This window comes from Chionomys nivalis, chromosome 8 (assembly GCF_950005125.1).
Source record: "Chionomys nivalis chromosome 8, mChiNiv1.1, whole genome shotgun sequence".
Lineage (NCBI taxonomy): Eukaryota > Metazoa > Chordata > Mammalia > Rodentia > Cricetidae > Chionomys > Chionomys nivalis.
The window spans coordinates 43648712-43720800 of record NC_080093.1 but is presented as its reverse complement, the minus strand read 5'-3'; the positions used below and the strand labels follow the sequence as shown (position 1 = coordinate 43720800).

The 72089-nt window shown below is 36.6% G+C and overlaps 5 protein-coding genes across 5 annotated transcripts; 3 read left to right on the top strand and 2 right to left on the bottom strand.

Annotated features, from left to right (window-relative positions):
- The first annotated feature begins 23531 nt into the window (after positions 1-23531).
- Positions 23532-24482, top strand: LOC130880738 (olfactory receptor 10W1-like). The gene has a single exon (XM_057779926.1). The coding sequence runs from the start codon at positions 23532-23534 to the stop codon at positions 24480-24482; it is 951 nt and encodes a 316-aa protein (XP_057635909.1).
- Positions 24483-35819: 11337 nt separating this feature from the next.
- LOC130879317 (olfactory receptor 10Q1) lies at positions 35820-36809 on the top strand. The gene has a single exon (XM_057777643.1). It carries the CDS (start codon positions 35820-35822, stop codon positions 36807-36809), a length of 990 nt encoding a protein of 329 aa, XP_057633626.1.
- An 11117-nt stretch (positions 36810-47926) lies between these two features.
- Positions 47927-48847, top strand: LOC130880179 (olfactory receptor 1S1-like). Its single transcript, XM_057779112.1, has one exon. The coding sequence runs from the start codon at positions 47927-47929 to the stop codon at positions 48845-48847; it is 921 nt and encodes a 306-aa protein (XP_057635095.1).
- Positions 48848-53873: 5026 nt separating this feature from the next.
- On the bottom strand, positions 53874-54818 carry LOC130880178 (olfactory receptor 9Q2). Its single transcript, XM_057779111.1, has one exon. The coding sequence runs from the start codon at positions 54816-54818 to the stop codon at positions 53874-53876; it is 945 nt and encodes a 314-aa protein (XP_057635094.1).
- A 10090-nt stretch (positions 54819-64908) lies between these two features.
- Positions 64909-65859, bottom strand: LOC130880572 (olfactory receptor 9I1-like). Its single transcript, XM_057779678.1, has one exon. The coding sequence runs from the start codon at positions 65857-65859 to the stop codon at positions 64909-64911; it is 951 nt and encodes a 316-aa protein (XP_057635661.1).
- Positions 65860-72089: the final 6230 nt, after the last annotated feature.

Sequence of the window (72089 nt, the reverse complement as noted above, 5' to 3'; positions counted from 1 at the left end):
TAGGTGAATTGAGTCCATTGATATTAAGTGATATTAATGACCAATGGTTGTTAACTCTGGTTATTTTTCAGTAGTAATGTTTGTGTGCTTCCCTTCTTTGAGTTATGCTGGTGGGGGGTTAACAGAAGTCTGTGTTTTGTGGGTGTAGTTAGCTTCCTTGGGTTGGGGATTTCCTTCTAGTATTTTCTGTAAGGCTAGGTTTGTGGATACGTATTGTTTAAATCATTTTTGTCCTGGAATATCTTGTTTTCTCCATCAATGGTGAATGAAAGCTTTGCTGGGTATAGTTGTCTGGGCTTGCATCCGTGTTCTCTTAGTGTCTGTAGCACATCTATCCAGGACCTTGTGGTTTTCATGGTTTAAATCGAGAAGTCAGGTGTAATTCTGATAGGTTTCTCTTTATATGTTACTTGACCTTTTTTTCTTTGCAGCTCTTAATATTCTTTCTTTATTCTGTATGTTTTTTGTTTTGATTATTATATAGTGAGGGGATGTTTCTTTTTGATCCTGTCTACTTGGTGTTTTGTACACTTCTTGTACCTTTATATGGATATCCTTCTTTAGGTTGGGAAAGTTTTCTTCTATAATTTTGTTGAATATGATTTTTGTGCCTTTGTGCTGGAATTTTCTCCTTCTTCTATCTCTATTATTCTTAGGTTTGGTCTTTTCATGGTGTCCCAGATTTCCTGAATGTTTTGTATTAAGAATTTGTTGGAGTTAATGTTTTCTTTGACCAATGAGTCTATTTCTTCTATAGTATCTTCAACACCTGAGATTCTTCCTTCTATCTTGTGTATTCTGTTGGTTATACTTGTCTCTATAGATCCTGTTCATTTACCCAGATTTTCCATATCCAGCCTTCCCTCGGTTTGTGTTTTCTTTATTACCTCTATTTCAGTCTTCAAGTCTTGAACTGTTTTCTTCACCTGTTTGATTGTTTTCCTTGGTTTTCTTTGAGAGATTTATTAATTTCTTCTAATGTTTTGTTTTTCTTCTCTTCCATTTCTTTAAGAAAGTTTTTCACTTTTTGTTTAACGGTCTCTATTATTTTCATAAAATTATGTTTAAAGTCATTTTCTTCTATTTCTTCTGGTTTAGGATGATCAGGTCTTCCTGATGTGTGACTGCTGGGTCTCTTCCTTCAAATGAGTCCGGCAATGTCTTTGAATCTTGGTCCAATCCTTGCTGTTGCTGTCTGAGTATTTGGGAGTTTTTCTTGGTCGTTTCTGCAATATAATGTCTGTCTTAGAAAGCTTCTGAGATCTCTATACACCTACTCTCCTTGTCTTCTCTCCTGGTTTGCTCCCTTGGTGCTCTCTCTTAATTCCCTCAGTGTTGATGCATGTTCTTGGTCCCCTCAGTATTATAGCAAGCTCTCAGCTCTTAGGGTGTGGTTAGTAGCTTGGGGGTCCAGTGGATGGGTTTGGGTTTTAGGGGAGCCCTGTCAGAGGAAACTCACTGCTGGGTAGCTAGAAAAGCCAAGGGGGAAAGGGCCCCTGGGTCTTGTTCCACTAGGGGGTCCTAGAGAATGGGGCATCTGGCTGTGTGGCTGTTCACTTACTTCTTAGGTCCCATCAGTATTGGAGCAAGCTGTGTTTCAGAGTTCCACTGAGATTGCAGGAGAGTAGGTGGGTTTGAAGGGCGGGGTCTAGCTAGTAGTAGTTTGAATAGCAACTGGATGGGTTTAGGGGAAGCCTAGCTTCAAGAAACTCCCTTCTGGCTGGCTAGAAAACTCAAGAGAGTTGGCGAAGGGGGCCACAGTTTTGTCCTGCTGGGGAGGTCCTAGATAGTGGGGTATCCTGCCATGTGGCTGTTCACTCACCTCTTAGGTCCCCTCAGCATTGGAGCAAGCTGTGTTTCAGAGTTCCAAAAAGATTGAAGGAGAGTAGGCTGGTTTGGGTATGGGGTATATCTAGTAGTTTGAATGGCAGCTGGATGGGTTGTGGGAGAGTCTGGCTGCAGGAAATTCCCTGCTGAGTGGGTAGAAATTCCAATGAAGTTGGGGAAGGGCCCCTAGGTTTTGTTCCATCAGGGAGATTTTAGACAGTAGGGCATCCAGCCATGTGGCTGTTCACTCACCTCTTAGGTCCCCTCAGCATTACCAATTAAGGTATTCAAACCTTATTTTGAAACAGTAGCTTCTTTCACACAGAAAAGCAGAATGGAATCAAGGAGATATTTTGATCAAGAACTGGCTTTGATCAATATTCCTTGTACTAAGCAACAGATTGATTTGTTATTTCAAAATAGTGATTCTTGGGCAATTGTGTTTGCTCAATTTAAAGCCCAGATTAATAACATTTTCCCAGGTGATTGTTGCTGCAATTTGCATAACTACATTTCTTTATTTTACCTAAAGTTGTAGCATCCTTTAAATTATGCTATGCTGAATTTTACAGGTGTTCTTCTAATAGAAGAGCTGCATATGGTGAAAAGTAATTGGACCATTCCCAAGACTCCTTGAAAACAACTTAAAAAGATAAAACTTGGAGAATTATACTTCGCTGCTCCCGTATCCACCCTTCCTATATCCCAACCATCCCAATCCCCCAAGCTCCTCCCATCCTCCCCTTCTCACTTTTCTCATCCCATTTCCCCTTTGCCCCATGCCACCTCACCCGCAAGTTTCCAGTTTTTGCCCTGCAATCTTGTCTACTTCCCCTATCCAGGCGGATGACTATACGATTTTCTTTGGGTTCACTTTCTTATTTAACTTCCTAGGATCACAAATTATATGCTCAATGTCCTTTATTTATGGCTAGAAACCAAATATGAGTCAGTACATCCCATGTTCCTCTTTTTGGGTCTGGGATACCTCACCCAGGATAGTGTTTTCTATTTCCATCCATTTGCACGCAAAATTCGAGAAGTCATTGTTTTTTACCGCTGAGTAGTACTCTAATATGTATATATTCCACACTTTCTTCATCCATTCCTTCATTGAAGCGCATCTAGGTTGTTTCCAGGTTCTGGCTATTACAAACAATGCTGCTATGAACATAGTTGAACAGATACTTTTGTCATATGATAGGGCATCTCTTGGGTATATTCCCAAGAGTGGTATTACTGGATCTTGGGGTAGGTTGATCCCAAATTTCCTGAGAAATCGCCACACTGATTTCCAAAGTGGTTGCACAAGTTTGCATTCCCACCAGCAATGGATGAGTGTGCCCCTTTCTCCACAACCTCTCCAGCAAAGGCTATCATTGGTGTTTTTGATTTTAGCCATTCTGACAGGTGTAAGATGGTATCTCAAAGTTGTTTTAATTTGCATTTCCCTTATCGCTAAGGAGGTTGAGCATGATCTTAAGTGTCTTTTGGCCATTTTAATTTCTTCTGTTGAGAATTCTCTGTTCAGTTCAGTGCCCCATTTTTTTATTGGGTTAATTAGCATTTTAAAGTCTAGTTTCTTGAGTTCTTTATATATTTTGGAGATCAGACCTTTGTCTGTTGCAGGGTTGGTGAAGATTTTCTCCCAGTCAGTGGGTTGCCTTTTTGTCTTAGTGACAGTGGATACGGGAGCAGCGAAGTATATATCCTAACTAAGGGAGCCATCTTAGGGTTGGCAAGAGACTTGACTCTAGAGGGGTTCGCAGGTGTCCAGGCACATGTCCCCAGCTGGTACCTTGGGCAACTAAGGAGAGGGAACCTGAAATGACCCTATCCTATACTGATGAATATCTTATACATCACCTTAGAACCTTCATCTAGCGATGGATCGAGGTAGAGACAGAGACTCAATTTGGAGCAACGGTCTGAGCTCTTAAGGTCCAAATGAGGAGCAGAAGGAGGGAGAACATGAGCAAGGAAATCAGGACCAAGAGGGGTACACCCACCCACTGTGACAGTGGAACTGATTTATTGGGAGCCCACCAAGGCCAGCTGGTCTGGGACTGAATAAGCATGGGTTGAAACTGGACTCTCTGAGCATGGCGGACAATAAAGGCTGAAGAGAAGCCAAGGACAATGGCACTAGGTTTTGATCCTAATACATGAACTGGCTTGGTGGGAGCTTAGCCTGTTTAGTCGCTCACCTTCCTGGACGTAGATAGAAGACCTTCGTCTTCCCGCAGGGCAGGGAATTTGGACTGCTCTTCAGTATCGAGAGGGAGGGGGAATGGTGTGGGGGGTGGAGAAGAGGAGTGGGGATAGGGGGAGGGGAGTGTGGGGAGGGGGCAATATTTGGGAGGAGGGGAGGGAAATTGGAAACGGGGAGCAGGTGGAAATTTTAATTAAAAAAGAATAAAAAATAAAAATTAAAAAAAAAAAACTTGGAGAATTATATCCTCAAACATCACATAATGCCTTGAGCCAAGCACACTTTGTGCTAAATGTTTTGAATATGGATGTCCATGAGCAATTTGCTACAGGCTTGTTTTGACATGATGGAACCAAGGCGACCTTTGCTAAAGCAAAGTGAAAAGACCCTTGTACTGGATTATGGAAATGACCTGACGTTGTGTTAATATGCAGTCAACAGCTTGTCTGTGTCTTTTCACACAATGAGGATAAAGCGAGATGGCTTAAGGAATGTCTGTTTTGAGGTGTACAGCAGAGGAATGCCAGCCCTGATGCCATAAAAGAAGGAGAAAAAGGTTCCTGGACCTGTGATCTTGACCCCCTCGTACCATCATGCCGCATGCCAAGGAGATAGGTGTCTGAACTAGTGTTCCTGACTCACAGCATCATGCTGCAGTCTGACAAGGGAAAGAAGATCATGGTGACAGATGGTCATTCCTAGTTTGTTTTTTATTTTTTTGATAGACTTGCTGTGCAAAAATCCAGACCTAGTCAGTCCTGTTTACTTTGGAGCCAGACCAGAAATGCAGACTGAACATTTGACTCTTCTATACTTTTGGACACAGAACTCAGATTGCCAATGAGGTATTCAGTCTGTTGTAGAAATGTTGAAAGAACCTGAGAACCGAGACTTCAATTCTCCCCTCAGGAAGAAAAGGGGACTTGTTACAAGGGGTGACCAAAGCCTCTCTTCAGAGATGAGGAGCATTGCCTCTTTGCTGCTGCTCAGAGACAGGGATACTTGCTTAAAAGCAGCATTGCATTTGGACTCTCACCCATTACAGAAACCTTTTTTGTTGGTGTTGATTTTTGCTTAGAGTGCATTTAAGAGAATAATGATTTGGTAAATTATGTTATGGTATTAACCTGTTAAATCATGTTATGGTATGGTAATATGGTATTAATGCTTTAGTTCACTAAGATGTTAATGATTAGAAAAAGATTAGAATTTGTTTAAGAAAAGCTTGACATTCAAGAAATTCTTGAATTTGACATGTTTGATAAGCAAATTTAGATTTTGATACAGCTATGTACTGTTAAGAAATACTCTAGACCAATTCAAAGTGGGTGTGCCCTACCCTGGTGATCCTACACACCTTTAACTAGAAGATATTATAGCCATAGAAGTATGCATAGCACAAAGTATTATCTGTTTGCTTACCATTAACTAATCGCTGATTAACTCTCTTGACAGAACCTTGGCTTAGAGATATAGAGACTAAAGGTAATTTCTCCCTTAACCCTTTGATTACTGAGGTCAGCAGTCAGTGACAGATTTGATCCTTCCCCCCACCTGGCAACTAAGACATGGACTTGCACAATTGGAATGCATGTTCCAAAGACTGGTAGGTCAGGAAAATGAAAAAAAAAAGTGTTCACCTAAGGCAGATGTGATTGTCTGTCTTGTTGCAAAAGCACAGACTTTATTAACATTAATAAAAGGGAAGAATTGTGGAGACCCAAAAATATGACACTATTTCCACATTGACCAAAGGTCAAAAATTGGAACTTACCTCTACTCCTTCAAGGTTATTGTGTGTCTACCTCAAATAAAGGTAGATTTCATTCAGAGAGTTCTACTCTCTCAAAGTTATTGTTGACAGGTGTGCCCAATAATATCCAGACCTTATAACAGGAATAGAGAAGTAGATATGTTTCTCACTCAATCAAAAGTCTAAGGATCCATAAGGGTCCAGTTCCTTTATGGAGATAACATTAGATTCTACCCAGAGAATGGTTTACCTACAGAATGATTTTGGTCTATGGTTTGAGTGTGACTTGTTCTGTTCTAGCAAAAGAATGTTTAACTGTGGATGTAGCCTGTGACCTTCAATTGTTATGTTCATTTCTTTGTAACATACTGTTTGGCCAATATTTCAGGTGTTTTTCCTAACTAGCTGTTTTCATCTCATCTGCTTACATAGTGCTAATTGTGGTTTCCTCTCTGTTCATCATCATGGCCACTTTATGATTCCCTTCATCAGGAGGCAGGGTCAAGAAAGACCTTCACCTGCACCACCCAACTCACTACCCACAGTTTCTCTCTTCTTTGTCACCCTCATCTTCATGTACTTGAGAAATAACTGTGGCCAGATCTCATAAAATAATTGGTTGGTGTCTGTGTTCTACACAACAGTATTTCTGTGTTTATTCCCCTCATCTATAGAAAAATAAAGTTCTCAAGATAGTCAAGCTTTCCTAATCTTTTCCAGCTTTGTCAAGTTCCATGAATCCTCTCTAATGCCAGTATTTTATGGCTTTGTTATTTGCACTATGACTAATATTTCTTTAGATATCATGATACAATGTTTGGAAAAGATTGAGACTATTTAATTACAGGTAGTGGCAAGAAGAAATATGAAAGTCAGCTAGGAAAGATATTTGAGTGTATGTAGTGATATCTAATTTGTATTTTAATAAATAAAGGCTGCCTGCAGATCAGAGAGTTAAAACATCCCCACTGGTCAGTCTTACAGACCAGAAAGTGGTGACACAAACCTTTAATCCAAGTAGTCAGACTTATCTGCCATATAAACAGGGTGGTGGATGCTTTAATCACAGAGGTACATGCCTTCAATTCCATTCCTAGAAAGGAATATAAAATGGGATGAGACAGCTCACAGACACATTCTTATTCTGAGATTCCTGAGGCAGGACTACCATTCCACACTGAGGGAGAGGTAAGATCCAGTGGCTGGCTGTTTTGTTTTTCTGACCTTCAGGCTGAACCCCAATTTCTGTCTCTGGGTTTTTATTACTCATGCTACATTTGACATCCAACATTTGGTGTACAAATTCACAAAAAAAGGTCATTTACCTGAGACCTTTATCCCTGGCACAGTCTAGAGTGAGACACAAAGCTAGCCACCTGGGTTTGGGAGAAAAACTAGCACCCCCAACTCCCATCTGCCCAGCTTAGCTTCCTCTACTACCCCACTTGTCAAACTGTGGCATCCGTGCTTGGTGCCACCCCACACAGCAGTAAGACAGCTTTCCCATGCCACACTCTACAGCTTCCTGAGGCTCCTGCAATCACCATTACTTGCTAACCAATCTCCGTGCAGCACCCAGGCAACTACTGCGGATTCATTTGGTTCCTGCAGTCCACACATCCACTGCATTCCTTCCCTGGCCAGTGACTCTTTAACAAGAATCCTTTCAGTTTGGTTTTGACTTCTGCTTAGAAAATACACAGGTAAGTGAAATCGGAAAAAGGAAAACCAGAGCGCCAGCATCTCTGGAATGATTTAGCGGTACAACTTCGACATCTGCTGGCCAACATCATTATTACACCTTACAATTATCTGAACAATAATTATCTGTAATGAACAATAATTCTTATCTGAACAATTCTTATCTGATAATGACAAATATCATCACCATCAAAAAATTTATAACCCTTTTATTTCTACTATGGAAGAAATTCTAAGCCATGCATATGACCTACCTGGGTCAGATACATTCTTGCCATAGCTGTTATTAGTTTGATAATTCGTATTATGTTCTTAAAGAAATGATTTGCTAACAAAGTCAAGAATGAGAAACTTTTAGAAATACAGACTTTACAGATTAGTAATGAGAAGCTGACTGAAAGGATTTGTACCATTGAAAATGATAAAAATAAGTTGACAGGCAAAATTCACTCCATGACAATTGGTTATGAAACCTTACAGAATAGTACTGAGAAATTAACTGAAAGGATTAATACAGTTAAAAAATGACAATCAAAATCTGTTTTAAAGATAGTTATGACAAGTTATCAGATAGAACGTCCCTCCTGGAAGGCAGTCTACATGCCATCCAAATAATCTCTAAGGATGAGAAGATATCATTAATGGAAAAACATAAGACTTAGAATCATATGTGCATGATGAGAATCATAATTTAATGGATTTGATGAAATCATTAGAAATATTCAGAGGTCAACAAATTCATACTCCACAAAAGACAGCAATATGTAGATTTGTAACAATTGAAGAACTTTTCAGAACTGATAAGTGGAGAGATGAGGTACAGACAGAAAGCAATAATAAAGACTTAACATCACCAGTACCTCTTAGAGACAGAGATGATTTACCAAGTGTTTTAGCTACTTATCCTGTGACTATTTCTGAAAGACAGAAAATAGGAAATACCCCAAAGGATGCACAGAGTGCAATGGGAACATATATGCATGAAACTATATGTATGAAATCTCTCTCTATATGAAAACTATATGTATAAAACTATAAGTATGAACTCTCAGAGGTACTCATGGCCATAAATTTAAAATGGTTAACAGATAAACCTGTATAGGTTAAACAAGGGCCTTAACAATAGAGGAACTGCAGGCTTTAGAACAGTTGGTACAGGAGCTGTTGTGGGAGCAGCGGGCTGTGTTCCTGCCGCCCCAGCTCCTGGTCGCCTGGCTAGGTATGCCCCAAAATAACAACACACAAACTGTATTCTTTTAAACACTGCTTGGCCCATTATCTAGCCTCTTCTCAGCTAACTCTCGCACCTGAACTAGCCCATTTCTAATAATGTGTGTAGCACCCCTAGGTGCACTTACTGGGAAGATTCTAGCCTACGTCCATCCTGGGTCGGAGCTTCATCGCATCTGCTCTCGAGAGCAGAGGCATGGCATCTAAGCTCACTTCCTCTTCCTCCCAGCATTCTGTTCTGTTTACTCCACCCACCTATGTTCTCACCTATGAGGGCCAAGCAGTTTCTTTATTATTTAACCAATGACCTTCCTCCATCACAGGAGCAACTAGATGCTCAGTATATTGAAGATTCAAACAGCACATGGATTCTCGTGTATTTGTTGTTAAAAAGGATTCTGGAAAGCTGATAATTGTAACAGATCCAAGAGCTGTTAATAAGATGATTCATCCAATGGACTCTCTACAGACTAGAGTTCCTTTTCCTTCCCTATCACATGGCAACAAGCCAAGGAAATTTTATGGAAATGTCTTATTTGTTCTTTATACAACAAAATACCACTACCTGCAGGAAGTAACCCAAAGGGTACTCAATGGAATGAAATCTGGCAGATGGATGTGTTCCATTTTGTAGAATTTGGAAAACTAAAGTATGTATAAAACACTCTTGTTACTTATTTGTCATGGACCAGCCTTGACAAAAATGCCTCTTGCCGGAGTAAGGTCATGGGATTCAGAAAAATAAGTAGAGAATATGAAGACCTAAATAAAAATAATAAAATAGAAAGCATAGGATAGTATCAGGAAGGAGTTCCATTGAATACTAAAATCACCTGTGTTTCATATACTTTTGTTTCATATACTTTGGTATCCCAATACAAAAGGGGGAAGAAGGCAGCAAAAGACTTCTTAAACATGATACAAAGGACAACATGAACAGTTAATTGCTTCAACACTTTGGGACATGAACTGATTAGCATTCTGTTGTTTAGGCAGTGAACACACACTATATCAAGTATCCTTAAAGCAGCCACTTTCTAGGCAGCCTCCTATTACAAAAGAAGGAGCAGAAATGCACTTGCATATCCTGACCATCTGTTAGGGTGGAGTGAATCTACCAGTGTGAACCATCTTAATATCAAAAGAACCAAGTAACCACATTCTGAGTCATGATGTATAATGCTGGTTATTGTCATCAATTCTGAGCAACATCCAAACACTCTGACCATCAGACAAGGTGGAATAGGCTCACAGTTTTGGGCCTCTACACCTATTCAGGTTTTCAATGGGCAACTGTTTTGAGTTCAAAAAAGGCTGACTTAGTAATCACATATTTATTAGAATTTATGACCACCTTGAATATACATGCACAAATACAATGTTCCCGCACATGTCTCCTTTCAAGACAACAAAACAGGGTTTTTTGCTTATTATATTATAAAACATATTAAGGTATAGCAAACATTCCTACCAGTCAGGCAGATATGGAAACATTAAATCATACAATTAAGAATATATTAAATGAACAAATATGGATGACAAATACTCCCAGAAATAGATTGCATAATGCTTTATCAGTTTTGAATTTTCTCAATGCAAATGAGAAATGAACAACAGTTGCAGAGAAGCATTAGAAAATAGAAAAAAAGTTTGAATTAAATCAACTAGTGTATTTATGGACCTGAGAATGAGAACATGTAATGTGCTATTTGGAGGAAGGGGTTTCACTCTTTCTTCCATAGAAGAAAAGCTATGGATTTCATCAAAATTAAACAAGATTTAGTTTGAAAAGAATACTCTTGATAAAGAGAAATGACAGCTCATTCACAAAGGTGACAATCCTATAATTTGTAAGGAAACCTCCCAAAGTTTGGGGCAGCGTTCTGTTCTTAACTTTGCAGGAAAATAGAAAATATCTCTCTTTGAAAAATCAAGAGACCTTGGACATCTTGATGCCTAAAGAAGAAAAGATAGCTATCCAGAATGAATCAGCAAGCAAAGAAAAGTCTGACTTATGATACCAATTTTCTCTGTTTGGTAAAATCTCACTACCTAAACATACATTATCTCCTTGCTTCTCAATATAATGGTAGTTCTGGGTTACTTAAAAATCAAATCTGGCTTTGGAATTGGACTGTGGCTCTCTTTTTCTAAAGCCAAACATGTTGTTAAAAGAAAAATTCAGAGTCTCTGTCTCCTATAAGGAGAGCTACCTGGTATGGGACAGAAAATAGATAAAAATCTAGAAACTAAGGTCATCACAACTCTTCTTTCAAAAATTCTGCTTCTCCCCATATGTATTTTTGTCTCTGTGGTACCTTTCTTTGAATACATGCCTATTGAAATTCAAACTTTCTGCTTTGACAAGAATAATGTTTAAGTTCTTCATAGTGAACAATAAATTTTCCTACAGCAATCTCTAAAGTCTCCAGGAAAAAGATGGAACCCTACAACAATGATTCCATCTCATTCATATGATGCCATTGAATTTATAGCACCACTTAAAAATCAGCTCTTGACTACAAACTTCTCAGAATAATTTTGATGTGGCTATCTGAGATGATTCATGCTACTCTAGCCAGGACTTGAGACAAGCCCGGTACTTTCCCATTAAGCATAGATGGGACAAAAAGATGATTCAGTTACACGTCTCACGGCCTTCCAATTAATCCAAATTTTTCTTTTAAGGATTCCCTAATGATAGCATCACCCCCAAAGAGCAGTAAGTAAATTTAAGAATATAACACTCATATTCTCAAGAGGTAGGGTGGGAGGATATTGGTCATTCAATGAATTATGGATATTTGCTATTATTTAGGAGGGCTACATACAAGTTATTATTGGTAGTGGTCAGTAAAAAATAAACAAAGGAAATTAGATTCTAGGTTCTTGTTTTGAAAGGGGAAAGGTGGTATATTGATATGATAGTATAAAAGGGTAGATTATTGAATCTACTATGAAAAGTAAAAAGGGTGATATAGATATGATAAGATAAAAAGGCAGATTATTGAATCTACTTTTCAAAATCAACTACTAGGTTTTAACTGTTTTTAGAGTTAATTCCTTTGGATTTTTCTATTGTATACAATTTTGTATATAGATACAAATTTGGTCCCAGCACTCGAGAGGCAGAGGCAGGCAGATCTCTGTGAGTTTGAGACCAGCCTGGTCTACAAGAGCTAGTTCCAGGACAGGCTCCAAAACCACAGAGAAACCCTGTCTTGAAAAAGCAAAAAAAAAAAAAAAAAAAAAAAAAAAAAAAAAAAAAAAAGATACAAATTTGAGATTAATTTTGTTAAAACATACTATATATATTTTTTACTCTTGTTCATAGTATTCTACCTATATAAACCATTTAACAAGGCAGTGTAAATTTATAGCCTTAGAAATTTATTATTACCAAGTGTTTAGGATAATAAAGAAATGCAGATTAATAATTAATTATCCATTATAATTGAACTTGTAGTCACATTAGATATGCTTTCAAGATCATATATATATATATATTTTAAATAGACAATCTTCACACACTTCAGATATATGCAGAATATGGCTTTAAAGATGTTTTAACAACATAGTCTCATTTTTTTGACAATGAGACATGTCTGCTCCTGGCAGCAAAAATCTGCTTCACAGAAAATAATGGGTATTGAAGAAACTCCACTTGAACTTTAAATTCTTTGTGGCAAAAGTAAACTGCCTTGACTACTAAGAGATTTTTGTCCTAATTGGATAAGCAGGACACAAAAGAAGGTGACTGCCAAGCATTGTCAAGACAAGGATGGAAAATCCTTCAAAATATCCTTTTGTTCAGAAATGTCTATCAGATATGCTAAGCCTGTAGGCTGAAGATAGATCCTGTATGCTTAAAAGGAATTTTGGGTGATTGTCCATGCTGCCAGCTGTTTCTGTCATTTCTCACATATTTTGGAAGTCACTTGCTTACACTTCTTCCTTACTCAGTTAATATTATTTCCATTTTGCGTCTGTGAGAAAGTTGAAGATTAGATAGTTATAGTTATAGCTTACCAGATGCAGAAAACAAATTATAATAGAAAGAAATTGGGCACAAGATTTGGAACTCACCAAGATAGGATAGATATTGAGTATTTTCTCTGAATTTGTAAAATGCAACTGAACTAGACACTGATGATGTATTTATTATCTGTATATATTATATATAGTCATTGTATGGTGCGGGACAATTCTGTATTCTGTCATTTAAGTTTTAAATAAATGCTGATTGGCCAGTAGCTAGGCAGGAAGTATAGGCAGGAGCTGGGGCAAGGAGAACAGGAGTATTCTGGGAAGAAGGAAGTCCTTTCCCACAGTCCTGTCCAGATACCGAAGAAGCAGGATGTGACCTGCCCGAATAAAAAAAAAAAAGGTACTGAGCTATGCGACTGACATAGATGGGAATAATGGGCTAATATAAGTTATAAGAGCTGATACAAAGCCTGAGCTAATGGGCCAATCAGTTTATAACTTATGGAGACCTCTGTGTGATTTTCTTTGGGACTTGCCGGCTGTGAGTACTGAACAGGACAGAGACACCAACAAGCAGGCCAACATTTTACAATTGAACTTATTGTATGTAGTTTTCTTATATTATTTATAGCCTTCTTCTTATATTTTAGAAAAAAAGGAATGTAGTGGTATTTCATTTGTATTATGATAAATAAAGCTTGCCTAAGATCAAAGAGTAAAATAGTCACATTGGTCAGTCTTACAGAACAGACAGTGGTGACACACACCTTTAAGTCCAGTAGCCACACTAGTTTGCCATAGAAACTGGATAGTTCATGTCTTTCATTCCAGTGTTGTATGCCTTTAGTCTCAGCCCTAGAGAGGAATATAATACTGAAGGAAACAACTCACAGACACAGTCTCATTCTGAGATTTCTGGTGGCAGGATTGCTATTTTGGACTGAGGTAAGAGTAGTTGGCTGTTTTGCTTTTCTGACCTACAAGTTGAACCACAATTTCTGTTTCTGGGTTTTTACTAATCATGTTACAAGTATGGATTGTAGTTCCAAGGACACAGTAATTCTGAATGTGACTGATCTAAATGGTCTGTAATTAAAAAGCAACATAGTATTTATAAAATATTGTAAGAAATTTCTATTGTATAGGAATGCAGAAATAATTACTAGTATGCTTTATAATTCATAAATTCTATAATTATCATATTTTAATTTATTACATAAAGATCATTTATTCATGCCCCATCTATCAATATACATCTCAATAAGCATTATTTTTTATTAGTTAAGAGTGATTTGTAGATATTAGCATTAGTTGCAGGCATCACCATTCCCATGTGTATGCTGCTAGCACTAATTGGAGTCTGGAATTATTCATAATAATGATTATTAAAATGAGGGACAAAGTCATGAGGGAGAGAGATTTATTGTAGTTCTTAGGGGCAGAAGAATCAGTTAGTGAGGCATAAATAAGATCAGAATATGTAGTGAGCCTCCACAAAATTATCAAAAATTAAATAGAGAGTAATTGGAAAATATTACTTTTACAAAGCAAGTTGCATACCCCTATCACCCTGTTCCTCAAAATCATGTCATAAATTGAAATTCAAAATTTGGATTGTATTGTTTTATTTATTTGTTTGTTTGTTTATTTGTTTATTTTTTGTTTGAACCAGAGTCTTGTGTAGCCTGCCTGGACTAGAGTTTTCTATAAAATTACAACTTGAGCCACCATACTGGCTTTAGTTTTGTGGTACTAGGGACTAAGCACAGTCCTATATAGATTCTAGGTAGTTACTCTCCTACTGAATTTAACTGTAGCTTGAAACCTAGGTGGTATTTTCTAAAGACATTTATTTATTAACTTATTATTCATGCTTCTGTGTAAATGTGCACTTGTGTGTAGCTGCATTCATCTGTTCTTGGGTAGAAGTTAGAATAGAACAGAACATCAGTCACTCCTACCATGCTTTGCTTATTCCTTTGAGTAAAGATCTGGCACTCGACCTGGTACTTGGGCTTTCTGGGCAGGGTTTGGGTGTCAATAAATGCCAGGGAGTTTCTTGTTGCACTGACCTCAAAGCTGGAGTTACAAGTGTTTGTGAGATATTTAGGATATTGTGTGAGTGTTGTGATAGTAACTCTCATTGATATGATTACATAGCAAGAGATCTTAACCAACAAGCCATCTTTTTCAGCCCTGACATTTATATCTAGTAATGACATTATGGTAGTTTAATGGTCTGACTAATGAAGCTGACTCTTCATAATGTAGTTTTTCCAGGTTTCCTTCTATAATTATATAAATAAGACCCAAAGTATCCCAGTGCTTGGAAGAAATATGCCCTGTTACTTCTCTTTATATATTCCTAATCAATTCTCTTCTATTGCATGTTTTGGAATCAACTTGGTGAAGGTACAACTCTCACCTCTTTATAATGGAATCTCCAGTATCTATACTGCAGACATTTACCTTATTTTTAGTGTTTCTTTCTGTGAATAGGCAGATATTGACTGAATTCAATTATGGATGACAGGATGAGATTCTAGTCTGGCATTAAGCCTACATCATACCCTGCAAAATTGCCAGCCTGTAATCAACACTGCCCAAAAGGATATTATTGTTAACTACAGACAACTTGCCTTAAATAATCACAAGGCATTAGAAACAAACCTATCCCACTTACTCACCCCTATGGAGTGATAATCTTTTTGTACAAAGTGTGAACATGTTTCTGTTTTATTTCACCTGCCTAACGGACCTTCTAATTGGGTTTAGAGCTGAATGGCCAATCACAGGCAGGAAAGGATAGGCAGAACTTCCATATAGAGATAGAAACATTAAAAAAATAATCTGAGGCAGGAGATTTGTCAGTCAAACAAAGAAAAATTCAGATGTATGATATTGAAGAAGGGCAAAAATCTATGTGACAGATGTATATTAATATAACCAGGTTGATTTAAGTTTTAAGAGCTAATTGGGAACAAGCCTGAGCAATTGTAAAAAAAATCTCCATGTCCTTATTTCTGAGATGGGGGTCCAAAGAAAACCCATAACACTTGGTGCCCAACATGCAGCACATATATCCAAACATAGTCTGAGAAATCTGAAGAGTTTCAGACACAGAGGCATGCACAACTCCTTAACCACTGGAGTCTTTCACCTCCCATCTAGTACCACTGGACATGAAGATGGGCTCTTCCCAAAAGGCAAACTATGGCTGCAGCCCAGAACTGGTGGGCAAGCCTGCTGGACTAGCATGAGGGCAACAGAGCTATACATAAGCACCATGTGTTGACAGGAGCCCCAGAAAGAGCCTACAGAGGTGACCTGTCCCTTTAAGGCTTGGCTCATTTAGACAGTGAGTGGCTACAAACCCACAAAAAGACATATCCAGACTAATAAAACTTCTGAACAGATATGGAATTGTTGTGCAAGGCCACTTGTTTGTTCCTGGCTGCTCTGCCCTGAAATAGTCACACAGAAACCATATTATTTGCAATACTGTTTGACCAATAGCTTAAGCATATTCCTGGCTAACTCGTATCTTAAATTAACCCATCTCAACTCATCTGTGTATCACCACAAGGCTGTGGCTTACCAGGTAAAGTTCCAGCATCTGTCTCCAGCGGGGCTACATTGCTTCTCCTAATTTGGCCCTCTTTCTCCCAGCATTCAGTTTAATTTTTCCCACCTAACTCTATTCTTCCCTATCAGGCCAAGCCAATTTTTTTTTATTAACCAATGGTATTCACAGCATAGAGAGGGGAATCCCACATCACAGAATGCTTGAAAATGTGCTTATGTTCTGAAGAAAAAAAATAAAATGGCTATAGACAGTGCTAGAAAAAAATATAAATCATTTGAAAATAACAAAGTGAAGTCTTTAAAGAGATAGTAAAGTAATTTGATGTGGAATGCCCTTCTATATGCTGAGAATATGTGTTTCTTTTATTGGTTGATAAGAAAAGCTGCTTTGGTTGATGGCAGGGAAGAATGTAGCTAGGCAGAATGTCTTAACTACTGAATGGAAGTCAGAATATTTATTGTCTTGGTGGAGAGGTTATGACATTGCTTCCACAGAAACAAAAGGGTATAGTTTCCTTCAAAATTAATGAAGATCAGATTTGACCAGGGAGATCTCCTGAAATCTTGGTTGTGGATAGAAGAAAGAAACCAAGAAAAACTATAAGACGGGACACAAATATGCTGATTCTTTCACATGGGAAGAACTCTGAAACTAGATAACATGTAGTAAATCTTGTTTGCTGCAGACGCCTCATGATACTTTGGTTTTGCAGTCCAAATGAACTTATAAAGGTGATAGATGCCTTGTATCTACTCAAATAGAAGAGATCATGTTTAACTGACTTTTTCCACTGTACATTCCATATTTAGTTAATACAGATAAATAGATTATCTTTTGTCTGTGTTTCAGAAGAAAAGTACCAGACACTAATGAAGACAGACAAGTGACAGGTGATTCTGCCTCTCAAAATGCCTCTGCTGCTATTTCCTCAAAATTCTACATTCAACACAACTTCAAAGCAGCTAGTAAAGATGGACAAGTCTCACAGACCACTCCAGCCAAGAATTCAGTTAAGCCCTGAGTTTTCCCATTATACAGAGATTAGACAATAAATTATACATCTAGCTATCTCGGAACTTGGCCATTATCCCAATTTTCTAAGGATCCCCTAAGGATGGTGTCACCCTCAGACAACAAGAAGTAATTATTGTGGGTACTCAATTGGTTTAGTCAATAACTTTTGGGGTGACTTTCATGGGCACATTTTTCTCTGGAAACATGACTGGATGAAATGAAGAAGGGTTGCACACTCTCTCTTGGGTGGTAAGAGTTGAAGTAAGCCTTGCAGTTGGTACTCATAGCCCTTTGGAGGATAAGGGGACAACAGCAACTGGATCAGTAGCATCTACCTTGTTCTGTATTTGTCAGCTTGTTTTTCCATTGCACCCCTTAAAAATTTGCTAAATAGAGCTTTGTGTGTTTTCACTTCATCTGGCTACTTATGGCCTAACACCAAATGGTCCCTTGAAACTAGTCTATGTAGCCTGTGGGAGTCATTTGCCTCACACCACTGCCAGCATTTTGGCCCCTTTTCCCTCACCAACTGCTGTTATGATTGTACTAAACTACCTAACTGATGTTTGGCTCATGGCAGCCTACCCTGGGACGCTTCCAACATTTCAAAACTTGTTAAGCGAGTCCTTCCCAGCACTCATGCTGCCTAACCTTGTTTTTTTTTTTTTTTTTTTTTTTTTTTTTTTTTTTTAAATTCTGACTCTGAATGGTAAATGCCTTTAGCCCCAGCACTCAGGAGGCAGAGGCAGGCAGATCTCTATGAGTTTGAGACCATCCTGATCTACAGAGTGAGGTCTAGGAGAACCAAATCTATACAGAGAAACCCTATCTTGAAAATAAAAAAAAAAAAAAGATATAAACAACAACAACAACAACAAATTTCCCCTCTGGAACTGCAAGAGACATGCAATACCTTTGGGCATTTTTTGTCAAAATGTGCAAGAATGCATCATGGCATAATTACCCACCTTGCATTTCTGCCTCCCACGTCTAGTTCAGTCTGTTGTGTACCCTTCTCATCCAGTGCCTGTGTTCTGCAGCTCTTGTGTCAGAAACCTACCAGCATTCAGGCCTCAGTTCAGTGGGCAGTTTCTTCAGGCTCTAGGAACACCCTACAGGTATGCTGCTTAGGCCCAAACTTACCCTGCTCCCAACTGCCTGCAGGCATCCTGTCTCCAGGGTCATCCTAGCACCACTAGTTCTGGCCAAGGAGAAATTGTGACCTATTTAAACCATATTTTAAACAGTCCACCAGTCACTGGGCCTGCATGCCAGATTTTTCCACCTGTATGCATCACACTTGGCTTTAAATTACCCAGTCCAGGTTGCCAGTGTGTACCATTTGCTGCTGGAAGATAAATTATGGTGGGAGACTGCTTATTTGTTTCCTGGCCACCCAGACTCCAAAATAATCACACATGAATTTTTACCAATTGCAATACTATTTGGCCAATAGCTTAAGCATCTTTCTAGCTTGCTCTTTTATCTTAAATCAACCCATTTCTATTGATCTATATATCAGCACATGACTATGGCTTACCAGCAAGTTTCTGGAGCATCTGTCTCCTGAGGGAGACTACATGACTTCTCTCTGACTCCCCATACACTCTCTATCTTCTATCTGCTTGGAATTTCTACCTAGCCCTATTCTGCTAAGCCACTGGCCAAAACAGCTTTATTCATTAACCAATAAGAGCAACACATAGACAGACAAATTTCCCACACCAAACTTTGAGCTGGTTCCCAGTGCTAGACTGAGTTACCTGGCCTCACTCCTTCTCAAATCACAGGTTCTGGTCCCACTGCTCTGCATACAGATGCTCATTCTAAACAAATTTGTTTTTTTATAAACATTTCCCAAAGGAGAAGTCTGCTGTGGCCTGGGGCTGTAGTTCACTTCTCCATCACCCTTCTAGCTCTGCCTAGTACTCACGAGTACCAGGCTAGGGGTTTGCCTGGGAGAGTCTTTAATTCACAGGATGCTCAACTCTGGGAGCCTGAATCAAATCTGAGTCAGCTTGAGCTGACCTGCCTTAACACCACATCTATGCCATCTTCTGGCCAAATATCACTATTAAATTATAAAATCTTCACATGAACCAGCCATCTGAACATTGGTTCCACCTGCTAGTCAACCAAAGCTATCATATCTATGACAATCTTCTGAGGATTTTAACTGAGGTAAATTAAATATTTAAAAGTTTACAGATATAAGCCATTTCCATGCAAAGGACAGGAAATATTATTATGCAGTAAATTAAAATGCTTCTCACTTCTGATTTCTGATATTGACAGAGTGCTAGGAGAGATAGAAGGAGCCTAGCAGGAATATATATATATAACTATATAACTATATATATATATATATAATTGTTATTAGTCTGGCAATTTATATCCTTGAAAAACTGGTTTGAAAACAATGCTAAAAATGAGAAACTGACTAAAATAATAATACAGACCTTTCAATAAGTTAATGATAAATTAACTAACAAAACACAGACCGTAGACATGGTAATGAGAAATTGGCAGAAAGAACAATAACTTTAGAAAGTAATATTCAAGACATATAGATAAGCTACAGGCCATATTATAAAGTAATTATACATATTATACAGCCATATTTTTACCAATAATTTATCAAATCCAATGACTTTTTAAAGTAGAGGTTTTTAAACCAAAATCCAAGATTTTTTTTAATGTTATTGCTTTGTGAATGAGTGACTGTCCATTGCTGTAGATTTTTAACTGTAGCTGATTCCCCTTCTGTTACATATTTGGGAATTAAGTCCCATAGTTCAGTGTTGGGCCAATATTATCTTAGGGTCTGTACCGTGAGGCCTATAAGGCAGAAAAATGCCTGGTTCGAGTTCATGACCTATACTTTCGAGGCCTGTAGAACAGAGAAAAGCCGGGCTGGAGTTTGAGTAAGGATGAGACAGCAAAAACTAGGTAGATGCCCCTCCAGCCAGATGGAGAGCTTGGCTGTCTCTCACTGATTGGAGGTACGCCCACATCACACCATGTCACTTACATCTTTACATTATTTAGTGATATTCATTTTAACAGTTCACCGAAAATCTCATACATTCTCTGGTGCCTATTTAAACAGAGTAATCAATAAATCCCTCAGAATTCTTTGGTAACAAGGGGATATATTGACAATCACTGAACTACCTTCTTCTGGGAGATGAAATCTATGAGGCAAGACTCTAGGTGACAAAGCAATTTGCTCCTTCTGCAGTTTTGTTTGTATGGTCTATGAAGGCTCAATCCCATAGGGGCAGTCTCCATTACTGTCTTCTCATACCTGTTCACAAGAGTAGTCAGCCACTATATTCTAGGTTCGGTGTTTTACAGGTACACCTGAGGAGACAGATCTATTCTATACCCCTCTCTCTTCACACTGGAGGTAAGAGAAGTCTTTTTCTATCTTTCAGTTTGCAAACTTTACTATTAGAATAATGATGAATTTATGAATAGATTCTAAGATTTCGGAAATACTTTAGCCCAGGACACAATATTATTCTGAATTCCCTTAACAGTCTAGTTGCTTTGACTAAAATATTAACCACCAATAATTAATATTAATGTAGTAAATATCTATATTTCATAAATTTGAAGTTTAATAGAAATCTTATCCTCTTTGTATAGTCGATATTGTTAATACCATACTTAAAACAGATACAAAAATTAGAGAAAACATGTATTATCCACCTTTATAGGCTTCATGCATCAAGCCAAGTGTTTGTAATCTGATATTTCTCTTAGTACAACACCATTAAGTTAATATTAGTCTTACATCTTCAAGCACACAGAGTTATTTATGTGAAATGGTCTTCTCAAAGGTTCATCTTGTTATTAGGAGAGGGAGTGTCTAACTGAGGACTTCTAAATATCAAATCCATAATCTCATGTTTTATGTGACACTAATTAGACTCTAGCTGTGTGCTGTTCTAGCCTAGATTATCACGTTTGCAAGAATATTCAGACATAATCATTCTCAAATCATTCTTGTTCATTGATGTTGTGTATTTAAGAATGCAAGATGGAAAGGAACATGTTTCAATTATGAACAAATTCAAACTATGATGTTAAAAGTACTGAAATAAACGATAAAGAATACTGGGGAGTAAAGGAATAGTTATAGTGTCTGAGGTGTTTCTGTGGAGAAATTATGCCACTGTTTAGAAGAGACATATTAGACAGAAGTCACAAAGAATCCAGTTACAGTTTATCATATAGCTAATTTCAGAGAATCCTACCTTCTAATACTGAAACAAGAATTGGAAATTCTAATTGCACATTAAGGATGTCCTGATGTACAGAATCTCCTTAAGTTTCAAATACCTGATGAAAATTATACAAATTTCTAATGTCCCTCTCAGCACTAATAATCCATAACCTCTCACACTTCTCATGTGAATATTTAATTAACTACATGATTAAGATGACATAGTTTTCTGGATTTCAATAAAATTCTCAGATCACATCCATAAATATTAGGCTAGCCTTTGGATGTTTGCTTATTTTAGACCAAAATACTATATGCTTAAGTAATAAAATGTTTCTCGTAGTGCATCTCAAATACAGAATGTAAGCCATTTTTCATAATAATCTTGGAAAAGTATTTTACTATGAAATAGTCATGAAAGTGGAAACAAAAATTAGTCTATCTAAATGAATGCTTAGCTCTCCAGTGTACAACTATTTTGTGAAACTTTACCTATCATTCCCCTTGGTGTTTTAACAGGCAAAAATATAAATAAAGCAGATAATTGCCCTTGATCTTACTGATGATTTTGAGGTTATGTTTTTCTGTTTCTCTTCATATGGATTCAAATTGATATTGTAGATCACTATCCCACTTAAATTCGCAATATTTTTTTTACTTAAGCATAATTGTTCTTTCAATTTTTCAATTAAGAAATTTAAATTCAGAGAAATTCCAGATTTCCTAGCATGATAGAGCCAGTTGGTAGTATTATACACAGTCAGCCTTAATTTCATACTTACACAATACCCTTCATCTTGATAGTGTTGTGAAGTGTCAGAAGTGGTATCATGAGAAAATATTGGAAATGTTTTTGAAATTCAGGACAATAAAATGGATCAAATAGAAACCATTTAATGCCCAACATGAATGTGAATTAGCATGGCATTCTGTAAATGACTTTTATGCTTAAAAGGAGTATTTGTAAACAATATTCTTTTAAGAGACTATATTGGATAACTGCCAATATTAAAATTTCATAATTTGAAATAAGATTATAGTAAACCTTTCTTCAGTATTGTTAAATACACGTTGGTTAATGAAAACGTGAAATGGACATGCCTTATGAGTTCTGCCTATTTATTGAAATTTTGGAGTGATTTTATATTGTTTTGTTCTGTTTTGCCTTTTGAGGAATATACATTTTCTCTCTGATTTCACATTCATTGTGGAAAATGAAGGGAAATATGGGAAAAGATTCTAGATTGATATTCTGCAGTTCTGTGCAAACTCACAGAAAATTTTCTTAAGTCTTCACTAGTTTTGTTCATGTTTTAATGTTTTAGAGGAAAGACCTACTGTAAAATACAAATATCTTCCTTATCTGATAAGCTTAGAGAATTCATAAAAGGAGGCCATGATATTTTCTATCTAATTGAGTCACTGTCAAATCTAACTTGAAGAATTTGTTCATGACTATTCCTCCCATAACTTGTCTTGCTTCTTTCTTTCCATCTTAATTTTCCATTGCATGATGATTTGTGTGTATGAAATTCACATGTCACTGATTTAATGCCTCAAAAGACAGTGAAGTATATATACATATATGTGAAATCTATAAAAGTATTATATGATGAAATAATGGATGAAATTCTTCGTGTATACTCTTGAATAATTTTTGACTTAAGAAATTTTTGATAATTGATAATGTGTTTACAGAAAGAATTGAATTGTTATTCCATGCCCACTGAAAATAACTTTCTGGATCTCCCCATTTCCTCTGGTGGTTTTGGTTAATAGTTTCTCACTCCCAAACTATTTCCAGGTAGACATTAACATGTAGATTTACATGAAAACTAATTTTGTAAAAATAGAAAAATAAAAGATACAGTCTGTTGCTCACATCTAAATATATATTTGATTAGTAAAATTAAATCATTATCTATAAGGTAAATATATCACTCATCTGACATATATTGTTTTCCATTCTCAAGAAAACACCTTGGACTCAATGACCTGGGAGAACCACTCAGTATTGATGGAGTTTGTGTTCTTAGCCTATCCTAACTGCCCAGATCTACGTACCCTCTGCTTCATTGGAGTCAGCCTGGCTTATGCGCTGATCGTCTCTGGAAATATCCTCATTGTGATATCCATCCAGACAGAAGCCCGCCTACATACACCCATGTACTATTTCCTGGGCAGCCTCTCAGGGATAGAACTATGCTACACTGCAGTGGTGGTACCACACATCCTGGCCAACACCCTACAGTCAGAGAAGACCATCACTCTGCTGAGCTGTGCCACTCAGATGGTTTTCTTCATTGGACTTGGTAGTGCTGACTGCTTCCTCCTAGCTTCCATGGCCTATGACAGATATGTTGCCATCTGTCACCCCTTACAGTACCCTCTCATCATGACTATAACATTTTGTGTACGCTTGGTTGTGGCTTCTGTGGTCATTGGCTTGTTCTTGTCCTTACAGCTTGTGGTCTTCATCTTCTGTCTTCCATTCTGTCAGGCTAGAGGCATAGAACACTTCTTTTGTGATGTCCCACCAGTGATGCGTCTTGTGTGTGCCAAGAGTCATATCCATGAGCTCTCTGTGCTAGTGGCAGCCACACTAGCCATTGCTGTACCTTTCCTTTTCATTGCTACCACCTATGCCTTGATAGTAACTGCCGTGTTCAAGCTCCACTCAGCAGCTGGTCGTCACAGGGCCTTCAACACCTGCTCCTCTCACCTCACTGTGGTGCTGTTGCAGTATGGATGCTGTGCCTTCATGTACCTTCGCCCCAACTCCAGCTACTACCCCAAGCAAGATCAGTTCATCTCCCTGGTATACACACTGGGAACCCCATTTCTCAACCCCCTCATTTACACTCTGAGGAACAGTGAGATGAAAGGAGCCATAGGAAAAATTCTTACCAGAAATTATCTCTCCCAAAAACTGATAAGATAGAAAAATCCTACAAAATAAAGTTTAGTCCTGTCTAAAGCAAGTCACTGTGTCCACAAAAGTATTGTCTCAGCTGATGTTGAAATGATGTTCACGGAAGAAATAAACATAAAGCACCTTAATGTTTACCTCCGTGTGGTGATATTGTTTACTATGTGCTACTTTTAGACTGGGTGATTAGTCTTGTAAGAAAGACATAAACAAGCACATAAGAAGAAAATAATGCTAAGTGGCCAGTATATGACTTTATATAGGAAAAATTTAGTCTATTGTGCAAGTTTTTGATAAAACAATAAAATGGGATTATCAGCAACATTTATGAGTCAGGGAATGAGTGATTGTAGGGAGCCATTATCATTAAGACACCTGAAAAATAAAATCAAATACATTGTTATCAAAAAACCATTAGAAATTGATGCAAAAGGGAATTTGTCCCAGGAATGGTAACTTTAAGTGGCATAAAAAAATCTTTTAACCAATATGATGACAGCAAGGGAAACCAGGGAGGGCAGTACTATAAATTTTGTGTCTGTTGCTCCATCCTGTAATGTGATACACAAGTGGATGCATGAGGGGCTGCTACCATGAAGTCATTTTCTTGACATACAAGCTTATAGAAAGGGAATTTGAGGCCTTGCAACAAAATGACTTAAGTTGTTTATTATACATAAAAGAACATTCTCTAATAAAGTATTGATTAAACAATCCTTCAGTTTTTCATTAAGGAATATAATTCAGCTTTACCTTTGTCTTAAAACTTTGTCAATGTATTATTAATGTCACAATTAAATGTTTATAGTATTAAAATGTAAAAATAAAACACATAGCATATAATATACATACCTATAAACATTTTATATTAACATTCTGAAATATTTGCTTTTGGAATAATAGAAGTATTTGTGGATAGAAAGATGCAACAGGGCCAATATTTTCAAAAAGACTAGTATTAGTAAATAGTCCTAGACAGTGTAATTTCTCCATAATCAATGGAGATAGCTGCCAGTTCTGAGCAGCTAAGTATTCAGTTAGAGTTGATGTACAGTAAAGAATTCCAAGGTGATGTCTTTTCCTTTCCCCATTGTGTGTGTTATATACAATTTAAATAGGGACGTAGTGATAATTACAAGTTCCTGAGATTTTAGCAAGGTTGACAGGTTGCAGCATTGAGATGTTTTCCGTGACACAATATCTGACTGGTTGAAAGTTCCACATGACTTCGGAAGAAATGTTCATCCTGTGGATTACAAAAGACTTCTTTGATTTTCAGGGATTTTAAGTTAGCTAATAGTATATTGTTTGGACATTTGGTTATGGAATTTGGATTTAGAGGCTGGGCCTTACTATGGGTTCATATAAAATTTCCTGTCTTTTTGCTTCAGCCCCCAAAGAACTGAGAATATACACATGAGCTACCATCCTTAAGAAATAGTATGGTTTCAATTTGAAATGTGTTTGTACAGATTGTCAAACTATGGTCAAAATATGCAACTGTCATTGTAGATTTGCCCTCTCATTTCACCTCCCGTTTTTCCTTTTTATTTTTATCCCAAGAAACAGATCTATAATATCAGTTTCATGCCACGTATTTTATATTGCTTTTGTTGTTTGATTTTGAGATTATAATTTAATTATATTTCTCCCTTCTTTTTCCTTCCTCCAAATACTCCAATGTTTCCCTCCTTTATCTTTCAAAATGATGGGCTCTTTTCACTAATTACCATTGTATGCATATATATGTTTCATATACACATAACTATAAATACAAGCTTTGGGGTCCATACAATGTTTCTCATATATATATATCTGTGAGTTTCTGTGTTTTGAAAATCTGTTATAGGATTTAAACATGTTAAGCACACTCGTGTCTTGCTGAAGTAGCAATTTACCATTAATCAACATGTCTTTTCATTTTTAATTTATTGAAAATTTTATATTTTATATAATAAAATATGACTACAAAGTCTAACTCTCTTTATAAACTCAAGTCACCTGATATTATACCTTCTTATTTGCTATTTAACCTACATTGTCTTATACTTGTCCCAGCTGTGTGAATTTAGTATATTACACAGAGAAAGACAAGTAGGCAGTGGTGGAGCACAGAGAAAGAAAGGAATAAGAGAATAATGACAGTGTTTTGCTACATCACAATGCTTAAGAATGATGATAGTAGCCAGGCTATGGTGGTGCATGTCGTTCATCTCAGTATTTGGGTAGCATCATAACTAGAGGAATCTTTGTGAGTTCAAGACCAGCCTGGTCTACAAAGATAGTTCCAGGAATCCAGGGCTACACACACAAACACAGTCTCCAAAAAAGAATGATAACAATGGTGTTGGTAGTGGTGTTGGTGGTGTTGGTGATAGTGGTGGTCACAAAATGGTGGAGGTCAAAGTAACTAATATTTATGATTATGGTGGAAGTGATGATTGTGGCTATGTTGTGGTGGTAATGGCAGTAAGGAAGTTGGAGATAATAAAGAACATTTGTATTGTTTATTACCAATACCTTTTAAAAGCTTATATTTTGAAGCATTTTAATCCTTGCAAATGTTCTAGGAGGCTCAGACTACTGTTGTCCTCAATTTGTACATAGGGGGACTGATATAAATAGAAACTATAAAATTTTTCAAAGTAATACACTAGTAGAATGAATAAGCTGGACTACAAATAGGCAATGTTGCACTTACACTCATAGATCTCATCACTCTTGTGACTCCCTGCTGCTCCTCGTGTTATAGCAAGAAAGCTGTTAAGGATGACATAGAAGAGAAAGTATCATAAAGTACAATGGTAGGGTGGGAGGTTAGAAATTCCTCAGAATCAATAAACTGGAGACATTTCCAGACCATAGAGAAAATTGTTAAAGCTGAAAGTATCAGTCCAGCAATATTTTTTTTGTAATGTCATGTCAAATGGAAAGGACTAAGAAAAAAAAAAAAGAACTAAAATTGTGCATGAACTTGGTATGTGAAAAGTTTTTGCTCCTAAATCAATGAATATAATCCCATGAAGTCCATGAATTACCTATCACTTTAGTAAATAAAAGCATGTTTTAAAAGAACACACAAACCACCAGATTAGGTAGGTTGTTTGGTTTTGTTTTTATATTATAGTACCACAATCAAATATTGTTTGTAGCAGGGGAATGTATTGTAAAACACTGGTTTTTACAAATATTGTTCAGTTGTAATGTAAAATCCATCACTCCAAAATATCATCTTTAATTTCTGAAATAAAAAAGTTTATAAAAAAGAAAAAAAAACTTATTTTTAATTCCTTGTTAAATACAAAGTCACAGCATGATTTTGAACAGAGGGGTGGGATTATCAGGCTTTAATTTTTAACAAACCACTCTTTAGACTGATAAAAACTTTTCTTTTGAGAGGGATGGGTTATTCATGCTTCTCACTGCAACGCTAGCAGAAAGCCATTATGTTTGTATATGTGAAAAAAATTAAACTTTAGAAAAATTTGTAGACTGGATGTAGGGTCCATGCTTGCCAAAATATTGTTTATCTGTATAAGTTAATGATAAGGATTCAGTTATTGATATGGGAAAGCTGTGAGAGAATTGGATGCAAGAGGTGGGGAAAGTGAGAAAGATTTTCTGGGGAGACTTGGTTAAATTTTCTGTACTATTTTTAAAAAGGGACGTGAGTTTGAGTTTTCACATGTGTTGTGTTAGAAATCTTTGCAATATCTAAAAAAGTTTATGCCTATAGGAATCATTAGCATACTGCTAATATTTAAGTATGACCCTTTACAAAATTAACATAATTTTCAATATTGAGGTTTTCCCACTAAATAGGTAGATTTTCGCTCTTCTTTCCATAGCAAAACTAAGGCAGAATATCTATGTGAGTACTAATTTGCCTTGATAAACAAACCAGCACATACCATCATTCCAAAAAAATTGTGATATACTGAAAAAAAGATATGAATTATGGATCATGGCTATGGAATAGCTTAGGTACACAAAAATAAAATTAATACCATCCATAATAAAGAACATGATTTCAAACATGTGGGAAGAGGTGAAAAGAAACAAATAAGAAAAATATGATTATGCTAAGAGTTAGGGTAAAGTTATCAGTTCTACTAAATTCTTTGAAGATTAGAGAAATCTGTGTGGAGAGACGGCTTTGTGGGTAAGAGCAGCCCTTGCTGTGAAAGCATGAGGAACTGTGTTCAAATTCCTAGAACTCATGTCATAATCTGGCATGCTATGCATGCCTGTAACCCTAGTGCTGCGGGAGATAAAGACAGAAGGATTTCTGGGGTTTTTTGACATGAGCATAGCTCCAGGTTCTTATCAAGTGAATGAAGTGGAATAGGATATCTTATATTCTTCTCTGGCCTCCATAATGTCACTGAGAGTGAGAAAAAAATTTCAAAAAATCAACAGAAGGAAACTTGATTAAGAAAGAAAAAATTGTACCAAAGACTACAAAAGAATGACCATTTAAAAATACTTTACACACTCTGCTTTTCAAAAAAGCCACAGTTCATTGCATTTAAAATCTAACAGACTTATGGTGTTAATGGAGTCTAATATCTCCCACCAAAGATGAGAATGTATACTTATGAACTTCCTTATGGTATGAGGATGACAATTGCCACATGTTAGAACCAAAAATATTATCTTGGATCTCCAGAAAATCTGGGCCAGTGTTGGGTAAGTATGTTACACATGCTTCAAGGTCTGAAGCAGGAATGGGTATCTGTCTTCAGAAACTCTCTTGGGATATCTTACCTGGACCCTAAATTCATCAATTACCTGTTGGGCGTCAGACAGGTATTACAGATCCCGGCCTGGAATCCCAAGGGAACAATTTTTATGGTGACCAACTGAAAAGTTTCTCCTTAACCTTTGTCTTTTTCTAGATGTATTAAGTTTCAGGGATACCCCCAGGGATTTGCCTCTTCAGGGGCTCGTTAATTTTGTAGATTCCATAAAGGACACTAAGAGGTCTGACTAGATCAGTCAAGAATGGACTCAGCAATTATATCAGAATCTATTCTATGTTATTGAGGAAGATATACATCTTCTTAAAATTTAAAACTTGGATTATTTAATGTTATCATTCTCATGGATTTCCTTCTCACTCAATTCTACCCTAGTCACTGATTTCTAAGGAATCACTTTTCTCCTGATTGTCAGGATATGAAGAACACTTCCTACTGTCACAGTGACTTTAAAAAGGCATCATGCCCTCTTCTTATTCCATCTCTAAGATTTTAACCCAGAACCTTGTGGACTATCATTCTCTATTCACCTGTTTGAAAACTGCTGAAGTTTCTTTAGAGGAGCTCCTTTAATCATACGTGGCAGCAACACCTCAGCAGCAAAATCAACTTATACTTTGGTGAGTTTCCTTAGACAGCAAATGGAATGAAATTAATTTGAAACTGGTGAGGGAGTATGTATTACATTTCCTTCATAGTAATTTTCTTCCAATAAATAATAAAAATACAATTTCTACAATGCTTATAACTGAAAGTGAAGAATCATGAATATCAGATTAAATTAAGGACCACAAATGAGTTGTTAAAATATACATTATTTGCATTTATAGACATGGAGCACAGAACTGTGATGCATGGTTGAATTTTCTAGTACCACATATATGATAAGGTCAGATTAAATCTTGGGTCATCTGCATTTTCGGCATATCATTGAAACATGAAAAGTCCTATGTATGTATTATAAGTCCCATGTTGAAATGTTATGTTAGATTAATTGCACCATTTCCTAACAAAATAATATTATGGTAACATGTACTGTAAATCATTAAAAATATAAGCTAATTTTTTCAAATTGACCACTATACTTTTCATTTCCAAAGAAAGGCAGGGAATTCTTGTTCTAAATTACCTAATTTAAACTGAATACTGATGGTCCACACCTTTAATCTCAGCATTTAGGAGGCAGATGCAAGAGGATCTCTGAGTTTGAAGCCAACCTGGTCTAGAGAGAGTTCTAAGGATGGCCAGGTTTACAGAGTGATACCCTGTCTCAAGGAAACCCAAAAGGAAAGAAAAAACAGAAAAAAAAAGGAAGGAAGGAAGGTAGAAAGAAAGGAAGAAAAAAAGAAAGAAAGAAAGAAAGAAAGAAAGAAAGAAAGAAAGAAAGGAAAAATGAGAAAAAGAAACAATATGGAATTTAGTTCCCAGAGTCTTTAAATTTCTCTATTTTAATTTGTGTTTTCTTATGAAGCTAAGTTTAGCAACCATGACATTTTATTTTTTCAGTTGTGACCAAGACTTGAGTTAATAGTTTAGACTCAGCTAATGTTTGCCTGTTTGTTTTATTTGCTGGTAAGTTGTAATGGTCAGGCAGTTGAGGTAAGGATAAGCTTACCAAAATGTTCACAAATGGCATACCTGTCACCAGAGTACAGGAAACATGATGACCTGGGAAACGTTGCAATGTACAGTCTTTAAAACTTATTGGTGCAACAAATACTTCAAAATTTTATTTGTGCACTTTCCACTGTCCACTGATCAGTGGATCAAGGAATAATCAGTGATCTCACCTGAGTTTAATATACTATGTATATCAGATAAACATAAACAGGATGACCATTGGTAAGGAAGAAGTAATAGTCTGTGTGGTCTAAAGTAATTATAGCATAACTGGGTCATAGAGAACATCACTTAATATTTGCTTTTAAATATGGTTTAAAAATTGAAATTAACAAATGAATAACATTTAGCTTAAACAAAACCAAATAAACAGGTAGAAATATAAAAATTATCAGAACACATAGCCTATGGCCTTGTGGAATTTAATATAACAGTAACTAAAATGTTTATCAAACTAGCTTTGACAGAAATTGATTACATCAAGCATCAGACTCTCAAGAGGCAATACAGACACTTATAAAAAAATGTATTCTTTATATGAGGATGATGGCCAGGTTGTGGTGTTCTCCATAAACAGTCTTCATGAAAGTGCTAGAATAATAAGGATGAAAACTGCAAGCAGTGGGTTTTCAGAGACTGTTAAATAATGGAGAAAAGTGTTGGAATTTCACACAGAGACATATGTGCATGCACAAATATGTTTTAAAATCCTTTGGTAGTGATTTTCAGAATGGTCAATATCAAATTTTCCAATGAAATTTGGATTTATATGATGCTTTTAGGGCATGGCCCTACCTTGAGTATGTGTGCTCTTTTTTCTTGCAGTTGCTCTATTAAGATTTGTTCTGGCAGGCATCAGACTCCAAACATCCATGTCTTACTTGATGCACAGAAAGGATCTGTTATGAATCAGATTATGACTGCCTTTCCATCCATTGATGCAATATTGCTAACCTGGTTTTCATGTCTTAAGATGACAGAATCATTCTTGAAAGTTTTCCTGAACCAAGTTCTACTTTGTTTTAATGATATGTGCTTATAATTTTCCTGCTGAAATTCTTCTTTTATTTTGTTTTTAGATTTCTTTATCTCATACCCATTATTACTTATTATTGAAGGCTTAGAAAGCAGCAAAAGGTCTGAGAAGATGCATTCCTAAAGAACCTCACCCCCCATTTAAGAAAAAGAGAGATGAAAGAGTAAGTATTCAAGGGGAACTCCATACTGATGAGAGAGCAGGGAGGAGCCCTCTAGGGACCCAGATAATCCTGAAATGTTAAACATTTAGAACATTTGGTGTTTATAAATTGTTTAGAGAGACCATGTTACATGCCTGCCACACATTAGAGAAGCAAGTAATGTCAAGTAATTTGATCGGTGTGAAAATTAGATTAGCAAGTAAGAGTCTTGAGCTTCAAACTCAGATCTAATCATGAAATTCAATTAATCATCACTCTCCCGTCCTGTCTCCTTGCACTCTCTGAAATGTCAAACATAAAACCCCACAAAGCCAATATTTAATATTTACAGGCATATTCCTTAATTTTTGTGAATATATGTAATTACTTTTGTGAATATATGTTATTTAATATGGTATATTTCTTTACAAACTCATTATCATGAGCTTGTACAATCTTGTTAGAGTTTACACAGCGTCCTTTCAAATTATTTTAGAGAGTTATACTATAGGCATAGTAAAACATTAATAAGCATTTTTTCTTGATGTTACTTTGATTTTTCACTTTTTCTTTTATTTACTCATTTTACAGCATGGCCACAGTTTTCCCTCACTCCTGTCCTCCCAGTGCGCACACCTCCATTCTGTCTCCCCCATTCATCCATTCTGCCATTTCTATTCAGAAAACAGCCAGTCTTTTATGGATAATATACAAAACTTGGCCTATCAATTATCAAACTTGATACTTTTATGATTTTTATCAACACTTGATTTTTATTTCCTCTATTCCATTGAAAATTATTGCAAAAATGCATTTCAATAAGTAAAAACCAATTTCTGAAATCAATATTCCTGGTCAAAGTGTATAGGTTTCTTCAAATCTTTCATTATACATTGCCAAGAAGCCCATGAACAATATTGCTTTATGTCCAGGAACTAGAGACTGGATAAATCACAATTGTATAGGTGATGTTAGCCTGGCAGTAGTGGCACATGCCTTTGATCACAACACACGGGAGATGGAGGCAGGTGGATCTCTGTCAGTTTAAAGTGAGTCAATATAGAGATACTGCCTGGAAAACAAAACAAAACAAAAAGCAAAAAATAAGTGATGCTAGCCCTTCTGTCCTTACACATTTCCTTGGGTGTACAGTGCTTATATATACCGTGTCTCTGAGAGAGCATAAGCCTGATTTCAACTTATACACAGTGAAACAGTCATTTTTGGTTTATTTTCAGCATTTTCTACCATAAATGTAATAATTTTTTTTCTTTTTGACTGTTTGCATTGTATAACACATTTTTAAGCATATGACTTTTGGAATTAATAATCTAAGTCTTCAACTATGTATGATTTTTCTGAAATATAGGGGCTTAGTCACATCATAATAGCTTCTGAATATTATTTATTTAGATGAAGAAAATTTGCATAATTTCATTTTTGTGGTGTTCCTAATTAAATTTTGGGTTTAAATATATGAGGTAATTTTACATTCGTAAGATATATATGTGTGTATACACACACATACATACTTTCACATATGTATTGTAACACACATAAGTTTACATTCATAGGATATATATGTGTATAGATACACACATACATACTTCCACATCTGTATTGTAGCACACATAAGTTTACATTCGTAGGATATATATGTGTATATACATACATACATATTTTCACATATGTACTGTAACACACATAAGTTTGCATTCATAGGATATATATGTGTATATACACACATACATACTTTCACATATGTACTGTAACACACATAAGTTTACATTCGTAGGATATATGTGTATATACACACACATACATACTTTCACATCTGTATTGTAACACACATAAGGTTTATATCATATAAGTTTTCTGGTTACTGGTAATTTATTTTTTGATTTTCATAATTTTGCATTAACAATTTATAAATAATGTGCATTTTATGTGTGATTCTTCAAAACATATTGTTTTGCTTTATCATTTCCTAGTCTGGAGTTATATTTCCAATTTAGTTCTCAGAAACCTACAGTAGTTATTGAAAAGTTGTTTTGATTACAGTTAACCAGACATATTCCAAAGTCCTTGTAAATCTCAGACTGTTTTTCTATTACGTTAGAACACAAATCACTATACTTGGTGTAGAGACTTTTTTAAACAATCTTTTTCTTAAAACTAAGTAACACTCTACTTATACCTTATTTTTTAATTCAGTTGCAATCAAAACTGAAAATGTTTAATCTATAATTATTATCTAATAATAATCACATAAGATTATCTTTAATTTGTCTTATAATTTTCATGTATAATTCAATTTGCTACTACATTTTGGTTTCTTTGTCATCGATTCATATCACGTAATATTACTCTAACCATAATACAACTCTGTTAAATTCATTGTCAGGTAAATTTTTATCTTAGTTGAAAAGGTTTGGGTCAGAGTAGAAAATCTAGAAAAAAAGTCAAATTAGGGGAAATATATAAAATGTATATGTCATAAAAGATCAGAATGACGATGATTGCTAGTTTGACATGAGGTCCAACTTGAATATAAAGTGAATGTTTCATGAAAATTAGAGTAGGGCCAAGATGTAGGGCATGATAATGCTATAAGAAGAGGAGTATTATTGCACAGAACTGCAAAACAAACCTGAGCAACATTTGCAGTTATGGTGTGGAAGCAAGATACAATAAAGTACATACATCATCATTACATATAGGATTGAAACATAGTTAGATAATCTGCAATGATGAAAGCCAAAAAAATTGGTTACCATTCAGATACACAAAGTTTAAAGGAATAGGAAAATGTCTGTATAATTTTATTGTGTATGTTCATCTTAGCAGTGAATTAGTTTTATTGCAAAAATAGTCAAGATCTTTACTTGGACTTTGCATGTATACTACTATCTGTACATGTCCTATATGAGAAGAATATATACTAAAATGTGAACTGTGAAGCCACTTATATAATTTTAAACATAGCAACAATATATCTTTTTTTTATTTTTTAATTATTAAAGATTTCTGTCTCTTCCCCGCCACCACCTCCCATTTCCACCCCCTCCCCCAATCAAGTCTTCCTCCCTCCTCAGCCCAAAGAGCAATCAGGTTTCCCTGCCCTGTGGGAGGTCCAAGGACCAACCACCTCCATCCAGGTCTATTAAGGTGAGCATCCAAACTACCTAGGCTCCCACAAAGCCATTATGTGCAATAGGATCAAAAACCCATTGCCATTGTTCTTCAGTTCTCAGTAGTCCTCATTATCCGCTATGTTCAGCGAGTCCGGTTTTGTCCCATGCTTTTTCAGACCCCGGCCAGCTGGCCTTGGTGAGTTCCCGATAGAACATCCCCATTGCCTCAGTGTGTGGGTGCACCCCTCGTGGTCCTGAGTTCCTTGCTCGTGCTCTCTCTCCTTCTGCTCCTCCTTTGGATCGTGAGACTTCAGTCCAGTGCTCCAATGTTGGTCTCTGTCTCTGTCTTCTTTGTACCTTATAAAAATATATGCAAAAATATACTCTTTTACATACAAGTAAATTTTGAGCATTTCTCAGTTAAAATGCTAAAACAAATTGATAAATGTAATTGAGCTGACAAATATATCTATTTTAGCTGGAATTTTCCCATAGATAAGCATCTCCATTACTAATGAAGATTTCTAAGGAAAAATATGTCAGACTTTTTATTGTGTATTCATCTCTGAAAATTGGAATTGAAACTCAACTTTAAGAAGTAAACCACGAAGCAAAACTCTGTCCTTGCTTTTCCTCAGTCTCGAAATAACCCAGTAAATGAGAGATCCCCACCCCGCCTCACCCACCTTTTTTCCAGAAGACATACTGGCCAGGAAACCTGTACTCAACCAATCGGGGTCCCCTGAGTTCGTGTTCCGTGTGTTCACCAATGTCCCTGAATTTCAGGCTTTGCTCTTCACCCTTTTCCTCCTGCTCTATCTGATGATCCTCTGTGGCAACACTGCCATCATCTGGGTGGTGTGCACGCACAGTTCCCTGCATACACCCATGTATTTCTTCCTGGGCAGCCTGTCTCTCCTGGAAATCTGCTACACCACAGATGTGGTGCCCTTAATGCTTTCCAATATCTTTGGGGCCCAGAAGCCGATATCATTAGCTAGTTGTGGAACACAAATGTTCTTTGTAACTCTAGGAAGCACTGACTGCTTTCTATTGGCAGTCATGGCCTATGATCGCTATGTGGCCATCTGTCATCCTCTGCACTACAGCCTTATTATGACCCGGAATCTGTGCGTCCAAATGGTGCTGGGTTCCTTGGGCCTGGCACTCTTTCTGTCCCTGCAACTGACTGCCTTAATTTTCACCTTGCCGTTCTGTGGACATCACAGGGAAATCAACCATTTCCTCTGCGATGTGCCTCCTGTTCTGCGGCTGGCCTGTGCTGACATCCATGTGCACCAAGCAGTCCTCTATGTTGTAGGCATCCTGGTGCTCACAGTTCCATTCCTCTTGATTTGCATCTCCTATGTGTTCATTGCTTCCACCATTCTACACATGCAATCTGCAGAAGGCCGCCAGCGGGCCTTTTCCACCTGTTCCTCCCACCTCACTGTGGTCTTGCTTCAGTATGGGTGTTGTAGCCTGGTGTACCTGAGGCCTCGCTCCAGCACCTCAGAGGATGAGGACCGTCAAATTGCCCTGGTCTACACCTTTGTTACCCCATTACTCAACCCTCTGATTTACACCCTTCGAAATAAAGATGTCAAAGGTGCCCTGAGGAACTTCATTTTCAATAAATCAGTCTGAGGAGAGTTAAAAACATGAAAAGATAACAGAGTACTTGGGTCGGTGACTGTCAGTTAAATCATTCAATTGAAAAGGACAATTATATTATTTATTGTCATTAGAATCACATTGGGATTTTTTTTTACCATTTGTTGCCCAGGATAGCCTGCCTCAATTTTTTGAACTTATAGAATATTTGAAAATGTGACTACAGCTTCCAATGTGGAAAGCACTGCTCTATATCACTTTTTTATGATTCTCTGCTCATAGTGTACCAACTGCTTTGTTGGGAACCTCACAAATTTGCTGCATTTTAACAAAGGCTGTTGTATGTTCATGTGCAGTCTCTTGAGGAGGCAAAGATGCTTATTCTATAAAAGAGAGATACTTACATTTTTAAAAGATTGAATATTTTCCAAAATAAATATTTCTCTGTGTTCAATGTGAAGATAGAGTTTGCAATTGTTTAATTAATTTATGGGTTTACTTAATGTCAGATATTTCAACTGGTGAGTTCATTTTCTTCTACTGGTATAGAAACAGGAATTATCTTCCACTGGCTAAGCACCTATGGTGAACTAGGCTAGTATACCAAAATCTAACTCTTGTGGCTACCAGCATAAAACCTCTGTGCTGCAAATTCTGGCATCAGAGCTTGATCATCCACCCTCCTCTCCACTCCCTTTCTTGATGACTCCAAGTTCTTAAAGCACTCAGCTACTCTTCCTCCCACTCCTGCTTGAGTTTGGTACTTGCTTGTGTACTTCCCTGCCAAATATAGGCTAAGAAGTGCAATACTCAAGTAAATGTACATTTAAGTAGAAGTCACTTATCTCTGTTGTTCACAGTAGATTCTCTCTGCTCAATTTCCTCTTGTACTGCCGAGAACAATACTCACCAAGGGTTAGCTTCTCCCAGGACAGCAGTAGGAATTTGTTAAGTCCAGGCCATAAGATGAATCAGATTCATTAGCTCTAAAGTCCATGTGCTTTAGAGCTGCCCTGAGAAATTGACATAAATTCCCTGAATATAGTTAGAATTTTTTGAGCAAAGGTCCAGAAATGTCTACAGTCTTTGAGTATTCAAAAAATACCTCAATGAAATTGCTTGAACCAAAGAAAATAAATTTAATCCACCAGAGTATGATAATAAATTAATGGCCATTGAATTAACATTTAATCTTATACTTCATATTATTGAATCTAGATGGAATGATGTAATAAAAACTATATATGGCATTTTGCTGTCGACAACTTGGAGAGGTCAGTTTCCTACTTATACAAGGAATTTAACTCAAGTCGTCGGTCTTTGCACCAGATGCCATTACCCATTGATTCATCTATGTAGTTTACTGTCTCATCCTAATGGCACCACCTACTTCACAGTCTCTGATGCGACATTTCATCTTGTCTAAGCTGCTAATGATTTATTCTGCAAATACTTACCCTCAAAATATTCCCACACAAATTGGACTCAGAATAAAAGCCTTAGTGAAAATTACATGTTTTTCTTTCTTACTTGGCCACACAAAAACTTCATATTTAATAAGATACAAGCACAACGTGAAAGTTCAGCAATAGTTTCTGTGTTGTAATTGGAATAATGGAAAACATAAAAAAGAAGGAACATGAAAATAAGCACAATCCCTTTCTCTCATCCATGGATTGCAAGTGGGATTTCCCTTTCTACCATGATTGAATGTTTCATGAATACAACTGAGGAAAAACTTGTCCTGGCTCTTACGTGTTTGTTGTGAAAAATGACTCTTGAAGAAACAGACTTTATTAGATTGATTTGCATTTACCCTAAGCTAAGTTTCCTATACTCCTCATAATTTTAACCTTTTCTGTCAAAATATTGAAGACTTAAATCATACCTATGACTCTGCTCCCCATAAAACTCCTAATTTGACATACAATAAACTACTTTTTAATAATCCCTCATAGTCAAATCACCAAATGAAAGATTCTAGCTTTATCCATATTTCTTTATTTCTAGTTATAGATATATACAGACATACAGATGATAGATAGATAGATAGATAGATAGATAGATAGATAGACAGATAGATGAGAGATAGATATGATAGGTAGAAAGATGATAGGCTGATATATAAATAGATAAGTAGATGCACATTCCTTTCTATTACTTCTTTATTTTAAAAATTATGAATATATGTGACATGCATGTAATAATAACAGTTAATAAACATATTTGTTTCTCCCTATTGAGTACACAATGAATGAATTATTTTATTTGAATGACAATAACATAATGTTACTATTAGAAGAAAAGAAAACAATTTTGTAACATTTTTCAATGGGCAACCTCCCTTCTCTTTGTGTATTTTAGGGTTTGGTTCTGGTTTTCCAGTCTATTAGGAATTATTCTATTCTTCTTTGCAATATCATGAATCCAAATTCTAATTATAACCTTTAATATTAATAGCTCAGGTACTCCATGAATTGCTCAGGCTTATATAAGATATCTGTGTCATATCTGCTTTCCACGTAGTGCAAGAAACATTGCAGAAGAGGAACCAAGTAGACTGCAGGAGCCACAGGCTGAGTAGAATTCCTGCAAAATTGTTCTTTGAACATAACATAGTGTTGCTCTCAGGAACTCAAAGTGATCTTGACTGACTATACAAGACTGGACCATCCACAATTCCACAATGGACCCAGGAGGGGCTCATTAAAATTCACCTCTAGTTAAAATGTTTTGACTGGTGAAGTAAAATCAGCTTGTTTGCTTCAGGAAAACCTTGTCTTAATTATGACAACACCTAATAAATAGTTTGAAAACATCTTCATCTCTGGTAACACTAGTTTCTGCAAACAGACTAAAAGATGAGTAAATGTCTTTTGAATAAATATTTTCCTAACATATATTCAATAAGTTTGCATGCATTTGACCTACGAATGGTATATTCCATGACCTGTGACGTTTTAAGAGAATTTTAGTTTTTCTAAATGGGTTATTTTGGGTGAATATATTCTCAGTATACTTCAGAAACTTGTTCTAATTAGTATAACTTACATTTTCCTTTATTGAAAGTTTATATTACATTGCTAAATATAAGAAAAATATACATTTATACTAATATAATTGTATTAGTTGTGTCTACAAAAAGTACATACTTATTCAACAGTATTTTGTCTCTACATTTTGTTCTTCACTTTCTTCTTTCATTTATTGAAAAGTAATTTGTTTTCATACAATGTATTCTGGCAATGGTTTCCTTTTCCTCAACTTCCTTTCACCTTCCCTTCAAATCATATCCACCTCCTTCATGTCTCTTATTAGAAAACAAACAACTAAAGAATAATAATAAAACATGATAAGGCAAAAAAAATCAGAAAAGAGAAATAAAAGAAAAATAGCCCATAGAAAGGCACAAGAAGTGGATATAGGCTCAGAGACCAAGTCATCTGTATATTCACTAAAACTCTGAAAAAGACAAAATCGAAGTTGTAATATATATGCAAAATCTGTGGGTTATAATAAGCAAATAAATAAATGCAAAAATCAAACAAAAAGGAGACATGCCATGAAATTATGAGATAAGAAACCTCCAACGATGTCACTGAATTTATTTCTGTTGGCCATCTACAGCTGGGCATGTAGTTTATGCTTATGAATAATTTGCTTTCCAAGTGAGACTCCCTAGATAAAGGAAAAAGGTCAAGTAACTTATAAAGGTAAACCTATCAGACTTACACCTGACTTCGCTTTAGAAACCATGAAAGCCAGAAGGTCCTGGATAGATGTACTGCAGAAACTAAGAGACCATGGATGCAAGCCCAGACTACTATACCAGCCAAGCTTTCGTTCACTATCAATGGTGAAAACAAAATTTTCCAGGATAAAAACAAATTTAAACAATATGTAGCCACAAATCCAGCCTTACAGAAAGTAATAGAAGGAAAATCACAACCCAAGGAATCCAACAATGCCCACAATAACTCAGACATCTAGCAACCCTTCACCAGCACAACTCAAAGAAGGGAAACACACAAATTCTTCTACAAAAAAAATAACTGGAGTCAACAACCACTGGTCATTAATATCACTTAATATCAATGGACTCAATTCACATATAAAAAGGCACAGGCTAAGAGACTGGATACGAAAACAGGGTCCAACATTCTGCTGTTCACAAGAAAAACACCTCAACCACAAAGACAGATATCTAGTCAGAGGAAAGGGTTGGGAAAAGGTTTTTCAAGCAAATGGACCTAAGAAACAAGTGGGTGTGGCCATACTAATTTCTAACAAAAATCAATCCCTTACAACTTTTTATATTCTTTCTTTGTTCTATGTGTTTAGTGTTATGTTATATGGTGAGGGAATTTCTGATCTATTTAGTGTTCTCTAAGTTTTTTTTTTTTTTTTTTGGTTTTTCGAGACAGGGTTTCTCTGTAGCTTTGGTGCCTGTCCTGGAACTAGCTATTGTAGACCAGGCTGGCCTCGAACTCCCAGACATCTGCCTGCTTCTGCCTCCCAAGTGCTGGGATTAAAGGCGTGCGCCACCAACGCCCGGCTTCTCTAAGTTCTTGTACCTTTATAGTCACCTCCTCATTTAGGTTAGGAAAATTTTTTTCTATGCTTTTCTTAAAATCATTTTCTGGGCTTTTGAGCTGGGATTCTTCTTCTTTTTTGCTATTATTCTTAGGTTTAGTCTTTTCATAGTGTCCCAGAGTCCCCGGATGTTTTATGTTGGGAATTTTATAGAACTTTAACATTTTCTTTGACCAAAGTATTTATTCTTTCTAATATATTTTTAGAGTCTGAGTGTCACTCTTACATTTCTTTATTGTGTTGGTAATGCTTGCATCTGTAGTTCCTCATCATTTATCTAGATTTTCCATTTTGAGAATACCCCAATTTGTGTTTTGCTTATTGCTTCTAGTTCTGTTTCTAAGTCTTGAAGAGTTTTATTCATTTCCTTCATTTTTGTCTCTTCTTCCATTTCTTGAAGGGATTTATTAATTTCCTCTTCAAGGACCTCTATCATCCTCATAAAGTTGATTTTAAGGCTTTTTTATTGTGGTTCAACTGAGTTTAAATATGTAGGGATTTCTAAAATACAATAGATGTGTTCTGGTGTTGACATACTTCCTTAGTCATTATTTATTGTGTTCTTATGCTGAATCCAGGCATCTGGGTTTGTGTTAATTATAGGTATAAATATCAATTTCTGAATTTGTGTTTGCAAGGTGGGTGTTTTGTTCTTTGATTTCTGTTTCTTCTCTGTTCTGGTCTGTGTGGTCTGTGGTTGAGCAAGGGAGTCTCTACCAAAGTTGGGAACTGGAATTCTAGTAGCTAGCATGGCCTCTGGTCAATTAGATGGTCTTTATCTGAATTTGAAGTTGGGACAAAGCAACAAGGATGGGTGGGGTTGTGTATAGGGTGGGGATCACTGACAGAATTTATGGGGTGTGTGGGTAGGTGTCCTTTAGTGGCTTTAGTTGCCACTGAAGGCTCTCTATGGATGTCAGGCGTATAGCGAACCACCTGAGAGCATGTTGATGTCCAGGGGCCATGCTGCTACTAAGACTGTGCTGATCTGAGGGGCCTTTGCAGGACTGGTGACATCTAGGCCTTAGTTGCTGCTGAGGAATATGTCTGGATCCATGGTCCTGCTGAACCTGGGGTCTGTGGTGAAGTTTATGACTGATATTAGCATAGAAATTATTGCAACTATGTCAGATCCTTTCACTGGGCCAGGAATGATTGCTCTACCTCTTGCCGAATATTGCAGCACGTGAGTTAGCCCTACACCTCAGTGGAAAGCTCACCTATGCACTAATGAAAGGTGACTTCACCTGGGAAACACACTAGAGCTGACCCTGTGCTTGGGGACACAGAGGAGCCATCCCAGAACTGAAGAGTTGACTCTGCTCCTACTTGTCTACAATGTGGTGACAGGGTGAGAGAAACATGTCCTTCCCCCTTATCTATGACCACCTGCAGCAGGTGAGAGAGCTGGCCCTGGGATCAAAAGAGTAGAAGAATTAGCCCTGAACTTCACCAGCTACAGTGTGTGAGAGAGCAACCTTTGCTTCTCATGGGCAGCACACTAGAGCTGACCCTATTGTCAGGGACACAGGTGATCCAACCCTGAGAGTGGGAGAGCAGGAAAGCTGATGCTGTCCCCATCTGCCCCCAAAAGTAATCAGGAGAGAGGACCCTGATCCTTGCCTAGGTCAAATGGTAGAGCTGGCCCCAATGATATGACTGAATGGGACCCAAATCTGAGGGCTTAAAAACAGGGGAACTAGTCCTACTTCTTGCTGTAGGCCACATTGGGTAAGCTACTCAAGGCAGTGCTAGAGAGTCATTTGCATAATGATGATGAAGACCAATCCAGCTACCACTCAGGTCCAGAACCAGGGTTGTGAATTGGCTCTCTGTATGGAGACTTTTTTGTTCTACCAGCTTCTCCCCAAATAGTCACACAGAAACTTAATATTAGTTATAAATGCTGATTCAATATCTTAGGCTTGTCTCCAGCCAGCTCTTAAAACTTAAATTAATCAATTTCTATTCATCTATGTGTCACCTCAAGGTTTATTTATCTCATCTATGAACTTCCCATGGTGCTTCTTCTGAGTCTGGTTTGAGACTCCTCAACCTCTGCCCTTCTTCCCAGCATTCTCTCTACCCCCCAAATCTTGCCTAGCTCTTGGCTAATCATCTTTTTGTTAGCAGTAAGGGTGACACATTTTCACAATGTACAAAAGGATTATTTCATAACAGCCTACCCCAACATCCACCAAATCTGTGGAACTGTTGGAGGATGTGAATGGGATGACCCTACAAATCCAAAACCGCAGGATCTCCATGACACAGGACAATAACAGGACATACAAGAGAAGCCCCAGTGAGCACCCATTACTGGTGTGGCAGAAGTCAGAGGCCTGAAACCAGCCCAACGATTCATAGCAATGAACACTTATAAGATATATGAACTATTTAATCTATTTATCTGGTCTTGCTTCCCAGAGAACTTAGACAACAATGAGGACACGAGGAGTTATATAGATCCAATTTACAAGGGAAGTAGAAAAAGACAAGATCTCCTGAGTAAATTGGGAGCATGAGGACCTTGGGGGAGGGATGAAGTGGGGAGGAGAGAAGCAGGAAGGGGAGGGAGCAGAGAAAAATGAAGAGCTGAATAAAAATCAATAAAAAATAAAAGATATGTGAATTAAAGGGTAAACTGTGTGACTCACTGACCTACACTTCAACTTCCAAGAGATGATTCTTCTTTTTTTGTTTATCCCTTTTTTGCTTTTATTTTTGTTTTGGTTTTTTGTTTTGCACAGTCTTTAGTTTTGTTTTAAATTTTGTTTCGAGGGGAACATAGCAAGGGCAGATAACAGATATGGGGGTACAGGGAGATAAGTGAGATCAGAATGCATACTGTGAAATCCACAATCAATGAAAGTAAAAAAAAAAAGAGTTTAGAATCTGAATCACTTGATTTTCAGACTCTCCTCGAATGCTGACATCCTCTCAACCAATCCAGGGACCATGACCTCCTTCCACTGGAGATGTCATCTTGTTGGAGTCATAACCACTGGTAAAGAAATGCAATTCAATTTTCAGGGTGTTGACTATACATTCCTATTTACCAGGCAGCATGAAGGAACTAAAAAGAGAATCTCAAAATGCTCCCATATTAATGGAAATAAAAACATAGCATAGCCAACAGTTCATTTTTTTCTAAATAGTAATGACCAACTCAGTTACATCAGGGAATTCTCAGCATAGAAAGAAGATTTGAAGAAAAAGCAAAAAACAACTGTGTGTCTATTCCCTCATTTAACTATGCAAACCATTATGCCCAAATTACTGTTTGTCTTGAGGAAAATACTTCAGGGGATGTTGTCCCTGAGGACTTGGTAGGAGCTAAATGCCCCTGTGAATCCAGCACGATGGAAGCATTAACTGAGAGGCACAGAAGGACTGCTTTTTAGCATCGTTCTACTGTCACAAATGCAACAAAAAAACCTTTGGATTTTTTAAACCATCATTCACAGGTGAGCACCTTAGAATTTACCTTTGGTCTTAACCATCTATACAGCTACCACAGAGATTTAGAACAGATTGGGCAAGATTGCTCATAGCCAGGAGAAGGAGAATAGGAAGGTGAGGTTAAAGTTAGATGTTCAAAATTTTTTTTCTTTTTTATTAGATTTTAAAAAATATACCAAATCCATGTTCCCACTCCCTCCCCTCCTCCCATTCCCTCCACATACCCCCCATCCCACCTCCATCTAATCTTCAGAAAAGGTAAGGCACATTGCTTTGTGGAAGGTCCAAGGCCCTCCTTCCAATATCTAGGCTGAGCAAGGTATACATCAAAGGAGAATAGAACCCCAAAAAGCCAGTACACTGCATTAGGGATTGATCCTGGTGGCACTGCCAGCGGCCGCTCAGTCTGCCCCAGCAATTCAACCACATTCAAAGGAACAAATCCTATGCTTGTTCCTTCCTAGCCTGTCCAGATTTGGTGAGCTCCTATTAGCTCAGGTAAACTGTTTCAGTGGGTGAACCAATTGTGGTCTTGACCTCTTTGCTCATATTCTCATTCCTTCCACTCTTCAACTGAACTTTGAGAGCCCAGTCCAGTGCTCCGAAGTGGGTCTCTGCCTCTGTTTCCATCAGCTGCTGGGTGAAAGTTCTATGGTGATATTTAAGATATTCATCAGTCAGACTACAGAGCAAGTCAAGATCAGGCCCTCTCTCCTCTATCACTGAGGGACTCAGCCAGGGACATCCTTGTGGATTCCTGGGAACTTCTCTAGAGCCAGGTTTCTGCCAGCCCTACAGAATCTTATAAGTCCCCATTGTAGGCAAATCCAAACCACCCTAGGACCTAGAACCATAGGAACTTCTCAGTTTTTTCTCTATGTCAGGTGCAGATCACTTTCAGCTTTTACCCCAATTTGAGTTTTCTCATGGAGTCTCCATTTTACATTTTCCTGTCTAATTTGCAGGCTGTGTTTCTCTGAAGTAAGAAGTTCTCAGATATACTCCTCTCCCTACTAAACTTTCGTTTTTCAGAATCCCAGTGGCAATGTTTAACTGTCTTTTCTCCATGGAAAGAACCATTTGACAGACAGTGACTTGAAGATATATGAACAAATGGAGACGGAGAGAGACAGTGGGAGAAAGGAGAGGGGTGATGCTAAAGTTCTATCAGGAGAGAAGAAAGACAGAGACCAATGTCTTCAAAAAAAATCAACTTGTTTAATTTCACCTGCCTTTAGGTGACAACTTATAAGTTGAAAAAAAATTGACCACTTGTGTTCTAATAATTTTTGGTACTAAAGACTTATTTCAAGATTTTAAATATCCCATTTTGAAATTTCACTTTCAGTTCAGTTAAAAGCATGTGTCTTCTCTCTTGACCTCACGTAGTAAGGGAATGTGATTAAGGAACCATTCAGTGAGTAGTCAAGGGCTGTGCAGGGAATCATCAAAGGATGTGTGTTGAGTAGTAAATGGCTGTGCCACATGTAGTCAGGAGCTGTGCTGTGTAGTCATGGAGTGGGTAAAGGACAACCAGGGGTTGGGCAGTGAGAATTTGAAGGCATTAAATGAATGTCAGAGTCTATAACTTCTGTAGTCAGTGGGTATAGTGCAGTCATTAGAGACTGGGTAGTCAGGGTCTGTGCAGTGGGCAGGGGCCTTTACTCGCTCTCATTCTTTAACCTCATCTCCCTCAGAACACTTGCATTTTCAGCATTGTAATTGCTACTTTAACCTCTCATCCTTCGTTTCTGTTTTATAGAGTCAAAAAGGTGTGAGGAAGCAGAAAAGGGAACACTATCCAAGGAAGTTTCCAGAAAGCACTAGCAGTGGGTTATTTCTTTATGATTGCCCTGATATCATTTAGTGCTTCTATAGAAGCCATACTTTGGAGACTGTTGAGTAGTAGAATTACTTTACAAGGACAATTTCATTTTTTCTTATTCCTTTCATAAGAGAACTACCCACATATGTTACCACCTTAGCCTCCTCCGTCCCACTAATATGCCTCTTGATTTGAGTATAATAAGGTGACCCAAGTATAATCACCTCCTGAGAAGTTTCTTACCATATACAAAGTGCATAATATTTCTGCTGTGTCGCTTCCAATGTTCAGAAGTGGAAGACATATCCTTGTCTTCAAGTTTCTATCCCTGAACCTCAGTTGGTTTTGTCTCTCTGAATATTACACTACAATGACTCTTCGGGTCTCCATCTTCTCAGGTTTAAAGGATGAAAATGGAAAAAATCTTGGGACCATTTTCTTCATTTTAGGTTTTTGTCATTATTGGCAGAGTATACATCTGTGTACAGAAGTATGTGGTTGTATGTATATGAGAAGACCCAAGGTCAATGCTGGATGTCATTCCTCAGGAGCTGACCACCTAATTTTTGGACACAGATTTTCTTACTGAGCCATGATGCTTCTTAATTCAGCTAGTCTGCCCAATCAGTAAGCCACAGGGATTCTCCTGTGTACACACACACACACACACACACACACACACGAACATGTGAACACAAAGAGACGAAGATGAAGGGAAGTAGAAGACAGGAGAAAGGAAAAGAGGAGGAAAGAGAAAGTGGACTTAAGGCCTGCACAATCACCATGATTTTTTATTTCTATGAGTGCTCTAAATTAAACTCACGTCCTCATTTTTTTTACACATCAAGCAATTTACCAGCTAATCTACCTCCATGTCCTCTCTTTGTGCACTGTAATAATTAATGTTAGTATCTATATAATATGGGGCAATCTAGTATCTTTATACTATGGAGCAACTATAAGCTGCCTCAGTTTAGGTATTTAAAAATTTAGAGCCAACTATTAAAATTATGGTCAGAACATGACCATTGACAAACACATATCCTTCTTGTATTGTTGAGGAATTTTCTTGGCCTCTGCACTTCTCATATAATTCTGTAGTAAGGAGCCTTTCTACTTTGCCACAGAAGAAAGTTCATTCTACTTCAGCATCAAGGAAGTATCACCCACAAATTAGCTACAGGTAAACGATGCCACTTGACTTTTCTTTGCTTGCTTGATTTTGTGGTTTGTGAAAAGTTTATGCTCTTTTCTTCAGATTAACAGAAATATGAATCAAGGAAACCAAACCACCATCTCTGAATTCATCCTCCTTGGTTTCTCCAACCAGGCTGAGAAGCAGAAACTCATCTTTTGGCTTTTCCTCACTATGTACCTTGTCACTGTGGTTGGAAATGGGCTCATCATTCTGGCCATTGGCTTGGATATACATCTACATACAGCCATGTATCTCTTCCTTGCCAACCTGTCCTTCGCTGACATTTCTTCCTCTTCTACTTCAGTCCCCAAAATGCTGATAAATATTCAGACCAGGAGTCAGTCCATTTCCTATGAAGGCTGCATTACACAGATGTACTTTTCTATTGTATTTGTTGTCATTGATAATTTTCTCTTGGGGGTCATGGCTTATGACCGCTTTGTGGCCATCTGCCACCCTCTGAATTACACAGTCATCATGCACTCTAGGTTCTGTTTTTTGCTCACTGTTTGCCCATGGGTTCTTAGCAATGTTGTTGCCCTGACACATACTCTTCTGGCCAATCGATTGGTTTTCTGTAACTACAACACCATCCAACACTTCTTCTGTGACTTGGCTCCTCTGCTCAAACTTTCCTGCTCAGATGCAATGATCAATGAACTTATGAAATTTATTGTGGGTTTATCAGTCATCACCTTTCCCTTTGCTCTTATCCTCTTCTCCTATGTCCGCATTATCAGGGATATAATGAGAATTTCATCCACAGAGGGAAAGTGGAAGGCCTTCTCTACCTGTGGTTCTCACCTGACAGTCGTAATACTCTTCTATGGAACTATTGTAGGGGTTTACTTTTTCCCTTCATCTACTCACCCTGAGGACACAGACAAGATTGGTGCAGTACTCTTTACTGTGGTGACACCCATGATGAACCCTTTCATCTATAGCTTGAGAAATAAAGACATGAAAGGTGCCTTAAAAAAAACTCATGAATAAAAGACATTTCTTCCCTTTGATGCCATGAGCACTTGAACTCTTTTGACTTACATAACTAAATCAATGATAGAATCAAAAGGTTGTATAATAGTTATGTTGATCCAACTTTTAGTGATTCTTTGTTTATCTGCTCAATTGCCTCCTACTCCAAACTCTGAAGGGTAGGTGCATTTTGAAGAATTTTGGTACTAGAAATGAGACCTGTCATCTACATGGTAAGTCACAACAAAAACAGAAACTTGATAACAATATATACTACTGCAAGCTTTGATATAAATTATTTATGCTTTGTTTATGTTGGCTTGCATTGGGAGCTTCATAGCTACAGATGGATCTTTGTAATATCCTGCTTATTCCACACCTGAGATATTCATGATTAAGAGATGTTGAATGAAGTTTGCTCAATAGGGAAGGTAGAGGATGTGGGAGGAGTTGGGGGAGGGGAAAGAATATGACTAATCAATATTGGAAGAAAATGTAAGCACTAAATTGAGTAAATAAATTTTAAAAATAAAAATTAAAAACAAAGAGAAAGAACCAACAAACTCAAGTGAGAAGACCTTCAGTCCAGGATTTTCTTGAGTATTTCTTGGTCATTGATAGTCATATATGCACTTAAGACAATGTGTTTTCTAGTGTAGCTGCACATCATCAAACAGAGGTTTCCAATCAGTTAGGTTTCTCATGAATGGAAATTAATTGCAGTAGAATTTTGACCAAAGTTTAAACAGTTATCTGGCTAAAAAATATTTCAAAAAAGATTTTATCGTTATGTTCCATACCTCACCTGGATCAACAATTCAACTGTCCTAAGAGCCAGGTACTTTTATTTTATAATATGTTTGGTTGTCTAATATGTTTTAAATTGGTTTGTATATCTTTGGGCATGACATCCTAATCTATATTGCCTGGCTTATAAATTTTGTGTAAGATTAGAAACTATACTCCATTTGTAGTAAGTCACGAGATATGAAAAGATTAACTTGAGCAGTAATAGAGTTGTATGCAAGTTGTGGTTTGCCTAAAAATGTGTGATTGAACGAAATAGTTTTACAAATTTTCATAATGACCTTGATGAGTTCTCACAGAGAAAAGGTCTTGGATTTATGTCTAAATGTCTATATTTCCCAGAATAATTCTTCAACTCAATATTTTCAACAAACGTTGTCCAAGAACTTTTTATTTACCAATCTTGAGAGGTGTTCCAGAGATTAAAAGAATGACTATCCCACGGTATAATTTTTAGTACCAAATGAAACAAAAAAGTAAATGTAATTTTGCATCATTTTTAATATCAATAAGGAAAGGTAACATTTGGTCCACTACTAAAGTCATTAATCAAGGAAGTGTGCATAAAGAGTCTATGAAGTTTGTACTTTATCCTATTTTTAATCAATTGTACTAGCCGGGCTAAGAAAAACCTATCTATGCTTTGTAAAGTATCACAAATGACCTTTGTCATCTAACTATAAATAGCATAAATGTAAGATCCTTCTTAAATGGATGGCTACACACATATGGGCATATGAACAGCACAAACTGGATTCAGTAAGTTATTAATAATAAATAAATAGAAGACAAGAAGCTGGGAGAGTGATACAAGTTGGTAGGATGTGGTAGTAGATGGATATGGTTAAAATACATTGTATAGGTGTACAAAACTTTTGAGGAATAAAAATTTTTAAAAGAATTTAAACTTTTCTGCTATTATTCCTATTGTTTGCTAAGGATTTCTTCAATTTTCACATCTAAATCAAACAAAAATTACTTCAGAATATGCTTTAGAGAAGTAACATATCACACTTCTTTCCACATATCCTCTTCTACTTGCTTGTGTTTATTTTATTCTTTGAATAATTTATACATTCATAAAATTTATCATGACACTAACCTCAAATAGCTCCTGCTGCAAACTCTCACACTTGCCAATATAATTCTATTCAAACTTTATTTACTTTTTAATAGCTTATTTAATACCATTAGTATGCCTGTTTGAACATGAGTGTTGTTTGGTGATCTAATGTAACATGTGTAACATACCAGTGGGTACTTTCCAAAGAAAAACGATTCTTTATCTCCCAGCAGCCTTTAACTAAAAATATATTTTTATGAGTGAATGGGACCTCAGGAGTTCTTCCACTTTCCATGATGGAAATCTTAAACAACTTGACCTTCTGCAGATATTATAGAGGAACCTAAAACTGCTTTGAGTTCATATGAGTAAAAGAGGTATGTCATGTCTAGATGACAGCATTCTATAGCCTTATTCCTCATTCTCTAGCTGTTATATTTTTTACACCTCTTCTTCAATTATAGTCCATGACTCTTGAGACAGGAGCTGATATTAGAATATAAAATTACCTAAATACCCATAACTGGATAAAGTGATATATAAAATATGGTTTCTGGTATGCTACTCAGCCTTAAACATAAAAAAGAAGGAAATCCTATCATATATAGCATAAATATAATAAAAATGTTATGCAAAATAAAATAATCCAGTCACAGAAAGGCAAATATTGCACTTATATGAATAACTAGGAAATCAAATATATTTAAGCACAGAATAGAAAAACTTCTAGGTGATGAGGCACATAAGATTAAAGAATTTGTATGTATGTTTCAAATACACAATTTCAACCAATTCTAGTTACTCATTGAACAACATTTTGCTTATATTCGAAAAACATGAAACATACACTTAAAGATTAAGTAAGAGGAAGATATCATTTTATGTGTTGTCATTATAATTTAAAAATCAAAATCAAGCCATGACAAGTTTTGATGAAAATTGTCAATAATTGGAATTCTCATGAATTGTTAACACTGTTGGGTAGATTTTTAAATTATACGATTAGTTTGGTAAACAACTCAGCAATTTCCTAAAATATTAAATGTGTACCTACCTTACAATTCAGCTACTTCACCCTAGGTTTTGACCTAGTAGATCATAAAATAAATATGTACTCAAGACTCCCCACAGACGTTAATTGCAGTTTTATTTATGATAGTCAAAAAAGTAGGAACAACCCCAATATTAAAAAAGAGGTGAAGGAACAAACACAAAATGTTTGATCACACTGTGAACCCTAAGATTGTGTTATTTACTGGAAACACTTGCTTCTAGCTGCAGTGTGAATCAGCCTTAGTGCACACCTTTAATCAAGGAGCTTTCTGCTTGGATACTGTAAGCAAGATTAAATAAAGTCAATCATAGATCAAGAGGTGGAGCAAGCAACTGGTTGACAAGAAATGAAAATAAAATGATTTTAAAAAATACATAGAGGATAACAGGCCCTCTAGCACAAGATAATGATGAAATTGTTCAGAGACTATTAACAAAAGTGCTAGAAAGCCTTTGAATTTCATAAGAAACACCATGTATTTTAAGAATTTAAATCATATTTTAAAACTTTCTGTTTTATTTATTTTATATACCAACCACAGTTTCCCCCCCTCTCCTTTCCTGACATTCTCTCCCTGCACCTCCCTTCTACCTCCCAATCCACTCTAACTCCATCTCCATTCAGAAAGGGCAAGGTCTCCCATGGAAGTAACAAAGCATGGCATATCAAGTTGAGGCAGGACCAAACTCCTTCCCCTTACAACAAGATGAGTAAGACACTCCACTGTAGAGAATTGGTGGTTCCAAAGTGCCAGCTCATGTGTCAGGGACATGTTCTGTTCGCACTGCTAGGGGCCCTACAAAAGACCAAGCTACACAGTGTTACCCACATACAGAGAGCCGAAGTCATTCCCATGCCAAATACCTATTTGGTCCAAACTCTGTGAGCTAAGAAAGACCAGGTTAACAGCAAAACTTTGAAGACTTTTCTTTCACTTGGCAACAAGTCAAGTATTTGACTACCAGATGAGTTTCACATATGTGGCTGACCTTGAACAGCTTGAGCCATCTTTATTTATACTTAAAAAACAAGCACGTTTTTTCATACAAACAAATTTGTTTCTCCCAGTGTTAACATCTGGCAAAAACAAATGTGGCAAATATGTTTTTTCCCAACTTTTACATTAAAACATCTTTTAAACCCAAAACAACATTTATCATTTTGCTAGCTTGGCCAAATATTGTTCCAGGTACAGTGTTTTTACAAAACTAGAAGGTGATAAACATAGGTACATATTTTCAAGAACAACAGTAACTTTCAAAACTTAGCAAAGCATAGTTACAGAAATAGGGGTGAATTGCCTCCAATCCTGTCAACACTGAATCAGGACAGTTCCCAGGGTCTGGAGTGACAGCTGGTATCACAAGAAACCCAGAAAGCATCATCTCCCAAAGAATTTTAGGGGAAAACATTTGAGAAAAGATGGGGTTTCCAGGATGATCACATTTCTTCCATGGGTGACTGACATAATGACACTAAAAACTACCTAGAGAATCATGAATATTATGAGAGAAAAGAGAGCATGCAGGCCACATAGTCCCAGCAGTATCCTGTGCTGCCCCCAAATCCACTGGTCATTGCTGAATGAGATTGCCCCTGTGGGCTTTGCCTCATCTGGAGCCATGCTGAATAGACACTTGTACAATGATCCAAAACTAGGCCTCATGGCTCCCAACACCTGGCTATTTGTATATTGGAGCCTCAAAACTATAACTTGATTAATTGAGTTCACCCATTTTGCCCATAGGAAACTAAGGACTAAAGAAGCTAGAAAATAGAGATTAACACTGAAATCTGGGAATAATTCATTCATGCAATAAATATGTGCAGAATGTTCTCTATTTGTAGATGATTTTTATATGAAGCACAGAAATTGACAAAGAATGCTCTGTTCTCATGTCTTTTACTTTCCAATTTTGACTATAGTCCATATCAGATACATAAAATATTTTCATCATTAAATAGCAAGTAGCACATAGCGCAATAAGTCAGAAAGTGAAGGTGGGATGTTTGAGTCTGCCTTAGAGTCTACAGAAGCCTTCCAAATGAGTGATGTTTGAGAAAAAATGAAACAGAAACAAAGGAAAGATTCTGCTTGATAAAGGCCTTACAGAAATTAATTATGGCCTTCCAGAAATCTTTGATCTTCTCAGAGATTTCAAAATGGCCTCTTTTACCTCCTTATTCCTCAGGCTATAGATGAGTGGATTCAGTAACGGGGTCACCACCGTATAAAACACAGACACGACTCGGTCCCCCTCTGAGGACTGGTCTGCATTATCTCTCAGATACATGAAGATAAGTGTACCAAAGAAGAGAGCTACAGCAGTGAGGTGGGAAGTACAGGTGGAGAAAGTCTTGGCCCTGCCTCCAGCAGAGCGGATCTTCGTGATGGCCACAATGATGAACAGATAGGACACAGAGATCACCACAATGCAAGCAGGCATGACAAAAACGGCAAAGACAATAATCACTACTTCCTGGATGTAACTGTCTCCACACACAAGTTTTAACAGAGGAGGGAGGTCACAGAAAATGAAGTTAATCTCATTGCTTCCACAGAAGGAGAGAGTAAAAGCTGTGACAGTCCGAACAAAGCCACTAGAAAAACCAGCCACATATGCCCCAAATACCAAGCCTAAACAGGCCTTCTCAGTCATAATGGTGACATAAAGCAATGGTTGACACACTGCCACGTAGCGGTCATAGGCCATGATTGCCAAGAGGTAACAGTCAATGGAAGCAAAGAAGGTAAAAAGGAAGAACTGAGCTGCACAACGAACTTGAGAGATAGTTGTGCCACATTCCCATAATACAGCCAGCATCTGAGGGATGATAACAGAGGAGTAACAGATGTCCACAAAGGAAAGGTGGCTGAGGAAGAAATACATTGGGGTTTGAAGTCGACGGTTCTTCTGGATCAGGATGATCATTCCTGTATTTCCCAGCAGAGTAGAGAGGTAGAAACTCAAAAACAAAAGGAAGAGAGGGAGCCCCCACTCAGGATGTTCAGTGAATGCAGTCAGAAAGAACTCAGTCACGAAGGTGTAATTCCTCCCAGCCATTCATCTAGAAGTTTACCTGTGAGGGCTAAGACAAGATCCAATCACAAGGGAAGATTAAGTTATTTCAAATAATAGAACTTAAATTGAGTCTCTGATATGTGGTCTTTGAGTACAACAAAGTTTGAAGACTAAGGAAGACTAATGCAGAGCTTACTCTAAGATAAGATAAAACACAATGGATGTTTCTATTACAGTAGGAATGGGGAGCAAGTGATCTTAGACTGACATCCTAGTTCTTGTATTTACAACTGATCTCCAATTAGCTACATTAGATTATATGGAACACTTAATCTTTCTGAACCTCAATTTCTTCTTCTGTCAAAAGATGTTAGTATAGCTATATGCTGATTAAAACAGATTCTGGACACTGAAATGCTAAAATACACTAAATAGGCATACAGTTGCTTGTTTAAATTTTAAGTGAGCATCTTCTGCTACCTGCCTCTCATTTGACTTGAAATAACCACTGTTATTATTTATTAATAATAAAATTTCATGTCAAATTGTCTTTCAAGTGAAAGCATAATGTGAAACACCCAGAAATATGATCCTTAAAGTATAATTTCTTCCAGAAAAAGCATACAGATATATAGTTCTTCCAAATAAGAACAATAAAACTAAAGAATAATAAAAATAAATCTTCTGTGTTTGAAAGCTTATAGAGCTGTTTTTGATGGTAGTAGACACAAGAGACCATAAATTTCAAAATAGAGAATTTAGAATTTCTAGACAATATTATTCTATGAGTTTTAAGTATCAGTGAACCTGCATTTCTGCAGCACACACCACTTAAATGCCACAGAGAAGTTCTGCTCTCAGTAGTATATTTGGAAATCTTCTGGGTTCAATTATTATCATGTCGGTGAATTACCAAAGAGGTGATTAAATATCTATTTAACAAAACAAATAATAGAAAGGGATATTCCCAAGAATAGACTTGTGTCTAACTTTGTGTCTAATGCCAAGAACTTTGGAATGCCCAACATTATTGCATAAATAACATAATGAGAATTTATTATATTGATAATATTGTATGCTCTATTTGGTCATCAAAGGGATTAAAATATACAGCATATTATTTCTTCTTAATGGTATCTGGTAACTATTAATTCCTTAAAAAACATTCTTTCTACATGCAATATGTCTGTTAATGAAATTGTGTTCAGTAACCCGAGAATTTCTTTCACCAGTCCTGTCCAAATGAGCATTTTATATTTTATAAACAAAACAGCAAGAATCAAAATTATTAGTCAAAGGCATTATTAATCAACAATAATACCTACTTATAGAAATATTTATTTTCAATTTTACTGTATGAATTCTTTACAAACAACTGCTGTCTTATTTTAAGCTGGCTAAGTAATGAAGAAGCTATATAAATGTATGCACTCATACTCACACTACCATTAGCCTTGCAACCAAGAGAGCAAACATAAGCTCCTACAGGTAACTAACAAAGCCTCATGATGATTGGTTGATTATTTTCAAAGCCTTTAGTAAAAGTTTAATAATAAACAACTTACATATTTGAAAGGAGAATAAAACAGAAAGTATTGATGAACTAATGAAGATGTTTGAATGAAAGGATTTTGCACTCTTTGACAATGTTCTGCAACAGAGCTGTAAAGAGTAGTTGGTGATTTGAAAAACAGCTACTACCAAAGGCAGGCCAATGATGAACTGATCCGATGGGGTTGAGAACACAGAAAAAAAAAAAAAAAACATAGACACACAAACTCTGAGTTGTCTTTTCCTAAATTCTGCTGGTACTTTTCTTCTTGGTGTGGTATTTCTACTTATGGCCTGCCATTCCATGTGATTCCTTCATCCAGTTCACCATGTGGAGCCATCGGCAAGTCATCCTTTCTGTCTTAATTTCCTTTGACTTTCTTCTCTTTTGTTAAAAAATGCTGCTATTCCTCATATTTATAGCACTATGGTTGAAATGGGTCACAGCCAGTTCTTTTCTGTCTTACTCTCACTGCAAGGAACCACTTTTCCCTCTCAACATTAGCAAACCAGTACATCTCTGACCCTGGTCTCCTGAGATTGCTTTATACTCTTTCTACAATAGTAGGGCTTAAGGAACCAGCAAGTATCCCTAAGCTTCTGATTCCAACTATTCTGAATATAAGAAGCTTGATATGCCTCTTATAGTCACTATCACAGTACTGCATTCTAATTAGATCCTGGGTGACTCTCCAGGGAAAGCAATTTTGTGACTTCCTAACAAGGTATCTAATATTTTTGAAAGTTGTTTTCTAATTTCAGACTCTCAAATTCCCATGGCATAACTTATGAACTCTCAATACAATGTAATGAAGCTGGTTCATAGAATTATCTTTTTCTTATTTTGTTCAAAAAGGAATTCATTTTTGGAAGGAAGATCTCTTATATCTTACCTTGATGCTAGTATAATCAACTCTGACTTGATCACAAAAAATGTAGTTTCTTAAGAATGAGTTCTTGCTTGTAAGACAAAGACATCCTAAAATACACGACTGTATAGGTTCACTGTTTACTGAATATTATCAAAGCATATGATATACATATGTAAAAATGCCAGTGTGTCTGTGGTGTGGACACATGTAATTTCAGAGCTCAGAAGCAGAGGCAGGATAACTTTTGGAAAGCCAAGGCTACACATGGATATCCAAATTATATTGAAATTGAGTCCAGTCTAAGAAGGAGCAGAGATCAGAGAGATTATATGAGCAAAGGGGTCAAGATCATGATGAGGAAACACACAGAGACAGCTGACCTGAGCTAACTGGAGCTCTCAGACTCTGGATTTCTAGCTAGGGAACTTGCATAGGACCAGACTAGGCCCTCTGAATGTGGGTGACAGTTCTGTGGCCTGGGAATTCTGTGGGCCTACTGGCAGTGGGACCAGAATTTATCTCTAGTGAACAAAATCACTTTTTGGAACCCATTTCCTATGGAGTGATTGATACCTTGCTCAACCTTGATACAGGGGGCAGTGACTTGGTACTGCCTTAACTTGATATGCCAGATTTTGATGACTCCCCATGGAAGGTCTGAGGAGTGGATGGGGAATGGTTGAATGTGGGGAAGGTGGGGGTAGTAAGAGGAGGGGAGGGAGGCAAAACTGTGATTAGTATGTAAAAAAAAAAATTAAATAAAAAATTTAAAAAAAGAATCCCCTTAGGAACTTAGAATCCAAAGGCCCATATTTTAGTGTGTAGTAATTACATTAGAGTATCTGAGTGTAAGAGCCATATCCCAGTATATTTTGATTTTACTCTCTAAGTGACTAGAAGTAAAGCTTGAGAGTCAGTCAGAAGCTCCTGCATGGTCTCAGGTGTCTTCGTCAGATGTTTCGGGACATGGTTTTAGTATTCCCATATACTTAAAGACAACTTTTTGTTATTTATTCATTAGATAGAAAATCTTACTGTGTAACTGCATGTATAAAGTCCTATAATTAAGAAACCATACCAACTTTAACCCACAAATTTCCAAAAGCGTTTAAGCATAGACTTTCTATTTCATTAACAGCCTGGTATTCCTGGGGAAGGGTACCCATTAGACAGTACAGATTTTAAAAGGCTCAGAAATTGTTCAAATGGTAAACAGTAAAGCAGCTTAACAAATTTAATAAAACACAGCATTTTATTATGATTTTATATATGGTTATAATTGCATATGATTCTCCTCTGGATATGGCTCCTTTAGGCCACAGTGTGACTATCTCCCTAGAAGTAAATGCCTCTTTTGGGAAAGGTCTTGGGATGTATTTGTAGAAATATCATCCTTCCAGATGCTTCCCTAGGAAACTGTAAGGAGATACTACCTGTCCCTCTAAAAAAGACTGTCTCTAGAGTCACGAAGTGGATCCCACAGCTGAGTCTCTAAAGTTCTATTTTATAAGCAGTATTGAGTTCATTCATTTGCCTCATCATCCCTAGGTATCGGGTAATCGACTGTTCAGGTGACAGAAGCCCTGTTTCAAGAAGCATTTAATAAATCTGATGAACTTCACCTATCTAGTTAGGGATATTGAATCTTTCTATAATATATTAAATACATATCTCATAAATAGGTATATTGAAGCCAAAGAGATGATTCTGTGAGTAAATGTGTGCCTTGCAAGCCTTATGACCTGAGTCAATCTCCAGAGCCCCCATAAAGGTGTAAGAAAAGAATTCACTTTATATAGCTGTTTCTTGACTTTCACATGCGCATTGTGGCACATACTTCCTCCAGGTACATTAGTGGTAAGAACAGATATTGTAGCGATGGCTCAGAAGTCCAGAGCACTGGCTGATCTTCCAGAAGACGCAGATTCAATTTCCAGCATCCATATGGTATTTCACAATTGTAGTAAGGATGCTGCTTGTTCATTTCTGGCTGCTTAGCCCCGAAATAATCACACAGATATTGTATTAATTGAATCACTCCGTGGCCCATTAGCTCTAGCTTCTTATTGGCTAACTCTTACATATTAATTTAATCCATTTCTATTAATCTGTGTATTGCCCTGTGGCTGTGGCTTACTGGCTAAAGTTCCATCTGGCTCCAGCAGGGCTGCATGGCTTCTCTCTGACTCTGCCCTTCTTTCTCCCAGCATTCAGTCTAGTCCTCCCTGCCTAGCTCTGCTCTGCCCTACCCTGCAGTTCTTTATTCATTAACGGTAATCACAGCATACAGAGGGAAATCCCACATCACCAAGATGGCTCAGCAGTCAAGAGCACTGGCTGATCCTTCAGAAGACCCAGATTCAATTCCCAGTATCCATATGGTATCTCACAATCATCTTCATCTCCAGTTCCCAAAATGGAATGGTCTCTTCTGGCTTCAATAGGCACCAAGCATACATATGGTGCACATGCATACATGGAAACAAATAACCATAGACATAAAAGAGTTTTATTTGTTTTGGGGGCTTTCTCTGTATAACCCTGGATGTTATGAAACTCACTCTGTGTACCAGGTTGCCCTCCAACTCAGAGATTCACCTGCTTCTGCCTCCAATTTAAATGGATTAAAGGCAGGTACCTCCAAGACTTGGTATAAAATATTTTTAAAAAATGTATTGACTTGCCGGGCGGTGGTGGCGCACGCCTTTAATCCCAGCACTCAGGAGGCAGAGACGCGAATCTCTGTGAGTTCGAGGCCAGCCTGGTCTACAAGAGCTAGTTCCAGAACAGGAACCAAAACCCTGTCTCAAAAAATCCAAAAAAAATTGTATTGACTTTACGATAATAATTAAAAACAATCAGTCATGATGTAAAAGATACAATGAACTTAGTTGCAGGGTGAAGGTGGTAGAGGAAGGATGAATAAGATCAAAACACAATGAGCGAAAAGTTCTCAAAGAACTAATAAAAGATGAGAAACAAACACCCAAAATTGATTAAAATTGGGGATTATGAGATAGTTTTAGCCAAGAACGTTTTCCCTGAGACTAAACTTTGAAATGGAAGTCCAACAAATTTTAGAATCTGCCTAGTATGTGTATGCCTAAGGACTACATTAGGTGATATAAATATACATGTACCTATAAACATATACACACATACATGTCTGTTTACATTGTGTGAGAGAGCATATGTGTGTGTAAATTCTGTCTTCTGAGATAGACATAGTTGGAAAAACAACTGTCAAGTAGATTATTGCATTAAACGTTTTATCTCATGTAATCCATGCAACAATACCACAGCTTGATTACATTACTAGCCTGACTTTAAGGAGACAAGGTAATTTATGCACAGAAAGCAGAAGCAGCCCTTTAATAGTCCCATACTAGGCATACATCTAGATTTGAGCCCATAAGTCTGGTTGCAGAATACGTACTCCTGACTTCTCTTTCATATTTCTCAGGAGGCTAATTCTGAACTCTACATTTAGAAATTCTTGGGAGATTTGCATGTCTCTGTCTGCAAATGGAAGGAGATGTGCTTATACGGGTGGCGCCTAAGCTGCAGAATAAAGAGATTGTGGCAGAAAATTCTTCCTCTCCCTGACCACATTGCTGCATGTTTTGTAAAGTATCTGCACAGTTCCTGGTGATGAGCTGTGCTTACATTACTCTCTAATAGTATCACTTTCCTAGCCACAGCCAACAGGGCAAGGACACGACCCTGTGTCAATTGATTACAAGCAGTGGTGCTCTCTTTTTCCAAGCAATTTTTTTATTTAACTACTATATGTACATACGTGGGCCTCTGAGGCAAAAAGTCATGGCCTGTGACTGAGTAGCTTTTAAATCTGAATGTAAGTTCTCATGGTTAAATCTTCTTGGGTGGGTCATAAAGATTTAAAGCAACCAGTATCTCTAAATATCCCTAGAAAGAACTTTGGCAGCACCACCTTGATTCGGAGTTCTCTCTCATTTCACAATTGTTTTCCCTATTGTCACTTTACATATTTTAGACCTGCAGGATTTTTGTAGGTTATCATAAGATATTAAAATTAAAAGGAGTATTATAAATCAAATAGTTCAAGCTTTCTGATTTGCATGCAAATGGTCTAAGGCCCCAAATAAGACTGCCAATGATTGAGTTCATGTTCAAGCTATGACTATTTAGGAACCATCTAATTAACCTGTACTTTACACACAAGTCCCTTTCCCTTATTGATCACAAATTCAGAAGACACCACAGACAAAGAGAAATGAAAATTCAGACGACACCAGAGATAGAGAGAAATGAAAATTCAGAAGACACCACAGATACAGAGAAATGAAAATTGAACTTAATTTTATTGAAAATCTTTAAGGTCTTCCATCCTGACACCCAAAATCCTCATGGATATATGTATTGAGAGATAATTATCATCTGATGCTATTGTTATGAGGTTTCTCAGTTCAATCAGAGCATCTGTATATAAACTTCACGAACTCATAGAGGATCAAGGATTCTTGCTGATTCTTTATACATCATGCTACACCTACCAGGACTTACACAAAATATGAAAATTTGGTGTCTTAAAAATTCATTTTTTCTGCCCTTTACTCCCAACATGAAATCTAATTATTCACATTTAAAGTGCTTGAATCCATCATAAACCATGCCAGACAATATTTCAAAGAAAAAAAGAACTTGTCACATTTAATGTCCAAGTGTTTATGAAATAATTTAAAAGTCAGCAGAATTAAAATCCAAATAGAGATATTAGGAGTTGATTAAGTGATAGAGTGCTCCATTACCATGCACAAGACCTAGGTTCAATTACAAACAATACCAATTTGAATCCCAAATAACTCAAATATGCAGATAAAATCTCAGAGATTGATTATTATAATAATGATCTTACTCAACACTCTGCATCACTTAGAAGGAAAGAAAACAAAATGAAGAACCCGGGAATGCTTTTATTGAAGACAATATGGTAGATTGGTGTGTATCAATAGATGAATAGACAGAAAAAAATGGTATACATACCCAATTGAGTATTACTCAGCCATCAAGAATAAAGTCATATCATTTGAAGGAAAACTGGTGGAACTAGCAATCATCATGTTGAATGAAATAACCATATTCTTAAAAGACAACTACTGAGTGTATTCTCTATGGAAACAATATTCAGATAAAATCAGACATATATATATATATATATATATTATATGCACATATGAAAATGTCATAGAGAAACCATTATTTTGTATAATTAACATGAACCCTTTTAAAAAGAAAGGCATTTTTCCTCTATAGTGGGAAAACTTTTCCTTGTACATCATTTCCTTTCTTTGTTAACTCCTTGTACTTCAAAAATTCTAAGAAATAAATCATACTGATTTTATTCACAAAGTCCCAATATTGTCTTTATCATTCTTTAGAAATGTTTTGGCAACTCATTTATAATTTACAGCTATTTGCTTAATGTTTAACCTGAAAAAATTGACAGGAATTATATAGTATCCACCCCTTTAGAAAAACTGTCCATTTTTAAAGAGAATTTTTAACATAAATATCTGTTTAAAACAAATAAAATTCATTGTGAAAATTTTAATATATTAAATACAAAGTAATGTTACTTTTAAAATAATACATACAATGGAAGCATATCTTGTAGACTGCCAGGTTTTTATACAAGTTGATTTTGTTTTATGTTGAGAATCATGGACTAATTCTTTCCCTTGGTTCATTATCTTTACCATTTTGGTTTATAAACATTTTCAATCTGGTCAATTGTTACAGATTTTTTGCAAGGATCATAGACTGACATAAAAAACTAAGGAAATGGAAAAGAAAACAAATGGGTGATACTGACAGCTGATTTTTTTCCTGGGATTTCTCATATTCATCGTTGTATGAATTTGCAGTATCTCCTTAATTCAGAGTTATTATACCTCTTTTATACTGAGAAATTAATTTACCCAAAGTCTCACTAGAAAGAAAATAGGATTTAGATTCTCCTATATAATCTGAGGACTCTGAAGAACAAGAAAATATTTCCTTGATTTCAAAATGAAAATTTTATTTGTAACAATGTCTTTCTCATTTTCTTGAAACTCACATGAGACCATTTCCAGGCAAAAAAAAATATTTCCAAAGCAGTTACTGACTGATGTAGACCCTGTACTTAGAAGTGAAGGAAATAAATATTATGCTTTGAAGTATTTCTCAGTTTTGTAAAGGACACATAGTTACTCTCCTCCTTAATCAGACCCTTGACCCAGAACATAAGGTGTGCTTAAACTATCTATATCTGTCTATACTCATTGTGCTATGCAGACACAGGATGCTTAGTAAGAGCCTCTTACAATACGGATTATAGTGTGAGGAGGAACAGCAATGCACTGTGTCTTTCAAAAACTACACTACCTTAGCCCTTGTGGAGGCCTAAGAATATAAAAGGTGGCTTGTCTATTTCCCATAGCCAGGAGGATAACTATATGTTTTTCCTTGGGTTTGCCCTCTTGTTTAGCTTCTTCAGGACCACAAATTATAGACTCAGTGGCCCCCTATCCATGGCTAGAAACCAATTATGAGTTAGTACATCCTATGATCTTCTTTTTGGGTCTGGGTTACCTCACTCAGGATAGTATTTTCTATTTCCATCCATTTGCATGCAAAATTCGAGAAGTCATTGTTTTTTACTGCAGAGTAGTACTCTAATGTGTATATATTCCACACTTTCTTCATCCATTCTTCCATTAAAGGACACCTAGGATGCTTCCAGGTTCTGGCTATTACAAATAATGCTGCTATGAACATAGTTGAACAAATGCTTTTGTCATATGATAAGGGATCTCTTGGGTATATTCCCAAGAGTGGTATTGCTGAGGCCAAGGACAATGGCACGGGGTTTTGATCCTACTTCAGATTCTGGCTTTGTGGGAGCCTAGACAGTTTGGATGTTCAACTTCCTAGATCTGGATGGAGGGGGGAGGACCTTGGACTTTCCACAGGGCAGGGAACCCTGACTGCTCCTGGGACTGGAGAGGGAGGAGAAGAGGAGTAGGGGGAGGGGGAGAGGGGCAGGAGGAGGGGGAGGGAAATGGGAGGCGGGGAGGAGGCAGAAATTTTTTTTTTCAATAAAAAAAAAGGTGGCTTATCTCATCTTGAAACTGTTAGAAGAAGATGACAAAAAAGATCAAGAAATAAAATAAATTAAGGAGTGGCAAGGCAATTTGCAAACTTTGTTAATTTGGCCAGAGCAGATAAAAAATCTAACGAGGCAGGGAATTGGTACTGTATCATTACTATATCAAGCATGCTACATAACTACATTGACCAAGCATTTATACATCTAAAGGGAAGTGAAAATCCATACTTCACAATTTAAAGCAAGCCCATGATATAAACTTTTACACAAATAACTTGTAATGTTGATGAAAACTAAGACAGGAGAGAAAAATAGTCCAGAGTTCAAGTCAAGTGAACTAATGCAAAATTTGAACTTATAAATGATGAGGCAGGATAACAGTAGTTACTAGAGCCAAGTAACAAACTGGCAGTGACAAACAGAGGTAAGAAGGGAATACAATAGTATTTCAAATACACATTTCACCACTCTGTACTTTGCACTCTCCAATACTTACTTGCTTCCTCTGTTCTAAGAATAGTATACCACCTAGGAAATACCAATAGTAGGAACAAAAATGACTAAGTAGTCCTTTCACTCAATTTTTCAAGGTTTGAGAAACCTGGAATCTACCAGTGACCTTTCTGAAAGCAGCCTTCACATCTTTGTTCCTTAGGCTATAGATAAGAGGGTTCAACATGGGGATGACCACAGTGTAGAAGACAGATACTATCTTGTCTTCCTCCAGGGATTTTCCTGAGCTGCTCCGTATATACATGAAGATGAGGGTCCCAAAGAAAAGAGCTACAGCGGTGAGGTGGGAGATACATGTTGAGAAAGTTTTGACTCTGCCACCTGAAGACTTCATCTTCATGACAGCCTTGATGATGAGCAGGTAGGAAATCAGTATGACCAAGGCATTCACCAAAATGACAAAGTTCCCAAAGAAAACAATAATGATCTCAACATTTGTTGTGTCACTGCAGGAGAGCTTCAGCAGAGGTGGAAGGTCACAAAAGAAGAAATTTATTTGATTATTTTCACAGAAGAAGAGAGAAAAGGTACATGTAGTTCTTAAGATGGCCCCAAACAGCCCACCACTGTAGGCTCCAGCCACCAAACTCCAGCATCTTCTAGGGCTCATGACAACAGTGTAGAGCAGTGGGTTACTAATAGCCACATAGCGGTCATAGGCCATCACAGACAGCAGGAAACATTCTGTTGCTGCACAAATGGTGAAGAAGAAGAACTGAGCAGCACATTGGCCATAGGAGATGACCATTTTGTCTTTGGCCAGTGTAGCCAGGATCTGAGGAGTGATGACTGAGGTATAGCAGGCATCCAGCATAGAAAGGTGGCTCAGAAAGAAATACATTGGCGTATGGAGTTGTATATCCACTTGTATGATAATGATTAGCCCCAAGTTTCCCAAAATGGTGACAAGATAGACCATGAGAAACACCAAAAAAAGGGGTATTTCCCACTTGGGAAGGTCAATAAAGCCCATGAGAACAAACCTGGTTACTGCAGTGAGGTTTTTATTGGCCATAACAGGTCAATCAATGTGACCTTTAATCTGAGTATGAGAAGGAAGTAAAATTAAAATAGAAGGGAATAAAGTACAAACCCCTTTTGTCTATGGTAGAAGCTGAGTTTGCAACTATAAGTTTATTTTCAATGTTTGTTTCAGAAATTCTGAACCAGGCTTATTCTTTTATAGCAGTTCCTAAATTTGACAGAGCTGAGACTTAAGCTGCTGTTTCTGATTCAATGGAATTCTGGTTTATATTTGGAAATTTCTGTGAAGAAAAGACACAAGTGACCCCAGGTTTGAAAAGGACCAAGATAACATATATTCCAACATCTCTTGTATCACAGTGTTATCATTACATATAGAAATGGAATCTGTCTGTCCAAACCTCTCATAGAGTGGTCTCAGTTTAGCTTTTCATGACACTTGAATTCACCTAATGCCTTCTTTTCATGAACTTCTGACAGAAATTTGAAGGTGATATATTTTCTCTTCTACTTGTCCCTGTAGCACACATCTAATTTATATGCTTATTTAAGCAGGCTGAGAAAAAAATACCTTCTCAGGGACCAGCAAGACAGCTCAGCTAATAGAGGCACTTGCACACAGGCCTAATAATGTGAATTAGTTTCCCATATTTCACAAGGTGCCTGAAGAGAATCAACTACAAAGAGTTGTCCCCTGATCTTCACAGAGAGCATTGAGTGCCTGTGGGTGCATTCACAAGCGCGCGCATGCGCATGCGCACACACACTGAGAGAGAGAGAAAGAGAGAGAGAGAGAGAGAGAGAGAGAGAGAGAGAGAGAGAGAGAAAGAAACTAACTAAATAAATACATATTCCTAAATGGTCAGCATATTTTTATCTTCACTTCAGTCTTTTAGCATCTAACTCAGAAGCTACCATATTCAACATGTTGTGTTTTCATTCTTCTCCTCATTATGTGGCTTTAGTATTTCCTTATTTGCATCAATTTCTTATCTCTAATTTGGAAAAATTATGCCTGTATTAAAGTATTGTTGTGAGTGTTAAGTGTTTTTGTTGTTGTTGTTGTTTTTTTGAGATAGGGTTTCTTTGTGTAGACTTGGCTGTCCTAGAACTAGCTGTATAGAGCAGGCTGACCTCAAACTCACAGAGATTTACCTTCCTCTGCCTTTCCAGTGCTGGGATTAAAAGCATACATTACCATTGCTCTATTAGTTTTAAGTAATTTAAGGTGTGTAAGAGGTATAATATCCAGTTCAAAAAGACCTAAATATATTTATTTATTATTATTGCTAATGTTATGATAGATTTTAAATATGACATATTGTTCTCTTGCTTAAAGATAATACATTTCCCTCATATAAATTCTCTGTATTTACCTATGCATCTCATTAACAATGTATTTTCATTTCATATTATAAGTTGCTAGAGTGACAGATTGATTTACATAAGCAAGTTTGGCACAATAATGAGTTATTTTGGCCTCTCACTAAATAAAGTAAATCCCTCTTAATTCAGACTTTCTTCTCCTAAAAGAAATCGTCTTTCATCCCATTCCTCTACAAATACTTGTTCTTATGGCTAGTTTCATGAATTGATTGCTCAGTTATGGAAATGCTAAGTGGTGTTTTCCTATTAAGATTGCATATGTACCATGCACTAAAGGGATTCTGTTGATCCTGGGCAGATATTTCAGATATCAATTAAAATTAATGCTCTTATATTATGTTTTATCATTTTTCCAAGATAATTATGTTTAATTTGCTTCATAATGAGTTATGGCAATTCGAATTTCCTAAAATTTCTTATTGCCATATATCACAGCTCTATAATACGATTAATAAAATTGCAAAGACATATGTTGGGATTCAACCTGAGGACCAGAAGGGTAAAGTAGTCAGCCATTGGCTCTTACTCAACCTTAGTCTGAAAATAGTGATCCTGCCTCCAGGAAACCTCAGAATGAGACAGAGACTGAGACCTTTCTCCTTCTATTTTATATTCTTCTCTAGTTCTAGGATTAAGGGCATGCACCACTACCGCCTGGTTTCTATGGCAAGCTAGTGTGGCTACTGGATTTAAAGTTGTGTGTCACCACTGCCTAGTCTATAAGGCTGACCATGTGACTATTTTACATTTCTAATCTTCAGGCAAGCTTTATTTATTAAAACACAAATGAAATGCCACTACACAGATCCGAGTCACATCATCACCCAACATACATGCTACTTACCGTCTCTCATATGCATCCTGTCTCTTCATGAAAGTTCCTAACATCCAAATGGTCTTTGAAAATTTCTTCATGGAAACCCAGATACATAATCCTTACTTTAAAGGCATTGATATTTAAATATTTTAAAGATTACTGTCAATAATATCATTAGACAGTTGCTATCAATACATTATTTATGGAAGAGAAACTAAAGCCAGATATGCAAACTCCCCATTGAATTCACATGCAGAAGAATCACTATCCATTTTAAAGAGTCTTGTTTCTATTACCCTAAACTGCCTCCCAGAACCATTTGTCCACTAGCTTAACACTGTATTCCCCACCATGGGATTCAGGTTGAAACTTGACTACTTAAAGTTGCTGATTCTCTAACAAAATACATGAACACACAAAATATATTACAAATATATTATTTTTTTGCTCTAGTAACAAGGGATTGTCATTTTTATAAAATTTATCATAATAAAAATGACTAATTTAATGTAATGTGTCTCTACCATTTTCATAAATAGTTATACCCATACACCTCTACAAATGCCTCTACACTCCTTCTTGTTTTGACAGATAAATATCTAAGGTATTTTACAAAAAAAAAAGAGACTGTCAGAATGTGACTGGCAAGTTCCTTTTTTTTAGATGCTTTTTAAAGGGTTTGAGGCAACATCAAGTTGGTTTGAACCTAGAGTAATAGAAGTCAACAGCCTTACTGAAACCAGTTTACTGTTAGTGAACGTTCTGATAAAAACTCAGGGGATTTTTATGAGTTGGTATCATATTTATAATATACAATAAAGAATATTAGATCCTTGAGAGGAATAAAAAAAGGTATGATATCTAAATAGAAACTTTAAAAAGAAAACTAAAAATTATACTTAGTCTAACTTTCATCCTACCCTCAACCTCTTCCTATTTCTTGCAAGAATTGAGTCCCTGGGAGGTTGAAGGGTTATCATCAAAGGAGCTCAAAAATAGTATCTTTCCTCACTTCACCAGAATCAGTTTCTCAAAACACTACTACACACTTATTGAGCTTCTTCATGGAGTGAGGTAGATGCTGAACATGTTAAAGCTATTATTTCCTTTCAATTTGATAATACCATATTACAATATTCAAAATTTTACTTTTATTTTAAAGATAAGAAAAATGAAGCCCAGAGATACTAACTTATTTGCCTGAAATGTTACTACTGAATGAAAAAGGTCCCACCTTGATCTCCTGACTGCAAGTAAACCAGTTTATGACTTTATGCTCTCCAAACACTGGTATTTTGTTCAATGAGTACCTGCTCTTAGACAATCACAATGTGTCCTATTTACCACACATTATCTTATACCTAGGAAAGAGGTGTTATTTTTGTCATTGAGAAGTCTAATATTAAATAACAAAGAATCTAATGTAGATTTATTTTATTCCAAAGATTTAACTGTAATATATGTGGTTATTGCATCTTTCAGCATAGCTACAAGAAGGACAGAATTCATGTACTCAGAGAAATATCAAAACTAAACTCTATAATCTGGTGAGAATATCTCTTAAGAAACTTTATTTTCTAAAAGGTACATATTGATACCCAACTGCAAAGAAATGAAAGATGGTAGTTGCAAAACAAAATGATCTATACATACCCATGCATTTAGATGGAAACTGATCTCTTAGAATGGCTATGCTACTCTAAGATGGGACCGTCTGGATCCAGAGAGATACCTGATTGACTAAGAACACTTGTTTTTCTTTCATCTTTCATCACTGACTTATGTTCTACCCTTAGTAGCCACATGGCATCTCACAATCATCTGTTCCAGGGTATCTGATGCCATGTTCTGGCCACTGCAAGTAACGGGCACATACTGTGTGTAGGCAAAGCATTAATACACACAAATAAGAAGAAATTTTAAAAAAAGATCAAGTAACAATGGCCTTATTCTAGCCCTAATTGGCCTTTGCTGGTTTGTCTAGAATTTTTTACTATCTTTACAAGATTGTAAGGTGGTAGAATCTACCTATTGAACTTGAAGCGTTTGAATTCAAATTAACAAATGCATTAAGTATTTTTAGAAAGCAGCTAAGATTGCACACATAGTTCAATGTAATGGATCATTGGGGAATTTCTTCTTGAATAGCAACCCAATGGGTAATTAAAATGCTTTTGGGGATGGCCAAGTAGAAGCTTTGCAGCAGAGAAGTATTCCCCTGAATCATAAATCAGTTCCAGGGACAGGTTCTAAAACTCTTGGGGAAAGCTCCCCCATCATTTTCCCAGCAATTTCTCTCAGGCAGAAGCTTCTTTTTGCATCTTCTCCACATCTCTTAGTGGATAAAATCTTACCTTTGATATTTCATGGCAACTTCCAACTAGGATCTTATGATCAGCAATAGCTTTTACGGGGAACAGACAAGTTCTGCTGAGTTAGTCAAAGGCCTGAAATTCAGATCAGAGGTCCTAACCTAAAAGTCTCTTTACACTGTACATATTTTTACAGCCATTGTCCAGTTACAACAACTCAGATCTGAAATACAACAGCACTGAATGTTTCAATTTTCATAAGGAAGCATGAGTTTTTACTCAAAGGGCAGCAAATTTATGGTGGTATAACCATACTTCAACTGTTTCTGCACTGAGCAGAATACTTTCCCACCTCCCTCAAGATCCATTTCCAGTGGTCTGTGACTAACTTTCTTTGTTTTGTTTTTATATTTCCTGCCTCCGAAACCCCCAATATTTTTGTTAGAAACATAATTTGCCAAAATTGCATTTGCATTACATAGTCCATAATTATTCATTGGTAGTTAGTCTTGTTTCTTCAGCTTCATGGTAAATTCTCACGTTTTCTTCAGTTAACTCAGCCTAGCCTGTTTGCTTTCATCTACTTGGAATTCTAAGATTCAAAGTATTCTAGCATTAGAAGTGTCAATGATGTTATATACTTCCTAAGTATCGAAGTTTGAATAAATATTTTGATAATTAACAAGCATTTGGCTTAGCCATAGTTTTGAGTGTGCAGATGCAGGATGATAAGATGATAGAATATGTGAGCAGAAGAAAAGATACAGGAATCAAAACAATCCAATGAGGAAAAAGACAGTATTAGTGCAAAAGTTGGCCTAATAAGATGACTCAGAGGATTAAGATGTTTGCTGTAGAGTCTTAACTAACTGAGCTCAATCCCTACAACCCACATGATGGGAAGAGAGAACCATCTCCTTGCAAGTTGTCCTCTGACCTCCACAAATATTCCCAGAAAATGCTCCCCAAACCTACATTTCATTCATTTATTTAAGAGAAGGCATAAAGGGAGACTTAAAAGATATATGAAAAACTGAAAATATCACATCTAACAATTATGGATATAAAGAAAAGAGAAGAATTTCATTTTAAAAGCATGGAAAATATTTTAACTCAAACAAGAAAATTATCCAGAAAATAAGGAAAGATATATAATCTAAATAAAATAGGCATTTATAACAGCAAGCTGAAAAGACCAAAAAAAAAGAAAACAATAGAGATCTTATATCATATCGTAATTAAATACCAAATAAACAAAAAAGAAGGAAGAATATTTCACTTGGTATTTCTCTCTTACCACATGAAATATGAGAGAAATACCAAGTTATACATGAAGGCATCCTCATGAGTTTCTCAATAGAAATCCAGAGAATGATACAGTCCAGGTTCTGAAAGATAACTATCAATTCAAACTATTATAACTAGAAATGCTATGTCATCATTAAAAGATTAAAATAAAATTTCTGTGATGAAAATAAGCTAAAGTATTTTATGACCATGAAGCTAGCTATTTAAGAAACTTGAAGGAAAGTTTTGACCTGAAGAGAAAGAATTAAAAAAAAAATATCCATAAGGCCAAAGGAAAGAAACCACACTGGAATAATAGTTACATAACAGAGGAATAAGAGAACAACAAACTCTACAAAATCCACAAAAATAACAATAATTGATACATATCTTCCCACAATATCTCTGAACATTAATTTTCTTAAATAATCAATCAGAAGACAAAACCTAGTACATTAG

What these genes read in the sequence shown, in the direction of transcription:
- LOC130880738 (XM_057779926.1), top strand. Translation starts at nt 23,532, where the DNA reads ATGACCTGGGAGAACCACTCAGTATTGATGGAGTTTGTGTTCTTAGCC.
- LOC130880572 (XM_057779678.1), bottom strand. Translation starts at nt 65,859, where the DNA reads ATGGCCAATAAAAACCTCACTGCAGTAACCAGGTTTGTTCTCATGGGC.
- LOC130880179 (XM_057779112.1), top strand. Translation starts at nt 47,927, where the DNA reads ATGAATCAAGGAAACCAAACCACCATCTCTGAATTCATCCTCCTTGGT.
- LOC130880178 (XM_057779111.1), bottom strand. Translation starts at nt 54,818, where the DNA reads ATGGCTGGGAGGAATTACACCTTCGTGACTGAGTTCTTTCTGACTGCA.
- LOC130879317 (XM_057777643.1), top strand. Translation starts at nt 35,820, where the DNA reads ATGAGAGATCCCCACCCCGCCTCACCCACCTTTTTTCCAGAAGACATA.